The sequence below is a fragment of the Lemur catta genome, chromosome X (assembly GCF_020740605.2).
Source record: "Lemur catta isolate mLemCat1 chromosome X, mLemCat1.pri, whole genome shotgun sequence".
Taxonomy (NCBI): Eukaryota; Metazoa; Chordata; class Mammalia; order Primates; family Lemuridae; genus Lemur; species Lemur catta.
In genome coordinates this window covers 50,709,189-50,781,277 of record NC_059155.1, presented here as the reverse complement: position 1 = coordinate 50,781,277, position 72,089 = coordinate 50,709,189, and positions in this window count along the sequence as shown.

The following is a 72,089-nucleotide window of genomic DNA, read 5'->3' as shown; positions in this document are numbered from 1 at the left end:
CCAATTAAAGGGAAAGGGGCGGAACTGCACTAAGGCGAGGGGCTGCGAAGGATCGTGGAATCATAGGTTGTTTTTTTTCTTTTTTTTCTTTTTTTCTTTTTCTTTTTCTTCTTCAACGGCCCTCTAGCTGGGGAGCTGCCATGGGCTCTGGTGCTTGCTGAGCCCCAGGCTCTGGTGCCTGCCGAGCTCTGGACATTCTCCCCCAGCACCGGTGATCGGTGGGCGTGTGGTCACCATCTTGGGGTCCACAGGTAGCCACTGCAGAACCATAAGGTGCCGCACGGGTCCCCGGGCAGCTCCCTTCTCTAGTCCATAAGCCCACGCCAAGAGCCGTGGCTTTGTATGAACTCTGTGGAAAGGAGACATCAGCAGGAAAGAGCTTAGACTCTAGAGGATCTCTGCGGGGACACAGCAATTAAAGGGAAAGGGGCGGAACCGCGCTAAGGGGAAAAGCCGTGAAGGGTCATGGAATTACAGATTTTTTTTTCTTTTTCTTTTTTATTATTATTATTATTATTTCTTTCTTTTCTTTCTTTTTCTTTTCTCCTCTTCAGTGGCCTTCTAGCTGGGGAACCACTGTGGGCTCCGGTGCTCACCAGACCCCTGGCCATGGTGCCTGCCGGACTCCGAAGATTCTCCCTCAGTGCCGGCAATCTGCGGGCGTGCGGTCACCATCTTGGGATCCACAGCCTAGCCGCTGAGGAACCATAGGGTGCCGGGCAGCTCTCCTGGTGGCTCCCTACCCTAGTCTGTGAACCCACACCAAGAACTCTGGCTTTGTATGAACTCTGTGGACAGGAGAAATCAACGGGAAACAGCTTAGTCTCTAGGGGATCTCTGCCAGGATGCGACTCTCAAAGGGAGAGGGACAGAACAGCACTAAGGCAAAAAGCAGAGAAGGGTCACCGAATGACAGATTTTTTTTCTTTTCTTTTTCTTTTTTCTTCTTTTCGGCAGCCTTCTAGCTGGGGAGCTACTTTATACTCCTGAGCTCACCAGGGCCCCAGCTCTGGTGCCTGCCAGACCCTGAACATTCACCCCCAGTGCTGGTGATCTGTGGGCGGGCAGTCGCCATTGTGGGGTCCAAAGCCTAGCTGCTTCAGAGCCATAGGGTGCCAGGCGGCTCCCCGGGCGGCTCCCTCCCCTGGTCCGTGGACCCTCTCTGAGTCCCCCGGCTGTGTGTGAACACTGAGTGCTTCCCCAGAGGCAAGAGTGTGGAGCCTGGACCTTGGGGACATTGGGACAGGGTAGACCTTTGCCTGTGGGAGCTGCAGCAGCTGGAGCACTGAGCAAGCGAGGGCACTGCCTCCTCCCCCTAGCCAGTGTCTTTCCTGTGGAAAGAGACAGAAACGACCCCTCTAGAGGAAGAACCAAAGGATAGGAAAAAAAAAAAGAGAGAGAGAGAGATTTTATGCTTGCAAATAGTGTGAATCCTGCCTGCTAACTGAAAGTCCACAACACAGTGACTTAACTTGCCAAACCGGTCTTAGGTCAAACCAATCCTCTGGGGCTGGACCCATCAGAAGCAGCCCCCTAACTGAGATAGAAAAAACTCTAAACAACACACAATAGTCTCCCCATCTAGAAAAAGGAAGCAACATACCTAGGTTGTTTCACAGCCTAAGAACAGAGTACAAGGCGTGCTGTTAGCCAGACTAAAGCTGTGAGAAAAGATGTAATGATAGATCCAGATGGAAAGGGCTCAGTGGGAAAATATGGGGAGCATGAAGAATCAAATGGAAACCTTGCCCCCAAAGAGAAATAACAGCTCTCTACCAAATGACACAAACCAGATTCAAAATACCAACATGTTACGGAAGAATTTCAATTATGGATTATAAATAAGCTGAATAATATACAAGAAAAAAGGGATAACCAACACAAAGAAACCACAAAAAAAATCCAGGGTTTGGAAGAAAAATTCACTAAGGAAATTGAAATATTGAAGAAAAAACAAACCGAACTCCTAGAAATGAAGAATTTATTCAGGGAGCTACAAAACACACTGGAAAGTCTCAAGAGCAGGGTAGATCAAACAAAAGAAAGAATCTCAGAGATTGAAGATAACTCTTTCCAATTAAATAAGTCAGTCACAGAGATAGAGCAAAGAAATAAGAAAAAAGATCAGAGTCTACAAGAAATGTGAGATTATGTGAAGAAGCCTAACGTGAGAGTTATCGGCATCCCTGAGGGTGAAGAAGATAACAAGCAAGGGCTGGATAAGCTATTTGAAGACATAATTGAGGAAAATTTCCCAGGCCTTGCAAAAAATCTAGATATACAGGTAAAAGAGGCCCAAAAGACCCCTGGGAGATCCATTGCAAATATGAAGACACAACGTCATGAAGTCATCAGACTGACCAAAATATCCACTAAAGAGACCCTTCTTTGAGCTGTAAGGTGAAAGAAACAAGTAACATATAAAGGAAAGCCCATTAGAATTACGCCAGATTTCTCAACTGAAACCTTACAAGCAAGAAGACGTTGGTGCCCCATTCTCACTCTTCTGAAACAGAATAATGCCCAGCCTAGAATCCTGTACCCAGCTAAGCTAAGTTTTCTATATGAAGGAGAAATTCATACATTCTCAGATAAACAAGGACTGAGGGAATTCACCAAGACAAGACCAGCCATCCAATAAGTACTCAAAACAGAGCTTCAGACGGACCAGCACAAGAAACACTGATGAATGTAAAACTACTCAAAAGCTAAAGATCAAAGGTCAGATACCACAATGGCTCAAGAGAGAAAGCAAAGCAATGAAGTTCTACCCAACAGGATGAACAGAAATCTGTCCCACTTCTCAGTTCTCTCAATAAATGTCAATGGCTTGAATTCCCCACTCAAGAGACATAGACTGGCCCAATGGATAAAAAAACACAAACCAAGTATCTGCTGTCTTCAGGAAACTCACCTAACCTGCAAAGATGCATTTAGACTGAAAATGAAAGGATGGAAATCGATATTTCAAACAAACGGTAGCCAAAAGAAAGCTGGTGTGGCAGTTTTAATTTCCAAAAACTTAGTTTTTAAACCAACAAAAGTAATAAAAGACAAAGATGGTTACTACAAACCGGTGAAAGGCACAATTTAACAAGAAGACATAACCATACTTAATATATATGCACCCAACTTAGGTGCACCCAGATTCATAAAGCAAACCCTACTTGATCTGAACCAAATGATAGATAACAATACTGTAGTAGCTGGAGACTTTAACACCACACTGACAGTACAGGACAGATCCTCCAAGCAGAAAATAAGCAAAGAAATAATGGACTTAAATAGAATGCTAGAACAAATGGGCCTCACTCACATCTACAGGACATTCTACCCAAAATCCACTGAATATACATTCTTCTCATCAGCTCACGGGACATTCTCTAAGATTGACCATATCCTAGGACATAAAACGTGTCTTAAAAAATTTAAAAAATAGAAATCATGCCATGCATCTTCTCAGATCACAGTGGAATAAAAGTAATAATGAACCCTAACAGAAACTCATTCCTACTCAAAGTCATGGAAGCTAAACAACCTTTTCCTGAATGATTATTTTATAAAGGAAGAAATCAACTCAGAAATCAAAAGACTCTTTGAATTAAATGACAAAAGAGACACAAGTTATCAAAATCTGTGGGACACAGCTAAAGGAGTCCTGAGAGGAAAATTCATTTCCATAAATGCCTATTTCAAAAAGACAGAAAACTTATGAATAGACAACTTAATGAATAGACTCAAAGAGCTGGAGAAAGAAGAACAGACTGACCCCAAAACCAGCAGAAGGCGAGAAATTATTAGGATCAAATCAGAATTAAATGAAAAGGACAAGAAAAATACAATAAGGGAAATTAATAAAACAAAAAGTTGGTTCTTTGAAAAGATAAACAAAATAGATACACCACTGGCTAGACTAACCAAGACCAGAAAAGAAAAATCTCTAATAACCTCCATCAGGAACATGAAAGGAGAAATCACAACTGATGCCACAGAGATACATGATATCATCTATGAATTCTACAAAAATCTTTGTGCACACAAACTGGAAAATTTGGAGGAAATGGAAAATTTTTTAGAAACACATAGCCTTCCCAAGCTCAATCAGGAAGAAATAGAATTCCTGAATAGACCAATATCAAGAACTGAAATCAAAACAGCAATAAAAAACCTTCCGAAAAATAAAAGCCCTGGTCCAGATGGGTTCACACCTGAATTTTACCACACATACAAAGATGAACTGGTGCCCATCCTACATAAACTATTCCCCAATATCGAGAAGGATGGAATTCACCCCAACACATTTTACCAAGCCAATATAACATTGATACCGAAACCAGGAAAGGATGCAACAAAAAAAGAAAACTACAGACCAATTTTGCTCATGAACATAGATGCAAAAATTCTCAATAAAATCCTAGCAAATCATATCCAAGTGCTTATTAAAAAAATAATTCAACACGACCAAGTAGGCTTCATCCCAGAGATGCAGGGGTGGTTCAACGTATGAAAATCTATAAATGTAATTCACCACATAAATAGAAGCAAAAATAAAGACCATATGATCCTCTCAATAGATGCAGAAAAACCATTTGACAAAATTCAACACCCTTTTAAGATAAGAATGCTTAACTAAATAGGCATAAACAGGACCTACCTAAAAATGATACAAGCCATTTATGATAAACCCACAGCCAACATCATACTGAATGAGGAAAAATTGAAAGCATTCCCACTCAGAACTGGAACCAGACAAGGCTGACCACTGTCCCTATTACTTTTCAACATAGTATTTGAAGTCCTTGCAAGAGCTTTCAGGCAAGAGAGCAGAACCAAGGGTGTCCAAATAGGGAAAGAAGAGATCAAACTCTCACTCTTTGCTGATGATATAATGTTATATCTGAAAAACCCCAAAGATTCAACCAAGAGATTCCTGGAATTAATTAATTAATTCAGTTAAGTCTCAGGTTACAAAATCAATACACACAAATCAGAGGCATTCATATATGCCAATAACATTCAATCAGAGAACCCAAATAAGGACTCAATGCATTTCAAAATAGCTACAAAGAAAATAAAATATCTAGGAATATATTTAACTAAAGGGGTAAAAGACTTCTATAGAGAGAAGTATGAAACACTGAGGAAGGAAATCGCAGAACAAGTAAATAGGTGGAAAACTATACCATGCTCGTGGATCAGAAGAATCAACATTGTTAAAATGTCTATAATACCCAAAGTAATCTACAGATTCAATGCAATCCCTATTAAATTACCAATATCATTTTTCACAGATTTAGAAAAAAAAATTATACACTTTGTATGGAATCAGAAAAGACCGCATATAGCAAAAGCAATTTTAAGTAATAAAAACAAAATGGGAGCTATTAATTTGCCAGACTTCAAACTATACTAGAAGGCTGTTGCTCTTAAAACTGCCTGGTACTGGCACAAGTGCAGGGACACAGACCAATGGAACAGAACAGAAAATCCAAATATAAAACCATCCTCATATAGCCATCTAATCATACTCTGGGGACAAGAATCCCTATTCAATAAATGGTTCTGGGAAAACTGGATAGCCACGTGTAGAAGACTGAAACAGGACCCACAGCTGTCACCTCTCACAAAAATCAAAATACTGTGGATAACAGATTTAAACCTTAAATGGGAAACGATTAGAATTCTATAATAAAATGTAGGAAAGACCCCTACAGACATTGACCTAGGCAAAGAATTCATGAAGAAGACCCCTAAAGCAATCACAGCAACAACAAACATAAATGAATGGGACCTGATTAAATTAAAAAGCTTCTGCACAGCCAAAGAAACAGTCACAGAAATAAACAGACAGCCTACAGAATTGGAAAAAATTTTCACATACTACACATCAGATAAAGGACTGATAACAAGAATCTTTTAGAACTCAGGAAAATCAGCAAGAAAAAATCAAACAACCCTATCAAAAAGTGGGCAAACGACATGAATAGAAATTTTTCAAAAGAAGATATGAGAATGGCTAACAAACATATGAAAAAATGCTCAACATCCCTAGTCATCAGGAAAATGCAAATCAAAACCACAATGAGATATCACTTAACTCCAGTGAGAATGGCCTTTATCAAAAAGGCCCAAAACAACAAATGTTGGCATGGATACGGAGAGACAGGAACACTGATACACTGCTGGTGGGACTACAAACTAGTGTAACCCCTGTGGAAAGCATTATGGATATACCTTAAACAGATTCAAGTAGACCTACCATTCGATCCAGCAATCCCATTATTGGGCATATACCCAAAGTAACAAAAGTCACTGTATAACAAAGACAGCTGTACCCGAATGTTTATAGCGGCACAATTCACAATTGCAAAGATGTGGAAACAACCCAAATGCCCATCAATCCACGAATGGATTAGTAAACTGTGGTATATGTATACCATGGAGCATTACTCAGCTCTAAGAAATAATAGTGATACGACATCTGTTTGGTTCTCCTGGACAGAGTTGGAACCCATTATATTAAGTGAAGTATCCAAAGAATGGAAAAACAAGCATCACATGTACTCACCAGAAAATTGGTTTCCCTGATCATCACCTAAATGCACATCGGGGAAGGATACCAATTGGATATCAGACTGATACGGGGGGTGTGGGGAAGGGATGGGTGTTTGCCTACATGATGAGTGCGTTGCGCACCATCTGGGGAATGATCATGCTTGAAGGTGCTGACTCGGGCACGTGGGGGGTGGGGGGAGGGGATGGAGGTATGACTACATGGTGAGTGCCAGGCGCACTTTCTGGAGAATGGACACGCTTGAGGCTCTGACTCAGGTGGATGGGGGGGACATGGGCAATGTATATAACCTGAGCTTCTGTACCTCCATGATGAGCTGAAATAAAAAAAAAGACTCAAATTATTTAGTGGGACAGATCATTTTTCTAATAATGCTCTTATATTGCAGTGTCTGATCTTTATTCCTTCTTCTATCTTTAATAGAGACAAAACGTTTGGCCAAACTATCCTTAGGGTCAATCATTAGATCCAGAGCATCTTCAGATTAAGGGCATTGGGTTGTCTTTCTATCACTTAGGATCCTGGCGGGAAGCAGATGGCACACTCAAACTGGGAATTTGAGATGAGTCTAACAGAAAAAGCTTAATTATGGAAGATACAGATGCAGTAGTATAATGCCTTGTAACTGTAACAAGAGGGTGTACACACACACACACACACCCAGGCCTGAAGAGATGAAAAGGGACACAGTGAAGATGAAGACAAGCATGGCAAAACCCCTTGCCATAGCAGAGTAAATGGGGGAGATAAATGCCCTAACTTCACTATCCCCAACCTTCTCTCTTCCCAGAGCACCTCGTTGGCCAAACCCAACTAGGAACTTCACTCTGGTCAGTCTCCTCATGCACAGATGAGGGTGGAGCATGGATCTGGAGGAACAAACAAAAGGTATACCACCCACCCTGCATTAAATTTCTTTTATTTTCTTTTAGTCTTATAAATTTCTTTCTTACTTTCTTACTTGATTTTACATTTTTTTATTTCAGCATATTACCAGGGTATAACTGTTTAGGTTACATATATTGTATTTGCCCCACGCGAGTCAGACCTTCAAGTGTGTCCATCCCTAAGACAGGGAGCACCACACAGATTAGGTGTGAATATACCCATCCCCTCCTACCCCCCTCCTATCTGCCTGACACTCCATGAATGTTATTACTATACATGCACTCAAGTGTTGATCAGTTAATACCAATTTGATGGTGACTATATGTGGTGCTTGTTTTTCCATTCTTGGAATACTTCACTTAGTAGAATGGGTTCCAGCTCTCTCCAGGATAAAACAAGAGGTGATAGATCACCATTGTTTTTTTGTGGCTGAGTAGAACTCCATGATATACATATACCATATTTTATTAATCCACTCATGTATTGATGGGCACTTGGGTTGTTTTTACATCTTTGCAATTGTGAATTGTGCTGCTATAAACATTCGAGTGCAGATGTCTTTTTTATAGAATGTCTTTTGTTCCTTTGGTTAGTTGCCCAGTAATGGGATTGCTGGATCAAATGGTAGATCTACCTGTACCTCTTTGAGGTATCTCCATATTACTTTCCACAGAGGTTGTACTAGTTTGCAGTTCCACCAGCAGTGTATGACTGTTGCTATCTCTCTGCAACCATGCCAACATTAATTGTTTTGGGAATTTTTGATAAAGGCCATTCAAACTAGATAAGTGATATTTCATTGTGGTTTTGATTTGCATTTCCCTAATGAGTACAGGTGTTGAGCAACTTTTCATGTCTGTTGACCATTCGTCTATCTTCTTTTGAAAAGTTTCTGTTCATGTCCTTTGCCCACTTGTTGATAGGGTTGTTTGATTTTTTCTTGCTGATTTTCCTGAGTTATAAATAGATTCTAGTTATCAGCCCTTTATCATATGTGTAGCATGCGAATATTTTCTCCCTTTCTGTAGGTTATCTGTTTGCTCTAGTGACAGTTTCCTTGGCTGTGCAGAAGCTTTTTAATTTGATCAGGTCCCATTTATTTATTTTTGTTGTTGTTGTGATTGCCTTTGGGATCTTCTTCATAAATTCTTTGCCTAGGCCAATATCTATAAGAGTTTTTCCAACATTTTCTTCTAGAATTCTTATAGCTTCATGGCTTAGGATTCAGTTTGTTATCCACCATGAGTTGATTTTTGCCAGAGGTGAAAGGTGCGAATCCTGTTTCACTCTTCCACATGTGGCTATTCAATTTTCCCAGCACCATTTATTTATTCAATAAGAATTCTCTTCCCCAGTGTATGTTTTTGTCTGCTTTGTCAAAGATTAGATGGCTATACGAGGATCGTTTTATATCTGGGTTCTCAGTTCTGTTCCACTGGTCCGTGTCTCTGTTCTTGTGTCAGTATCATGCTCTTTTGGTTACTATAGCCTTGTAGTATAGCATGAAGTCTGGAAAATTGATGCCTTGCAATTTGTTCTTTTTGCATAAGATTGCTTTTGCTATGTTGAGTCTTCTCTGGTTCCACACAAAGAAGAGAATTATCTTTTTCCAGATCTGTGAAAAATGATGTTGGTAATTTAACAGTTATTGCATTGAATCCGTAGATCACTTTTGGTAGTATAGACATTTTAACAATGTTGATTCTTCTGATCCACAAGCATGGTATGCTTTTTCATCTGTTTACGTGTTCTGCTATCTCTTTCCTCAGAGTTTCATAGTTCTCCCTGTAGAACTCTATGTAGATATAAGTCTATGTAGATATAACTATCCCTTTCTCTCTGCATCCACACTGGCATCTGTATTTTTGGACTTTTAATAAAATCCATTCTAACTGGGGTGAAATGATATCTCATTGTGATTTTAATTTGCATTTCCCTGATGATTAGTGACACTGAGCACTTTTTTATGTGTTTATTGGCCATTTGTCTTTCTTATTTTAAAAACTTCTGTTCATGTCTTTTTTTTTCACTTTTCAATAGGGTTGTTTTTTTTCTTGCTTAATTGCTGGAGTTCTTTGTAAATTCTGGATATTAGCCTTTTATTGGATGTATAGTTTGTGAATATGTTCTCCCATTCTGTATGTTGTCCATTTGTTCTGTTATTTGTTTCCTTAGCTGAGCATAAGCTTTTTAGTTTAACCAAATCCCCTTTATTAACTTTTGTTGTTGTCATGATTGCCACTGGGGTCTGAATCACATATCCTTTGGCTAGGCTTATATCTATAAAATGTTTTCCTACATTTTCCTCTAGAATTCTTATGGTTTCCTGCCTTAGATATAAATGTTTTATCCATCATGAATTATTTTTTGTTAGTGGTGAGAGTTAGTGGTTCTGATTCATTCTTCTGCACATGGTTATACAATTTCCTCAGCATCATTTAGTTGAATAGGGCTTCTTTTCCGCAGTGGATATTGTTGTCTGCTTTATTGAAGATCAGGTGGCTGTATGTGGATGGTTATATGTCTGAGTTTTATGTTCCGTTCCATTTTTCTACTTCTCTATTTTTGTACAAATATCATGCTGTTTTGGTTACTATAGCCTCGTAGTATAGTTTGAAGTCTGGTAATGTGATGCCTCCAGATTTATTCTTTTTGCTTAAAATTGCTTTAGCTATTTGGGCTCTTTTCTGGTTCCAAATAAAGTATAGGGTTATTTTTTATAAATATGTGAAGTATGACATTGTTAATTTGACGGAGATTGCATTGAACTTTTAAATCACTTTCAGTAGTATGGACATTTTGACAAAGTTGACTCTAGCTATTCATGGGCATGATATGTATAATTCATTTGTTTCTATCTTCTGTGATTTCTTTCCTTAGAGTTTCATAGTTCTCCATCTTGTACCTCCTTGGTTAAGTATATTCCTAAATAGTTTATGTTCTTAATAACTATTTTGAATGGTAGTGAGTCCTTGATTTGACTCTTGGATTGACTGTTTTTGGTATGTAGAAATCCTTCTGATTTCTGTACATTGATATTGTGTGCTGAGACTTTGATGAATTTATTCATCAATTCCAGTAGACTGGGTGGAATCTTTGGGGTTTTCTAGATACAAGATCATATCATCAGCAAAGAGCAATAGTTTGACCTCTTCTCTTCCAATTTGGATACCCTTTATTTCTTTCTCTTGCCTGATTGCTCTGGTGAGGACTTCCAACACTATGTTGAACAGAAGTGGTGACAGTAGGCATCCTTTTCTTATTCCAATTCTTAGGGGAAATGCTTTCAACTGTTTCCTATTCAGTATGATGTAGTCTGTGGGATTGTCATATATGGTTTTTATAATTGTGAGATATATTTCTTCTATGCCAAGTTTGTTAAGGGTTTTTATCATGAAAGTGTGCTGTATTTTGTCGAATGCTTTTTCTGCATCTATTGTGATGACCATAAGGTCTTTGGTTTTGCTTTTGTTTATGTGGCGAATCACATTTATTGATTTACTTATGTTGAACCACCCTTGCATCTCTGGGATGATGCCTACTTGGTCATGGTAGATTATTTTTTTGATGTACTGTTGAATTTAGTGTGCTAGTATTTTATTCAGAAATTTTGCCTCTATAATCATGAGAGATATTGGTATGTAGTTTTCTATTTCCTTTCCTGGCTTTGGTATCAAGGTGACACTGGATTCATAGAATGAATCAGGAAGGATTCTATTCTTCTGAATATTATGGAACAATTTCTGTATTATGGGTATCAGGTATTCTTTGTGGGTCTTATCGAATTCTGTTGTGAATCCAACTGGTCCAGGGCTTTTTATTCTTGGGAGGTTTTTTATTACTCTTTCATTGTCACTGTACATTATTGATCTGTTTAGGAGTTGTGTTTCTTCCTGGTTGACACTTGTGATATTGTGTGTTTCTAAGAACTTGTCCTTTTTCTCCACATTCTCTAGTTTATGTGTGTAGAGATTTATGTAGCATTTGCGGATGATGTTTTGTATTTCTGTGGTATCAATTGTTATGTCACCTTTTTCATTTCTTTTTTTTAATGTATCATTCATTTAATAACTCCTAGGAGAAAAAAAAACACTTCTTTAAACATTTACAAAAATTTCATAGCTGCCAACAAAAACAAACCTTTATCCTCACAATTCCATTCTTTCTTCTTCAGTGTCAAAATGCATCTTGGCCTTTTTTTAAATTTCAGCTTATTATGGGGGTACAAAAGCCCAGGTTAAGTCCTTTCTCTTCTCTTCTTGGCTAATATAACAAGATGTCTATTGATTTTCGGTATTTTTTCACAGAACAAACTTTCTGTTTTGTTAATCCTTTGTATTTTTGTTTTGTTTTGTTTTCTAATTTATTTCATTCTACTCTAACCTCTGTTATTTCATTTCTTCTGCTGATTTTGGGTTTGGTTTGTTCCTCCTTTTCTAGTTCCTTGAGATGTGACATTAGATTGTTAATTTGTGGTCTCTCTGTGTTTTTGATGTAGGCATTTAAGGCTATTAATTTCCCCCCAGAGAATGCTTTTGCTGTGTCTCATAGATTTTGATATGTTATGTCTCCTTTGTTCTTAAAGTTCAAAGAATTTTTTGCTTTCCATCTTAATTTTATTCTTAACCTGATAATCATTCAGCAGCAGGTTGTTTAATGTCCATGATTTTGTGTAGGGTTGAGTGTTTCTTTTGTGATTTATTTCTAGTTTTATTCCATTGTGGTCTGACAAGGTACATGGCATGATTTCAGGTTTTTTGAATTTGTTGATACCTGTTTTGTGGCATAAGATATGATCAGTCTTGGAGAATGTCCAAGTGATGCTGACAAGAATATATATTTTGTAGTTTTTCATAGAATGTTCTACAAATGTCCGTTAGTTCTATTTTACTTAGAGTTTGGCTCAGTTCCACTGTTTCTTTATTTGTATTCTGATTCAATAATTTGTTGAACTCTGACAGTGGGGTGTTGAGGTGTCCAGAAATTATGATGTTATTATTTGTTGTTGTTTCTTAGTTCTAGTAAAATTTGCTATGCATCTGGGAGCTTTTGCATTGGGTGCATGTATATTTAGGATTGTTAATTCTTCTTGTTGAATTCCTCCCTTTACCATTATATAATGACCCTGTTTGTCTTTCTTTACCTTTGTTGACTTAATGTCAATTTTATCTGATATGAGATTGGCTACACCTGCTCTAGTTTGATTTCCATTTGTGTGGAATATTTTTTTCAATCCTTTCACATTGAGCATGTTGAGTCTGTGTGTGTCTTTGTGGTTTAGATATGTTTCTTGGAGAGATCAGATACTTATATTGTGTTTTTTTTTCATCCATTCAGCTAGACTATGTCTTTTGAGAAGAGCATTCAGTCCATTAACATTAATTGATAGCACTGATATGTGGGATGTTGGCCTGTTCATCCTGTTTGGTAGTTCCTTATTGCTTTATTTTATATCTTTTTCTATTGTTTTGTAACAGTTATGACTTTGGGGGGCTTTTTTAGGTGATTTTACACTGGTGGATGTATCTTGTGAAGAATTTTGTATAGTGCTGTTCTGAGTATTTTGTTCATGGCAGGTCTGGTCATGGGAAATTCCCTCAGTGTTTGCCTATATGGAAAAGAATTAATTTCTCCATCAATTGTGACAGTTTTGCAACATACAAAATTTTAGGCTGGTGGTTGTTCTGTTTAAGTTGATTGAATATGAGGCCCCAATCCTTCCAGGCTTGTAAGGTTTCCATTGAAAATTCTGCAGTTAGCCTGATGGATTTTCTTTTATAGGTTATTTGATACTTTCCTTTGTCTGCTTGCAGAATTTTCTCCTTTATTTTTACTTTGGCCAGGTTGATTACTATGTGTCTTTTAGATAGCCTATTTGCTATTAATCTTCCTGGTGTTTAGTATCCTGAGTTTCCAAATTTCTGGTGATATCAGGGAAGATTTCCTCAATAATTTCCTCAGATAGGGTTTACGTGCTTTTAGCTCTTTCTTCTTCTCCCCCAGGGATATCTATAATTAGAATGTTAGTTCACTTCACATAGTCCCATTTCTCTCTCAGTGATTGCTCAGACATTTTTGTACTTCCCTCTGCTTCTTTGAATGACTGGGTTATCTCAAGAGCCTTGACTTCAAGATCTGAGATTCTTTCTTCTCTTTTGTTTAGCTTGTTGTTAAAGCTTTTTGTTGTGTTTTGAAATTCCCTAAATGATTCTTTCATTTTTTTCCCTTTTTTAAAAATTTCAGCTTACTATGGGGGTACAAAAGTTTAGGTTATGTATATTGCCTATGCCCCCCACCCCCCTGAGTCAGAGCTTCAAGCGTGTCCATTCCCCAGAGAGTGCGCATCACATTCATTATGTAGGTATACACCCATCCCCTCCCCCCAAGTTGGACTCTTTCATTTCTTTAAGTTCTCTTGTATCTTTTCTATGTTGTCTAGCTCTCTAGTGACTTTTTCCTTTATTATTGATTTCCTGAAATATTTTTTGTCTACTTTTTGTTGTTTTTCCACTTTCTGTTCAATTCCATTCATCTTATTTGGCATCCATATTTTCAATTCCATTTTTGTCATTTCAGCAATTTCCTTGTGGGTGGAGTCCATTGCTGTAGCTCCATTATGTTTCCTTGGGAGCATTGAACTATTTTGGTCTTTCATATTGCCAGGGTTCTTTTGCTGGTATCATCTCATCTTGCTCCTATTGTCTCCACTCTGGGTTAATAGGATTTCAGGAAACCTGTTCTCCTTTGCTGGGGACTGTCTTGAACCAAGTCCAGGTGTGAGGGATGCTTAGTGCTGGAGGGTCCTGAGTGAAATGCTGGACCTCAGGGAAGTTCTACCAGCCCAGTAGTACTGGTGGGGACTCAGTGGTGGAATTTTGAGTTCCAGGCACAACTCTGGAATCTCAGGGGTACAGTCACAGGCCCTTTGGGGGCCCTGGAGCTACACAGGCAGAGCCTCAGACTTGGGCACAATGAGAGCTTTAGAACTGGCTCTGGGGATTTTGGGGGCAGAGCCACACCATGGGGGGCTGTTCCACCAGCATGGGGACTGCTGATGCCCAGTTACACGTGTAGAGCTTTGTCTTAGTGGCCCAGGGTCTGCATAGGTGGGCCAGAGCTGCTGGTCAGCTAAGCTTCTCCCCTCACACCTAGGACGCACTAGGGTAATTTCCCCAGGGTTCTCAAGTGGTGCCTGTGGCATCCAGGGCTCCTCCTCTGTTCTACTCCTATGCCAGGGAGAAGGTGTGGTTGATATTCAATCACAGGGAATGATACAGGGGAGTATTGGTCCTTCTCTGGCCCAGCAGGGGTGATACAAAGACCACTGCTGGAAGGCTGCTTACCAAGCGGACCTGGCTCTGTACACCATAGCAATCAGGTTGGTGTCAGTTGTAGAAACCTAGGATTGGCAAGCACCAGATCTCTGCTACATCTGCTCTCTGGTTGAATGACTGCACATACTCTGAGCAGCTCCTAATCAGACCAGACATCTGTGATGGAAGAGGAAGACCCCTCACAGAGCAAGCTGCCTGTAACTTTTGTTTCTCTTCCAAAAAGCAGTGTCCTTTCAGGTTGCTTCTATCTTGCTGTCTTCACCTCTTCCCAGCAGTGTGAATTGCATTGCGTACCCCATATTAATCTCCAAGATGGTTGGTTATGCTTGTAAGAATCAACCATACCCTGTTTGATTGAGTTGGTAGATGCTGCAGTTAGCTATAGAGTTGTTCTCTCTGTCAGTAGTTGATTCTTGTAGGAGACAGTCAACTGCAGTGATGTTCTTGTGTGCCTGTAATAAGCTTTACTCCCTCAAGAGGAGCATTTGAATGTTCCATGCTTTGGGAGGTGTCCTATAGCTCCTAGGGGGTTGCTTGCTCTCTATCACTGCAGAGGTGAGTGGAGGAGTGAGGAAGGGCTTATTTAGTTTGGGCAAGCCTGGAAGGCTTTGCAAAGCTTCAGCAGGGCTCAGAGGTCATTTTCCCAGCTGCCAGGGGGAGATACTGGAGGAAGGTTCAGGCAGGTTCTCCAAACCAGGGTGACTGCTTGTGAGGAAGCGGTCCTTATTCCCTGAGTAGCTTTCAGGAGTCAGCTCCACCCCTTTTGCTTTGCCCATGCCCTCTGGTGTCTGGTTGCAAGTAGGTGCCTGAATGTGCCACACTCAGTTGCTGCGGCACTGTGGGCTGGGATCTCCCCCACTGAGGGATCCTCTCTAGTCTGACAATGTGGCTTTGAGCCTTGGCAGGCCACCAAGGTCATTTTGCTGGCCACTAGGAAAAGTTGCTGTGGATAGGAACAAACTAGGAAGGCTGCTCACGAGGAAGGGGTCGCAATTCCCCGACTGGCTGTCAGGAGTGAACTCCACTCCTCTTGTGTTACCCCTGCCCTCCTGTGTCCAGTTGCAAATGGGTGCCTGAATTCACCACACTTGGCTGGTGTGGCACCACGGGCTGGGATCTTCCCTGTCATAGGACCCACCCTAGCCTGACAGCATGGTTTTCCTTTGGGGGGAGATAGGCACTTCCCCAGGTCACCACGTCTCGGATTCCCACAGTATTCTCCTTTCAGCTCCACCCACATGGGCTCCATCACCTCCCAAGTCCAGCTCATAAATCTCCCCCCCCCACACCATGTATCCTAGCAACCTGCTCAAGTCCTGGGGGCACAGGATCTGGCCTTCATGTCTGAACTGTTCGTGTGCATTTCCAGGAAATGCCAGCGGGCATAGAGCTCCCAAATCAGGCACACAAGGTCCACTTCAGTTCCTCAAGGGGAAAGGCATGAGATCCAATCTCTGTGGAAACCTCAGACAGGAGGACACAGCAGTTGGGGAGAGGTGGCCACTCATCAAATTCTTGGCTCAAACTGCTCTCCTGCTTTCAGTGGACATGGGAGGGTAGGGAAGGATGAGAGTCTGAATTGAAGAAAGCCAGCTCTCGAGCCTCTCAGGTCACTCTCCTCATAAAGGAACCCCTCACAGAATGTCCAAGCTCTGAGATCAGGCAAGTTCTCCCCACAGTTCTGTTTTTGCTGCACTATTGGGGCTCATGGGGGTAGGAAAGCTTCCACATAAGTTGGTGGCCCACTGACCACCAAAGGAGTGTGGGAAGGAGAAAGGAAAAGCCCTTCATTGGGCTTTGAGCTTCTCTGAGCTTGATCCTCACCAATACCATTTTTTCTATTTTCCTCTTCCTTCTCTGCCTCACAGTTTTCCTAGGTCCTTGGTTTTCTCCAGTACTTTTTCCTCTAACCTACACTTGAGCTATGTCCTTTCTCCCCTCTCCTTTTGTCTGAAACCCTTTTTTCCCTCCAGGATGGTCAAGTAAGTAATGTTTATAGTCAGCCATCTTGCTGAAAATCTCCCCTTGTTCATTTCTGAGGAGCTCAGGGGAAAAGGAATAGGGCTTAAGAGTGAAATCCCTTTGGGTTCTCTGACATCAATTTTTTTTTAAAAATTATTATTTATTTATTTATTTTAAATTTGTACAAATTTATGGGGTACATGTGCAATGTTGTTACATGCATAGATTGCATAGTGGTCAAGTCAGGGCTTTTAGTGTCTCTATGACCCAAATAACATACATTGTACCATTAAATAATTTCTCATAATCCACCTTACTTCCACCCCTTACCCTTCTGAGTCTCCATTGTCTATCATTTCCCCCTCTATGTCCATTTGTACACATTTTTTAGCACCCACGCATGAAAACATGTGATATTTGACTTTCTGTGCCTGCCTTGTTTCAATTCAGGTAATGACCTCCAGTTCCATCTGTGTTGCTGCAAAAGACATGATTTCATTCTTTTTTCTGGCTGAATAGTATTCCATTGTGTATATGTACCACATTTTCTTTATCAGACCGTCAGAGTTGGAAAGAATCAGAACATGTAGTCAAATCCTTTCTTCGTCACCTTTGTCATTTAATTCAAAGAATGTTTTGATTTCTGACTTAATTTCTTCCTTTACAAAATTGTTATTCAGGAGAAGGTTGTTTAGCTTCCATGACTTTGAGTAGGAATGAGAGTTCCTGTTAGGGTTCATTATTATTTTTATTCCATTGTGATCTGAGAAGATGCAGGGTATGATTTCTATTTTTTTAATTTTTTTAAGACTTGCTTTATGACCTAGGATATGGTCAATCTTAGAGAATGTCCCGTGAGCTGATGAGAAGAATGTATATTCAGTGGATTTCGGGTAGAATGTCCTGTAGATGTCAGTCAGGCCCATTTGTTCTAGCATTCTGTTTAAGTCTACTATGTCTTTGCTTATTTTCTGCTTGGAGGATCTGTCCTGTGCTGTCAGTGGGGTATTAAAGTCTCCAACTATTAAAGTGTTGTTGTCTATGATTTGATTTAGATCGAGTAGGATTTGCTTTATGAATCTGGGTGCACCTAGATTGGGTGCATATATATTAAGTATGGTTATGTCTTCTTGTTGAATTGTGCCTTTCACCAGTATGTAGTAACCGTCTTTGTCTTTTATTACTTTTGTTGGTTTGAAGACTAAGTTATTGGAAATTAAAACTGCCACACCAGCTTTCTTTTGGCTACCATTTGCTTGAAATATCAGGTTCCATCCTTTTGTTTTCAGTCTAAATGCATCTTTGCCAGTTAAGTGGGTTTCCTGAAGGCAGCAGATACTTGGTTTGTGTTTTTTTATCCATTGGCCCAGTCTATGTCTCTTGAGTGGGGAATTCAGGCCATTGACATTTAGTGAGAGAGCTGATAATTGGGATAGATTTCTGTTTATCTTATTGGGTAGAACTTCATTGCTATGTTTTCTCTCTTGAGCCATTGTGGTGGCTAGAATTTGATCTTTAGCTCTTGGGTGGTTTTACATTCATGGGTCTTTGTTGTGATGATCCATGTGTAACTCTCTTTTGAGTACTTCTTGGAGGGGTGGTCTTGTCTTGGTGAATTCCCTCAGTCCTTGTTTATCTGAGAATGTCTTAATTTCTCCTTCATATAGAAAGCTTAGCTTAGCTGGGTACAAGATTCTAGGCTGGGCATTATTCTGTTTCAGAAGAGTGAGAATGGGGCCCCAACTTCTTCTTGCTTGTAAAGTTTCAGTTGAGAAATCTGGCGTAATTCTAATGGGTCTCCCTTTGTATGTTATTTGTTTCTTTCTCCTTACAGCTCGAAGAAGGGTCTCTTTAGTGGACATTTTGGTCAGTCTGACGACTACGTGGCGTGGTGTTTTCCTATTTGCTATGAATCTACCAGGGGTTCTTTGAGCTTCTTGAACCTGTATATCTAAAGTTTTAGCAAGGCCTGGGAAATTTTCTTCTATTATGTCTTCAAATAGTTTATCCAGCCCTTGCTTATTATCTTCTTCACCTTCAGGGATGCCTATAACTCTCACGTTAGGTTTCTTCACATAATCCCACATTTCTTGAAGACTCTGGTCTTTTTTCTTATTTCTTTGCTCTATCTCTGTGACTGTCTTATTTAATTGGAAAGAGTTATCTTCGATCTCTGAGATTCTGTCTTCTATTTGATCTACCCTGTTCTTGAGACTTTCCACTGTGTTTTGTGGCTCCCTGAATAAATCCCTCATTTCTAAGTACCATATTTTCTTTATCAGACTGTCAGAGTTGGAAAGAATCAGAACATGTAGTCAAATCCTTTCTTCGTATAGAAGGGCAAAGTGAGGTCTGGAATACTGAAAGAACTTGTTTAAGGTCATAGAGCCATCCAATGGTGGAGCTGGACTTCTAGTTTAGAGGATCAGGCTCAGTCAGCCCTCTGCCATTCCTCAGAGGTAATGAATTTCTTGTTTCCTTCAAGATGGGTCCTTTGGCCTTCAAATTATTCCAAGACTCTGGCCTGGGAAAACATCTAGGAGAACTAGTGAAAGGTTTCTGTAGTGTGCAAGACTTGACTGTTGATCTCCTGGAAAAGTAGAGTAGATCTGTCTTTGTGTGCTCTTTCTCTTCCTATTTAGGTCTCCACATAAACTGACCTCATGCGGAAATCTACCCTACATCACCTAGCTGTGCAACAGTACAAGGGGTCCCAGGTTTATCAATCCAGATGCAGTGGATTTCTGTTGGGAAGGGAACCTCTTATGTCCCCTTCTCTCTCTCCCACTTTAACAGCTGTGGCTTCTAACACTCACAGAGCAGAACAAGGTTAAATAAGTTTCTCCAATTAATTCCACTTACAGGTTTCATATTACTATTAGATGGTCATTCAACATGGCCTCCAGTAACAGGGAGCCCACTCTCCTCAGAAATTAACTGCTCTCAGAAAAAAATCTGTTAGAAAGTACTATCTTTTGCCCAGTAGACAGACATGTTTCCCTGAAGTTTCTTCCCTTTGGGGACATTCTCATTAAGTTGGTCTCCTCTGCCTTTCAGAGATTTGAAGATCAAAATTATGTCACTTTCAGTATTCACTTCTCCAAGCTCAACAGTCTCACATCCTTAAATTGTTCCTAATGGAATCTAGACCCTCTCCTTGATTGTGATCCACTGGACCCATTCTAGATTAGGCATAAGAAGAGAGTGTGGGGAAACATTATCTTTCATATATTACTAGTGGGAATGTTCATTGACAGAGACTTGAGATAGGATAATTTGGCAACATCTATAAATATTTTAAATATGTGTACCATGTGACTCAGGAACTCTATGTCTAAAGCTACATTCTACAAAAGCAGAAGTACCAGTGCATAGATGATAGATAGAAGGATAGATAGACAGACAGATAGACAGATAGATAGTTACCATAGGCAGTATTGCTTATCATAGGAAAAAACTGGAAAATCTTAAGTGTCCACTAAAAAAGCATTGATTTAAAAAATTTTCTACAACCATATTATGAAATAAAATGCTAACACTGGTATAATTGAAGTAGATCTATGTAATAATATGGAAAGATGCCCAAGGTACATTAAGTGAAAAAAGTAAGTTGAAAATCAATATGTACTGTATGATTTCATTTTTGTTAAAAAATAAAACACACAAAATTATATGTGGGTATATTTATATGAAAACATAAATTATACAGGCACAGGAAGCGTCTAGAAAGATACACACAAATTTATCTCTAAGAAGTGGGATTCAGAGGACTATTTTCCATTATAAATTATTATATTGATTTCAATGAATATGAGTTACTATTGCAAATTTAAATAAATTAAGATTATAAAATAAAAAGATGATTTTTTTCTAAATCTATAAGAATGATGGTGGAATTTTGATAGGGATTGCATTAATGCTGTAGATCACTTTAGGTAGAATGGAGATTTTAGCAATATTGATTCTACCAATCCATGAGCAAGGTAGGGATTTCCATCTGTGCACATCATCATTTGTCTGGAACCAGAGAAGTCCTCATATAGGCAAAGCAATCTTAAGCAAAACGAAAAAATTGGGAGGCATCAGTCTGCCAGACTGCAGTCTTTACTATAAAGCTATAGTAACCAAAACAACATGGTACTCATACAAGAACAGAGATATAGACCTTTGGAATAGGACAGAGATCCCAGATATAAAACCATCATTATATTGTCATCTAATCTTTGACCAAGCAGACAAAAGTATACATTGGGGAAAAGAATCTCTAATCAATAAGTGGTGCTGGGAAAACTGGATATCCACATACAGAAAATGAAAATTGGATCCCCCTTTTCACCTCTCACAAAAATCAACTCACATTGGATAACAGACTTAAACCTAAGGCATGAAACCTTAAGAATTCAGGAAGAAAATGTGGGGAAGACTCTTTTAGGCATCGGCCTAGGTAAAGAATTTATAAAGAAAACCCCCAAAGCAGTCACAGCAGCAATAAAAATAAACAAATGGGACCTGATCAAACTAAAAAGCTTCTGCACAGCCTAGGAAATTATCCTTAGAGCAAATATACAACCTACAGAATGGGAGAAAATATTTACCTTCTACACATCTGATAAATGGCTGGTAACAAGAATCTATATAGAACTTAAGAAAATCAACAAGAAAAAATCAAACAACCCCATCAATAAATGGGCAAAGGACATGAACAGAAACTTTCAAAAGAAGACAGACTAATGGCCAGCAAACATATAAAAAAGTGCTCAACATCTCTGATCATTACGGAAATGCAAATCAAAACCACAATGAAATATCACCTAACTGCAGTGAGAATGACCTCTATGAAAAAGTCCCAAAATAACAAATGCTGGAGTGAATGTAGATAGACTGGAACCCTCTTACACTGCTGGTGGGACTGCAAATTAGTACAACCCCTGTGGAAAGTAATTTGGAGATACCTCAAAGAGCTAGAAATAGAAATGCCATTTGATCCAGCAATCCCACTACTAAGCATCTATCCAAAAAAAAAAAAAAAAGACATTCTATAATAAAGGCATCTGCACTTGAATGTTTATAGCAGCACGTTTTACAATTGCAAAGATGTGAAATCAACCCAAATGCTCATCAATACATGAGTGGATTAATAAAATGTGCTATATGTATACCATGGAATACTATGCAACTACAAAAAACAATGGTGATCTAGCACCTCTTATATTATTCTGGATAGAGATTGAGCCCATCCTTCGAAGTGAGGTATCAGAAGAATGGAAAAACATGCACCACGTGTACTCGCCATCAAACTGGTACTATCTGTTCAACACTAAGGTGCTCACATGGTAGTAATCCTCTCTGGGTGCCAGTCAGCTAGGAGGTAGGGGGTGGGGGCGTAGAGTGGGTGGGGTGGGTAAACCCACAGCTAATGGAGACGGAGTGCAGTGCATGGGGGAAGGACATGCTTGTGGCCCTGGCTTGAGCGAGGCAAATGCAATTCATGTAACCAAAATGTTTGCACCCCTATAATATCCTGAATTTAAAAAAGAAGAAAGAAACTGCAAAAAACACAAAAAACAAAAAGAAAACAAAAAATAATAAAACCAAGAAAATTAAATAATTAAATAAAATAAAAGGATGGCTGAAGAAATCAAGTTGACCCATCTCCTCTACTCCTTCATTCACAACAGTCACTCCAGGGGTATCTATACAGAGGCAGGTGTAACATAGAGTTGACTGTCAGCCCTGAAACCGGCCTGGGCTCGAATTCAAGCTCTTATATTTAGTAGCACATGACTTTGGTGAAGTTATTTAATATCTTTTTACCTCAATTTCCTTCTCTGTAAAAGGGGCATAAACAGAGTTCTTACCTCATGGATTTCTTGTAAGGATTAAATGGCTTAATACATGCAAATCACTCAAATGGTGACTGATACATGATAAAAGTTTAATATATATAAGTAGCAATTATAATTACTGTCTTATAATCAATCATACTCTATCCTCTCAGTGATCAAAACTTGAAATATTTATTATCCTTAACTTCTTTTTTTCCTGCATTCCTCACACTTGATCAATTACCAAGTCCTAAATTCTATTTGGTCAAGCCACATAAAATTCCCATTTCTGCAGAACAGAAAGGGTTGGATATAAATCAGTTCATATTGTTCAAGCTACTATCTCCCCAAAATTCCACAAATTTTTTCACTATTTTCCTACATTAAGCCATTAGTCTTGGACCATTACAGCAGTCAGCCTTCTAATTTTTCTCTCTGATCTCTGATTCTCTTCATACATTAATATATTCCTTATATCCATATCCCTTATAGAGTTACTACTCTAAACCTATTGATCATATTTCATCCTGCTCACAGTCCACCAAGGGCTTCTTATTGATTACAAAAGCAGTTCTCATCCCCTTTTCTGACAATGTAGATGTAACAGGAAATATTCACATGTATGATACCCTCTCATAGACCTACTCTTATTTTGGCATACCCCAAAACAAATTCTGCAGGGAAGTTAAGCACATTCCCTGCAGATTTCATGATGTGTTATCATAGAAGCATTTTAAAGACTGTGGATAATGAAATCAAACATCCAAATTAACTTGGTGATTTTGAATGATGCCAGAAGATATTTGAAATTGTTTTTCTCACCAATCTGTTAATGAAAAAAAAAGCCAAACTATGTAAAGTAATTTTAAAAAGATTTACTGTGAGCCAAATTTGAGGAACATGACTCAGAGCCATGCCCAAGAAGCCTTGAGCAAGTGGATTTGCTTTGGATGGGTTACAGTTTGGTTTTATACATTTCAGGGAGACAGGGGTTACAGGTAAAGTCATAAATCAATACATGGAAGGCAAACATTGGTTTGGCTCCCAAATCACCGCCATCTCTGGGGGTGGGGGGCTTACAGGTTATAGGTGGGTTTAAGGATTCTTTGACTTGTAATTGGTTAAAGACATGAAGCTTTGTCTAAAGGCTTGGAATGTTTTAAGATAAGGAGCTGTTTATCAGAGATGAGCCACTGACATAGATTTGTTGTGTAAATTGAGGACCTGCAAGTTTGTCTTGCATACCCTTAGGCCTGTTAATGAGTTACAAAGGATGCCCCCAAGAAGGGAGGGGGGCATGATGAGGCATGTCTGACCTCCCTCCTCCTGGTAGGCAATTTAGTTTTAGGCTATTTTCTTTGGCCACAAAAGGGTCCATTCAGTCAGCCGGTGAGGGGAGTTGTGAGCCTTAAAATTGTTTTTTTTATTTTAGTTTACAATTCCCTGCTTTTGGCCAAGATATGACAGAGGCAGCATCTATGGCCAAACTCTTATTTTGTCCCATCTGTTGCCAGAGTGGTATGGCTACCTGCGCTGGGTCCATCTAGTCCCTCAGTGGGACCTTAGTAGCCAAGAGGATTAAAGAGCCAAAAGGGAGTTCATAGTCAATTAAATATGTTAGGCCAGACAGGCCTGGAAGTAGACAGGCATTCATCAACACTTTAAAATCTTCTAGGTGACATAAGAGTAAAATCCAAAATGTCAAAGGCAAGGCTACAAAACTAATTTTTCTATAAATGTTGAGCTACTATATTCTTGGCTTTAGTGGTAGACTTGTAGCAAATATAAGCATCGTTAACATTTAAGCTAAGGGAATTTTAGAGACTTTTATTGTGTCACAATAGTTTAGTCTCTTTAGTAATTTATACTAAGGTGGTTGATAAATTATTCATTATATTTCCTTTTGTATAAATCCATAACTGAGAAAAATTCGGAAGTTTTAAGTCTATAGGAAGCAAGAAAAAACTTTTTATGATTGGGATGGATATTTGCAGCATGTGGCCTGAAAAGACAAAGTATTTCAGTTAATATTTCTTTAGGCTTCTGCGTGCCCCTCCTTGATATGGAGGGTCTAAACTAATTCATCCCTCGGAATTGGCCCTTACAATCTCACATGCCCCCTCTTCTGTGATAGTTCATGGGCCTAGAGAGAGGATATTTGAACAGGGCTTTGGCAGATTCCATGGCTCTAGATCCCAGAGATTGGTAAACTTGATATTTACTTAAAATGTGTCAGGACTCTGGAAAACAAAACAAAATAATTAGTAATGTTTTAAATAAACAGTCTTTTGTGAAAATTTAGTTCTCTCTCATGAGGTTGAGTTAGCTATATTCATGGTCATATCAGTTTTCTAATTAAAGTCCTAGAAGTTTGTTTTGTTTTAGTCCAATGGTATATAATCTCCAAAGTTATCAGAAACCAATATTTAAGTCAATTTGTCAGTCCTTTTCATGACTTTATTTGAAGAAGCCAACTTTAGAACTAGTCAGAAAGAACCACTTTCTGAGATGAATTAAAGTAAAATAATACTTTTCTAAGGATGATAAAACTTGGACTAGCCATGGTTAGAGAAAATTGACAAACCAAATTGGTTATTTTTGTGGCATATAGCAATTTACATAATAACCATAATTATTACTGATAACATATCCCAGGACATGTAAATATTTTACAATACTGGAACATATATTAATAACATACTTATATAAGTATAGCCCAAAGAAAGTTAAATGTCATTTCATATTTGACAATGTTCCCTGGATGAGTTTGACACACAAAATAAATCTGATGTCTGTCTTAGACTCTCAATGACTCTAATATATAAAAAGCTAGTTTAAGGTCAAAAGGCTGGATTTAGAATTTAAATTTGGGAAGTTTTTGTCAGATATAAAAGGCTTAAAACATTTGTTCAAATACAATCACAAACCACTATAAAATAACGGTCATTTATTTAACCAAAAGAGATAGTTATCAAAAGATTTTAAAGGTGATAAATTTACATGGGTGTAAACTTTAACCCTTTTAAGTTTAGTTTTTTTCAGTCAGTCAAAACCTAATAAAGAGAGCACAGGGATTATCTAATAAAACATAAAATCTTTCTTTCTTTTAGGTCAGTTACCAAAATTAAAAAAAAACCTCTGTAGTGTGACATTTTTTAAATTAAAAAGGAAACATGTTATAGAATCAAAATGATTACATCATGTCATTTCATTAAGAGTAAATTAGTATTAACAGAAATCTTTGTTTTAGCCAATTTTTTTTTAATTATAGCTAACTGGACCACATACAAAATCCCTTAATAAATTCCCTTTTATAAACTTTATCCCAACCTGCACGTACCATATTTTATCTACAAAACATGCCTAAAAACTTTCTGTTTTGTCATAACATTTCCTTTTCCTAAATAACCAGTCATTTTGGGGCAAAAAATTTCATGCAAGATACTTTCTTTACATTATTCTTTCTGTTTAAACTTTCTTACTTAAAAAATAATATTTTTATATTCATTTTTTTACATCTTTCTCTTATTTAAAAGTGGAATTTTGTTTTTATTTTCTTTCTAAATTTATTTTGATTCAACCTTTAAATAACCTCTGAATTAGACAAAGTTATATATATTTTAATAAGAACACATTCTGTTTTTTTATAATTTTTCTTATTAAAAACATCTTATTTTTTGGTACACCTTATATATAGAATCACCTGCAGTGAGTAGAATTCTTATTTTTAGGCATTTTAAATTTTAGTGAAAGTTTAAAAAGCAGGAAGTCATGAATTGTTCATCATAAGACACTTGTCATTATGAAGCAAGATTGCAGGTTACTATAAAATTATAGCCAAACTGATAATTCAAATATTTTTTAAAATGCAAAAATCCTATTTTTTGAGAGAGGAAACTCAGTTTCTCAAACAAGTATAAGACCTAATAGAAAGACTGAAGTACAATTAATAAGGAAGCTGAATCTATGTCTTTCTTTTCTTCCTTTCCTTTTTGCAGTTTATTAAAAGGTGAATAAAAAATCTTTTGTTATTTCTATTAGTATATGAAAATCTAGTTCAAAAGAGAAAACCAAATTTCATTGCATTAGTGTATTAATGGTAAAGTTAATTTTAATAAAATATTATAAACAAATCCATCTAATTTTAACCAATTTGACTGTAAGTCAAGACTTTTATAAATCTTTTATAACTTTTAACTTTTATATCCACTTAATTTTTAATGATAATTTACATATTGAATTTTAAAGTCATTTCTAAATCCAATAAATTAGACAAAATTATCTTTTAACAAAACTAATAACATTTTTACTAAAAATTTTTATACAGAATTGTTTCCCTTTAATCTAGAAGTTTCAATTTCTAAAAGTTTCATGTAAACTTTTAGAAAAAACTAGGAAGTTAAAGTAACTTTGACCTGTTAGTCACCAATTTTATTAGCATTTCTAAATATAAAAATAAGATATCAAGGTATAAGCTTAAACTCATGTTTAAGAACTAATGTTCTAGTATTTCACCTTATAAATGACCCAGGCATTTTATGATTATCTTTATTTAACTTAACATAATGACTTTAAGATTTTAAATTATATGAAAATTTCATCTGTATTTATTTCATTTATATTTACCTAATTTATTTATTTATTTATCTTAGCAGTCCACTTAGATTCTAGCTATTAGTTTAAGTTACTTTTCTGTTAACCATTTTTATACCCTGTAAACTAGATATGTAACACAGAACAGGGGTCAAAATATAGTTTTAGTCACTGTTTTTTTTTTTTTAATTTTAAACTCATAAATCTTACCAAGAGAAGCAAATAAGTATTTCAATAAGACTTTTTATTTTAAACAAATATAACATCACTTCTAAATTTTATATACATAGTAGACATTTTAGAATATTCTGTTTAAAGGTATTAATTAATTAGATCCTTCCAAAACATCACATCCCAAAACAAAATCTGTTGACATCATAGGGATCAAAGTATCTCTGGCCCCCAAAGTTTGGGAGCAAAAGCCACTGTTTCCATAAACATCTGCCGAAAATTTACTGACATGAAGATTAATAGGAGAAAGAATTAAAACTTATACATGAATGCCTTTAGAATGAACATGCAAAAGATACAGGGGAAATTGTCCATTTTTTATGTTTAAAGTATGGACAGCCATGTAGAAATATTTTTGGACAGAAAGGGTATGAGCTAATTCTAACAGACTGAGTGGCAGAACCAGCAAGGCTTTTATATTTGGATTCTGCTTGGCCTCTCTGAGTGTACATTCCTCCCTTTTGGGTGCAGAGCAAGGCCCTTTCTTGTATGGGGTTTTAAAGTAAAACAAAGTCAAAACAAAGTAGGTCAGATAATTACTGTATGGTCATTTTACATAGAATAATTTTAGGTTTTATGGCTAGCTTTCAGAGAAAAGGGGTTCTGGCCTTTACGACCTGCCTTGGGTAGAGGGATTCTGGTTTTTATGGCTAGCTTCAGGGAAGAATTGGTCCAAGAGACAGGCAGACAAGGCAAGGTTAGAAAATTTTTGCTTCTGAAGCCTTCATTTTAAGTTAGTTTTCTGAATCCCATCAACATAAGATCATTTGACTGTAGACTGAAAGCAAAAACTTTAGTGCCAATCCTTAGCACCTCAAGTGACACAAAGTGGTAACAAGTTTTTTACATGAGGATCAAGATTTAGCTGTTTTAAAAACAATCTAAATAGTCTCAAAATAATAATTTTTCCCTTGAGTATAAATTTGAGTGCATGAAACATTTATAAAGAGTAAGATTTTTGAGATTCTCTTTGGATTTTAACCATCATTCATTCTTTATCTTAAAATAAATCACTCCACAAAAATTAACAATTTATAATTTTTTTTCCTAGGGAAAAACTTTGTTAAAGCAACATAATGTACACATAACCGGCTAGTTTGTAGAGTACAACAAAAATGGACAAGACCAAGGGAAAATTAAAGTTTCTAATTTAAGCTCTTCTAACTACCACTTCTAGGAATACTTTGAATCCCTAACAGTACTGTTAATATCAGATGATAGTGAGTTAGAAACACGTTTTGTGTACCTCTCTACAGACATTGAATTGGTGGAAGGAAACTATATCTGCAGTTAGGATTAAAAGACCAAAACCAAAATATTTTCATAAACCTTTGACCATAAGTTTATTTTTTTTTGTGCTCTACTTGGTGTTTTATTTATTCTAATTTGCTGACACTTAGGCACATTTGCATTTTTACCTTAACGCATAGGTATTTTTTGTTGGTAACTCAGATTTAGTGATTATCATTAGATCAAATTTTAAATTTACCTTACTTATCAAAAATCACAGATTATTTTGTCTTTGGATGAGTCTTTTATTTCCATAACCTTTGTCAAATTTCAACACCTCAAGAACATAAAAATGTCCAGTAAAACCCAGGCAAAAACAAATGTATGCTTATAATTTGGAAACATTTTTACTATTACCTTACTAATAACACCTTTTTATTACTTTTTTAAATAATAACCCGGCTTATTTACCAAAGATTACTAAATTCATGTGAACCATTTGGGTTTAATTTATGAGTGCTCCCTTATTTTTAAGCCAGTCTGGAACCACGTAAGCATAAACATGTAATACATGGAGATACACAAAACATACCTAAACATATACACTCTCACACACATATACACGCACACAAAGTTCTAATAGATTTTACCCTAGAACTCTAGCCACGAGATGGTAACACAAACTCACCAGTCTGTAAAAGACAACTGGATACAAATTTCTTCTGATGAAACTGGAACTTCTTTACATGGAAAAGTTTAGTTGCCCTGATAGGTAACCTAATTAGGACTATGGATCAAAGTTTTGGGTAAAGCAGTTTCCATGGCAGTTTGATTTAAAAAAAAAAAAACAAACCTTTATTCCCCCTTTCCCCCCCTTTTTTTTTCTTCAGTTCAAAATGAGTTTTCAATGTTTGCATTTTAGCTAGAACTGGCTGCAGGATCTCCAAGTAGCCTTTCAATTGTAAATACCAATGAGTTATCTTAACATCAATAGAAAAAGTTATCAGGTTTTAGGGTAGCCAGAAAAGAGAGAGAAATAGCTCGAGACATTTTAACTCTATAGCGGTATGTCGACCATTTGAGCTCTGAATTAATTTTCCTTGACATAATTTGCTCTTTTGAAAAAACTTGTGCCCAAGAATTAGCTATAACCAGCTTGAGCCCTACAAAACCTGGCATGCCTTTTAATCTTTTACAAAAGATACTTGCAAGTAGAAGTTCCACAAATCAACTGGGGTGCCGATCAGGGGTCATTCTCCTTGTCTTTTCTCATTTTTAAAGGATTTCCCATTTTTCTTTAAAAGAAGCAACTGAAATGTAATATAGAGTTTGGTGTCGTGGATCAGAGTGTGCTGATTGTGGGTGGGGTTCCTCAATGTTTCACCACAGAGTCGGTCCTGGTCCCACCCTCTTACATGTCTCAGTTTCTCTCTTGGAGGTCTAGTACCTCCAAGAGGACTCAAAACGCTTAGTGATCAGCTCTTATATATGTTTCCTGGACAAGCCTTCTTCTAATTAATTTGTTGGAGGGTTCCCTATAGGGCCACTCACGCCTCGGGGAATCGCCCCACGCAACTCCCACTCAGAATCCAGGTCACCCAGGGCTGCCAAGGCTGGGAGGAGATTAAGATGCTCTTTCTCTTTGGAGCTGAGGAATTCAGTCTCTCACTTATCTACAAACAAGACGGTTCAGTTTCCTCTTTCAAAAATGCACAGAAAAGCCAACTGAGATTAATTTTAGGATAAAAAGACAATGGATAAGACCCTTTAGAAAGCACCTCCAAATCTAAGTCAGGATTCCAAACAACAATTCCTAGGAAAAGAACCAGCTCAGAGTAAACCAAGGCCGTCAACCAAAAATGGGAGGTCCGAAACTCAGGAGGACTTACCAGTTCCACCAAAGGAGAAACTCGGAGTCAGTGGGCCCAAAAGGGCCATGCTGGTACCTGGTGCTGAGTTTGGACTGCTCCTTCAGCGGTCCTGAGTCTTCTCTGAGTCCCACATCTAGGCGCCAATCTTGTTAAGAAAAAAAAAGAAAAACTCTGTAAAGTAATTTTAAAGAGATTTACTCTGAGCCAAATTTGAGGACTATGACCTGGAGCCATGTCCAAGAAGCCTTGAGCAAGTGGACTCACTGTGGCTGGGTTACAGTTTGGTTTTATACATTTCAGGAAGACAGGGGTTACAGGTAAAGTCATAAATCAATACGAGGGAGATATACATTGGTTTGGCCCAGAAAGGTGGGCCATCTCCAAGGGGGGCAGATAGGCTTACAGGTTACAGGTGAGTTTAAAGATTTTTTGACTTGTAATTGGTTAAAGACATGAAGTTTTGTCTAAAGGCTTGGAATGTTTTAAGATAAGGAGCTGTTTATCAGAGATGAGCCACTGACATAGATTTGTTGTGTAAATTGAGGACCTGCAGGTTTGTCTTGCATACCCTTAGGCCTGTTAATGGGTTACAAAGGATGTCCCTAAGAAGGGAGGAGGGCATGATGAGGCATGTCTGACCTCCCTCCTCCTGGCAGGCAATTTAGTTTTAGGATATTTCTTTGGCCACGAGGGAGTCCATTCAATCAGCTGGTGGAGGATGTGCCTTAAAATTTTATTTTAGTTCACAAATTGAACTGAGCCTGAAATTTACAAAATTTACCTTTGTGTCTATGATACAAAGGCAATTTAATAATAAGATAATATAAAGGCAATACAATATATTCATTAAGCACTTATTATATAACAAGCACTATGTTCTTTTGTGATCTTGTTAATAGAAACATTTATAATCTCAACTATGTACAAAGTAAATATAGAGGCAGTAGGTACTCATTATCTATCTTTGCCTTCTCACTAATAAGGTATGCACCTAAGTATAAGGTGAAAATGAAAAACATAAGTACTGCAAATTTATAGCTGGAAAGCCCTACAACTAACTTGTAAGTCCTTACAATCACAATCACCTGCTGTAGAATGGATTAGGTATAAGACAGGGTAAGCATAAGAGTGAGGGTTTTTATATAACTCTCAATAAGCTAGTTTATTACTCCACTCAACTTCTTCTACTCAAGAATGCACATGAGAAAACAAGTTAGTAAATATGGTCTCATTATAGGATAACTCTGAGTCTACTTCACTTGACTTTCTTTTTAGGTAAATCATTTGCAAACTTTGGTACTTTAGCTCTTATAGGTAACAAATTACTTCTGACACATCAATGTGTTGCAACACTGGGTCTGGTCTTCTGAATAAAGTCCAAGCCCATTTGTCTGGCCTTCAGGAGTGGCTGTGCTCTGGCCCTCATCTTTTGTGAGTAACCTTCCCATACCCAGTGCTGTAATTAAATGGATCTCTTGACTGCTCCCCATTCATACCAAGCCACAGTCCTTTCTCTTCATATCAAGGACTAGTGTTGGACCCAGAATTCAATCCCAGGAAGGCAGTCTGTCTCCAGAGTTTGGACATTTAACCACTATGCCTACTGTCTCTCATATAGTTCTTGCAAAACAGTGCTTGCTGTCTGGGGCAGGAGGAAGGCAGAATGTCTCTTTTATGTGTATTTTTGTCCTCTTTGGAAACTTACATGTAGTAGGTCTATTCAGTTAATGTGTATTGTGTTGAATCAACAGCCTAGATTGCTGGAATGGTAAAAATACAAGCAGCATTTAAAAATAAATGTATTAAGATTTAAGAAAGCTATATTAAACATTATACACATGTATTTTTATATCAGTCCCTGTGGCAAACTTTTTGGACTACTGGAGTTAAGAGAGCAAACTGTGTTTTGTGATTTGCATATTCTAAATTCCTATCAGCTGGGAGAATACAAGTTACTGTTTATTGCTTCACAAAGATTACAGACGACTTCTAGCATAGCTACTTCTTTAAGTTTAAAAATTAAAAGTTCTAAAACTATAAGGCAATTTACAAAGCCACTGGACAGGAATTTTACTGCATCACGTATAGTAAGTTTTATCTCTTCCATTGACTAGTTACTTAACACTGAGTGAGGTGAATGTTTCAGCTTTGCTTTCCTCATGTGTAATATGGAAATAAACCCTCCAAAGTGGTTGTAAGGATTAAATATCACAATATATATAAAATAACCAGCACAGTGCTTGGCACCCATTAGGGGCCCCAAACATATTAGTTTTCACCCTCATCCTATCCCTTCACTGAGATTATAAATTCCTAGCATGGAGCTAATTAAAAAGGAGAATTATAATATAGACTGGGATACATAGGTTCTGGCCAGTGGTTTGGGGAAGACAAAATCGACACCTATACAATGTTCAGCAGCAATTCAGTGTATGATTTCTTTCTTGAAATTTGTAATTCATCACTGCTTATTCCATGTTACTAACTCCTCACACCAAATCTTATATATTTATACTTCCTAAATATCTCAAATATGTTTCTTCATTTATAACCGCCCACTATGTCTCACCCTGCAAGAACCTCCTAATTGCTCTCCTTTTGGTCTTGTTCCACTTCAATCCACTCTCTACACTGTTGCCAGAGTGATCTTTCTGATGTGCAAATCTAATCATGTCACTCTGGATTAAAACCCTTCAGTGGTTCCTCATCATGCTTATGGTATGATAAAGGGAAAAATACTTAATGTGGCTTCCTACTCAGTTATGTCTGATCCATGCCTTTCTCTCCAGCCTCATCTCTGGTAACTTCCCCCACACAAACTATATGTTTTAGTAAAATTGAACTATTGGAATTCTACTGACCACAATTACTCTCTCCTTTCTTCTTCCTTTTCCTCCCTCTTTCTCCTCCTTCCCCTACTTTGTACATACTCCAATGGTCAGAAAACTTTATAGTGGTCTAAAAGGCCCCACATCCCTTTCCTCCAGTCACTGGCTTCCTTGCTGTTTCAACGCATCAAGCACACTCTCACCTTGTGGTGTTCTGCCTGAATTGCTCTTCCTCCATGTGTATACATGGATTCCTCCATTTTTTCACTTTTCTGTCCAAACATCATCACAATTCTATCTATAATAGCACTCGACCCCAACACTCTTTATCCTCTCCTCTTTATCTTCTTGCCCTGCTTTTCTTCATACTACCTAATATATACATGTGTCACATATATACATATATAAAATATCTTGCTACCTGATATATATATATATATATGTGTATATATACATATAGATGCCTTATATATATTTCTTTATACCCTTCCCAAAACACTGGCTCCATGACACAAGAAACACTGTGTTGCTTACTACGGCATTTCTAGTGCCAGCACCATACCTGTCATAGGCACTCAATAAATAAATGCATGAATACTCTTCTGTTTCAAAAACTTTTCTTTACTATATTTCCAACCTTTTCCTGGGTAATATCCATTCAATCTTTAGATTTCACCTTCTTTGCAACAAACAGCTGGTTTTGGCACCCTTCCTCTGGCCTTCCCTATCTCCCTCTGCTTTCTGTTATGAGAGACACTAATCAGATTATTTCTTAGTGGAAAAGTCAATGACCCTGACCATGGTAGTCATTGAATCCCACACTAGGCTGTTTAGAGTTCATGCTATTAGTTGTGAAGTCATGAAAAAATATTCAGTGGGATATTGTGCCTTAAAAGAATGTTTTTGAAAGATTATTTTGGCCACAGTGTGCAGGATATATTAAAAGAGAGAAGGGAGAGCACAGACCTCTAAAAACAGGGATATAAGGACTGAGACAAGAAAAGAAATTTGAAGCATGCAGAATTGAGAATGGGTCTGGAGTTGTCATGACTAACTAACAGAGCTATGTGACAATTGGATATAATGAAAGATACAAATCAATGGCAATGACAATACTGAGGTATTGAATCTTAGTGCTGTAGAGTTGAGCTGCAATGGTTCAAAGGGAAATGTAATAAGTGGAAATGGTCAACAAGCGGTTGGAAATTTGAGATGACCCAAAAGTTAAAGATATCCTGGTAAGTTTGAGGGTCATGCTTGTCGAAGGATTCTGCTCCCAAGGAAGACAATGAAAGGCAAGGGACCTCCATTTGTGGTGCTAATTATATGGTGGCATCTAGAGCTAAAGTTCATTGCTCTTTTCCAAGCTTGGAAGAAAGACTCCAAGCTAGATAGAAAACATGTCTGAAATTGATTTAGCTACGCCTATGTTCTGGCTGTGTTAGGCCTACGGTAGGCATTTGATCCTCACAAAAAACCTGTGCACTGGGTTATGTTATTCTCATTTTACAGATGAAGAAATGGAAGCTCTGCAAAATTTCATACAGCCAGCAAATTGTGCAGTTCATATTGAGACTCAGATACTTGTGACTTTATTCTACTGTAACACCTCCTAGTGAATAATTACCATCAATAGACCTCTCTTGTGAAGGACATAAAAATATCATGTCCAATTCTGTCCTCCTAGTCCTAATTTTTTTTTATTTCAGCTCTTCATGGGGGTACAAAAGCTCAGGTTATATACATTGTCCATGTCCCGCCCATTCCCCTGAGTCAGAGCCTCAAGCATGTCCATTCTCCAGACAGTGCGCCTGGCATTCACCTTGTAGTCATACCTCCATCCCCCCCCCACCTCCCCGAGTCAGCACCTTCAAGCATGATCATTCCCCAGACGATGCGCAACACACTCATCATGTAGGCACACATCCATCCCCTCCCCCCATCCCCCATCTCAGTCTGATATCCAATTGGTATCCTTCCCCGATGTGCATTTAGGTGATGATCAGGGAAACCAATTTTCTGGTGAGTACATATGATGCTTGTTTTTCCATTCTTTGGATACTTCACTTAATATAATGGGTTCCAACTCTCTCCAGGAGAACCAAAGAGATGTCATATCATCGTTATTTCTTGTAGCTGAGTAATACTCCATGGTATACATATGCCACAGTTTACTAATCCATTCGTGGATTGATGGGCACTTGGGTTGTTTCCACATCTTTGCGATTGTGAATTGTGCTGCTACAAACATTTGGGTACAGGTGTCTTTGTTATAGAATGACTTTTGTTCTTCTGGGTATATGCCCAATAATGGGATTGCTGGATCGAATGGTAGGTCAACTTGAATCTGTTTAAGGTATCTCCATAATGCTTTCCACAGGGGTTGCACTAGTTTACATTCCCACCAGCAGTGTATGAGTGTTCCTGTCTCTCTGCATCCATGCCTAGTCCTATGTTTGTAAGAGTTTTGGGGTGACATAACTTATGGGAACAAGTATTGCCGTGTGATGAATGTGTAGTAGGAAAAAGCCCCTTTGGTTTACTCTGAAATGGTGAAAGTCAAAGAAATTTCTTGACTTCTATAACAGGCTGTCCACTCCTCATGGTGTGCTAATTCTACTGTTAGAGGTAGGGGGACATTTGAGCACCTTGTTCTAGAAATTAACTTGGATTTATGGACACCCTTATGAAAAAAACAAAACTAACTTCAATTCTTTCCTGATTCTTTGTACTAATGGAAACAGAGGTCTAAAATCATATTTGAGGATGTGAGCTCTTTTTATGAGAGAAAAATACTTAAATGAGTCTCAGATTTGTGAAAATTTAAAACTATAATCGTAACCTCGAATGAACAACGAAGAATGATACTTGAATCCTTTTCTGGTTTTTGTAGGGCTTTGGGACTTTCTTTCTCTCTCTGGGGCTTAGGGGATATATTGAGGTCCTGGTTTCTGCTAAGGACTGACACAGTCATAAAGAAATGCCATCTGGCAACATGAAGATGGGCTGAGGAAATAGGGCATGATAGATGGACTCCAGGAACAGTCTTCTCTAGTGTTTAGTTAAAAGATTTTCCTTTTCTATATTATAATTTCTTTCAGGAAAATTTGTAAGATGCCACAATCTGTTGCTGTCTGTGCCATGTGGAATGACGTAAAAAGCCTGCATCTACTCTTTGGAGACAGAGTGTGGGGAGAAAAATAGCCACCTGGTGAAATGGTGATTGGAAGACAGCTTGAGAAGAAAGGTAGAGAAGTATTTGATTATAGGTAACAAGAGCCCACCAGGAAAGATTTGAGACAAATGTAAACACTTACCAGGGAGTCTCAGAAAGAGGTAGGGAGAAGAGTGAGTAACCATGGAGCTTCTCTGTCACCCGAAAGTCCCCTTCTATTATTGCAACCCAGGCCATTCTGTGGGTTGACACCAAAGCAGTTTTTGGCTACAATCTGGAGACCACCTCCTTTTCCTGAGGCCATCTACTCACCATTCCCACTAGTTTCCTTCATCTGTTTCTGAGACTTGCTGGTGGCAGAGAGGAGGAAAGGTTTTGGAGTTATCAGCCTGCATCATCATTCCTGCCCCCCTTCTTCCTAGGAAGCTGGGGTGGAGAAGAAGGGGCTGCATGTTAGAACAACAAGCTACCTACAGGCCATAGTGATGGACAGGGGGCCTTTGATCAGCTTCACGTTACTTGACTGGTTTTCCTCATGTCATTTTTTTTCTTTTTTTTTTTGTTCTCTCTCTCTCTCTCTCTCTCTCTCTCTCTCTCTCTCTCTCTCTCTCTCTCTCATCTCTCTCTTTCTCATCTTTAAAATGTATTTATTTATTTACCCATTAGGTCTGTGCCAAGCAGACATGGTTAGCTATCTAAAGGTCACTAGGATGAAACCATTTGGCCAGAGCCCAGTGTTTCAGCTTTGCCAGGGACATGCTGTTCTACTGTACCTCAGCACTGTCAAAAACACTCAATTCAATCTCATTTTACTTTTCTTTACTTCCTTCATGTTTTACTTTCTTCTTTTTTTATTCCCACTCTTTTGGTTTAGTTACTCTAATTGTATCTGTCTTCTCTCTTTTTCCTCCTTCCACATTTTGCAGTATCTCTGCTCTTTTCCCCATGCTTGTTTTTTCCATGCTTGGCCCCTTCTACTTGAGCTGATTTAAAGCAACTCCCCATGGTCCGTGGAACATCTCTGGGCCTGGTGGTCTAGAAAGGAAGCAGGTAGGAAAGCCAGCAGAGTATTGTTTTCATCTCCAAAGTGGAGCTAAGTTTAGGCTATTGGTGAAGTCTTGGTATAATGCTGAGCTGTGAAAGGAGCTGGTAACAGGAGATGGGGAGCCACATTGCAGAAGGAGAATCACTTGGGGAAAGACTGAGGATACATGAAGGCTGTCAGATGGTGAAACTAGAAACTATATTTCCTGAGGGCAAGAAGGACTGAGCTCAGAAGTCTGAAAGGTTTTAGTATATCCTATTTGATATGATTTCCAGGATGCCCCTATCCTGTTGACCTTTCTATCTTCCATCCCTTTTCTTACTTTGGTTAACTATCTCTGCACCATCACTATGACTACCACTATTACCACCATCAATTCCATGATTTACTTCCCTCCTCTTTTACCCATCATTCTTTACTGCCAGGCTGCTTGTAGAACCCCTTCTAGCTCCTCTGGGGCCACCTCCAAATGACTTTCTTGATGCCCTAGTTTATTACTATTCTTCTTTGGGAAATTTATGAGGTGGCAGGAAATGAGGGCAGGAAATACCTTGATGAATTCAAATATATAAATCTGCATCCCAGTTCCCAGAACTAGAGAAGCATCTCCTGTCTAACTCTTCCCATGTGCATCAAAGGTCAGCTCCAGGGCCCTGCCTCTATCTGTTATCCCAGGCTGTCTCCATGCAGGTAATGCAGACTATCCTGAACCAGATATCACTGAAAAACAAGGAAACCTAGTTAGAAAAATTAAGGATTATGTTCTCTAAACACAATTAGGCCATAGGTGGGGGAGGCAGAAAATCTCTGGTGAAGGGAGGTAAAAAGTTCATATACATCTTTAAGGAAATAAGGAGAGGTCAAAAAGGTAAGATGACAACTGCAGGCCAGATGAAACAACAAGATTTCTAATAATATTGCTTCTTAAATAGTACCACAGGTAACTGTGAAAAAGTTGTTATATTCTTCCCAGAAGATTTTCAAGAATGGGATATCCTCTTTGCTTTGGATAGGTCAATACTGTATTCCCTGAAAGTCCTGCAATTAGTTGTGGGATTTAAATTTATGAAAGACATTGACAAATTGGAGTTTGTTCAGAGGAATTTAAGCCACAACTTAAGCTATGGCCTAGACAGGTGAGGTAAAGAAACAAAAAATGCTTTTGTTCTAGGAAAGACAAGGCTCATAGATTACTGCCTTCAAAAACTGAAGGTCTGACATATGCGAAAAGAACTTGATATTCTTCATGGCTCCTAAGTCTATCTGGGAGCAATGAGGCAGCCTCTGTGGGGGTAACAGGAGTGGCCGTAAGTGATGATCAGGCCAGGCAGAAACCTTGAGTAACCCCACACTGTTTAAAACACTCTTGGGAGAGGGAGGAGCATATGAAACATCAGAATCTGAGAGCCTCTATCTTCTATCCTGTTTCCTGTGAAGGGCTTAGAAGACTTGAGTAAGGATTTTTATAGTGAGATTGGAGTAAGTTTGAGAATGAGGAGCAAATATATTCCAGCCTTCATTGGAGGTAGCATAGCTTTTGAAATCAGACCCACTGGGGTCATCCTTCCTCCAGACTCCTGATAACATTTTCACCTCCCTTCCAAGCCATAGCCCGGTTCCCAATCATTGAAGAGAAGGGGCATCAAGAGTTTCTGCCAGATAATCAACATTTTAGAAACCTTAAAAATAAATTATAATCTAAATACAGATACAATATTATTCTAATTTTTTATTTTTATTATTTTTTTTTTATTTTTGAGACAGAGTTTTGCTGGAGTGCAGTGATAACAATGTATAAAAATAATTGAACATTCCTATTCTTATCAAAAGACACTTGGAAATTGTTATAAATAGTGTGACAAAGTTATTTGTGCAAAAATCTCTGTTCTTTGGATTATTTTAGAATTTTATAGAATTTATTTGATAAAATTTATTTTAGAATTTTATAGAATAATATTATCAATAGTAGAAAAAAAACAGTTTCTACCAATTGATGGTTTTTCACTTTTCTAAACTCTCATGCTCCACTTCAGATAGGAGAAGAGGAACTTTGAATGGCCCTTCCACCTCTGAAATTCTGGGAAATCTGCTTAGAATTCACCTCCATAACTTTAAGCATTCCTAGATGCTCTCCTCTCTTCTTCTAATGCCTTCTTTTCTTATGTCAAACTCTGCCCCTTCCCTGGGAGGCAGTGTTGTGCAATTCAAAGAGCAAAGGCTTTGGATCTTATTTTTTTTTTAAGAGATTAACATTTTATTACTGGGATTTCAGCACTTTTAAAGTGATTTGTGGTTTTTTTTTTTTTGTCTTTTATACGTGTTCAAGTATCTTGACCTAAAGAAAAAATCTAAGGGTATATTAATAGAAGCAGAGAGATTTTGAGGAAAAATTTGAGGAGTACAACCCAAGAAACACAGATGCAAGTTGCCCTAAATATATGCTCCTATTAAGAGGAGTTACAAGTGAGTTTTTAAAGGAAAAAAAAGAAGGAGCAATTCCTAAGTTAAACATAACTATTCATTGGCCATACATTGTTCTTTGTGTCACAAATTCAAGGAACATGAAGATAATGAATGAGGGTCACATTGTGCAACTTGTGACAGCACTTCAGGTAATTTATCAGCTAGTCTGGAAAAAATAGGGAAGAAGGAGAGGCCAAAAAAATGAACATATTTAAAATACCAAAGAATAGGATAAGTTTCAACGAAATAATCCTCTCAGATTGACCAGCACAATTACCACCTTAGTAATCCATAAGGGCTAAACTGATGACTGCTACGCTCATGATTTACTTTTAACTTTATGACTAACAACATTACCATAGGAGGCTGGTTGTTGAGAGTTTATGGGGGTCCAGTATGCCAATCTGCTATCACCTTTTGACAATGGTGTGCTGAGTTTCTTTTTTTTAATCTATTTTTATTTCAGCATATTACAGGGGTACAAAAGTTTAGGTTATGTATACTGCCCTTGCCCCCTCTCGCCAGAAACAGAGCTTCTAGTGTGTCCATCCCCTAGATGGTGCACATCACACTCATTATGTATGTATACACCCATCCCCTCTCCCCCCTACATCTACCTGACACCTGAGTAATGTTATTCCTAAATGTGCTCTTAGGTGATGATCAGTGAAACCAATTTGATGGTGAGTACATGTGGTGCTTGTTTTTCCATTCTTGGGATACTTCAGTTAGTAGAATGGGCTCTAGCTCTCTCTAAGAAAATACAAGAGGTGCTATATCCCCATTATTTCTTATAGCTGAGTAGTACTCCATGGTATACATATACCACAGTTTACTAATCCATTCGTGGATCGATGGGCACTTGGGTTGTTTCCACATCTTTGCAATTGTGAATTGTGCTGCTATAAACATTCAAGTGCAGATATCTTTGTTATAGAATGTCTTTTCTTCTTTTGGGTAGATGCCCAATAATGGGATTACTGGATCGAGTGGTAGATCTACCTGTATCTGTTTAAGGTATCTCCATATTGCTTTCCACAGAGGTTGCACTAGTTTGCAGTCCCACCAGCAGTGTTTGAGTGTTCCTGTCTCTCCGCATCCACGCCAACATTTATTGTTTTGGGATTTTTCGATAAAGGCCATTCTCACTGGAGATAAGTGATATTTCATTGTGGTTTTGATTTGTATTTCCCTGATGATTAGAGATGTTGAGCATTTTTTCACATGTTTCTTGGCCATTCTTCTGTCTTCTTTTGAAAAATTTCTGTTCATGTCCTTTGCCCACTTTTTGATAGGGTTGTTTGATTTTTTTCTTGCTGATTTTCCTGAGTGCTATATAGATTCTAGTTATCAGTACTTTCTCAGATGTGTAGCATGCGAAATTTTTTTTCCCAATCTGTAGGTTGTCTGTTTGCTCTTGTGACAGTTTCTTTGGCTGTGCAGAAGCCTTTTAATTTAATCAGGGCCCATTTATTTATTTTTGTTGTTTCTGTGATTGCCTTTGGGGTCTTTTTCATAAATTCTTTGCCTAGGCCAATGTCTATAAGAGTTTTTCCCACATTTTCTTCTGGAATTCTAATAGTTTCACACCTAAAGTTTAAGTCTGTTATCCACCGTGATTTGATTTTTGTGAGAGGTGAAAGCTGTGGGTCCTGTTTCAGTCTTCTACATGTGGCTATCTTGTTTTCTCCCCATGATTTATTGAATAAGGAATCTTTTCCCCAGAGTATGCTTTTGTCTGATTTGTCAAAGATTACATGGTTATATGAGGACGGTTTTATATCTGGATTCTCAGTTCTGTTCCACTGGTCTGTGTCCCTGTTCTTGTGCCAATACCAAGCTGACTTAATAACCACAGCCTTGTAGTATAGTTTGAAGCCTGGTAAATTAATACCTCCCATTTCGTTCTTATTGCCCAAAATTGCTTTTGCTGAATGGGGTCTTCTCTGGTTCTATACAAAGAGTAAAATTATTTTTTCTATATCTGTGAAAAATGATGTTGGTAATTTAATAGGGATTGCATTGAATCTGTAGATCACTTTGGGTATTACAGATATTTTAACAATGTTGATTCTTCTGATCCACAAGCCTGGTATGCTTTTTCACCTGTTTACGTGCTCTACTATCTCTTTCCTCAGTGTTTCATAGTTCTCTCTGTAGAGATCTTTTACCTCCTTAGTTAAATATATTCCTAGGTACTTTATTTTTTTGTTGTTGCTATTGTGAAGGGTATTGAGTCTTGATTTGGTTTTCAGTTTGACTGTTATTAGCATATATGAATGCCTCTGGTTTGTGTGTATTGATTTTGTATCCTGAGACTTTACTGAATTCGTTTATCAATTCCAAGGGTCTCTTGGTTGAATCCTTGGGGTTTTCTTGATATAATATCATATCATCATCAAAGAGTGAGAGTTTGATCTCTTTTGTCCCCATTTGGACACACTTGATTCTGCTCTCTTGCCTGATAGCTCTCACAAGGACTTCAAGCACTATGTTGAATAGCAGTGGGGACAGTGGGCAACCTTGTCTGGTTCCAGTTCTAAATGGGAATGCTTACAATTTTTCCCCATTGAGTATGATGTTGGCTGTGGGTTTTTCATATATGGCCTGTATCATTTTTAGGTAGGCCCCATCTATGCCTATTTTGTTAAGTGTTCTTATCATAAAAAGGTGTTGAATTTTGTCAAATGCTTTTTCTGCATCTACTGAGAGTAACATATGATCTTTGTTTTTTTTGCTTCTATGTATGTGATGAATTACATTTATAGATTTGCGTATGTTGAACCATAACTATGTGATGTGGTGATTCACTTTTCACATTGAGTCTCCCAGGAGTTCTGTGTGCTTCTTGTATCTGGATATGTAGATTTCTGGCAAGGCCAGGCATATTTTCCTCGTGTAATTCATGAAACAAATTTTCCAACCCTTGTGTATTTTCTTCTTCTCTCTTTAGGACGCGTATGATTCTTATATTTTGCTTCTTTACGTAATCCCACATTTCTTGTCTGTTTTGTTCTTGTCTCTTGCTTTTGTGTTGTTTTACTTAATCTGATTTGTTTATCACATAGGCATTATCTTCAAGCTCTGAGATTCTGTCTTCTGTATGATCTATTCTATTTTTGAGGCTTTCCACTGTGTTTTGTAGCTCCCTACATGTGTCTTTCATTTCCAAAATTTATGTTTCGTTTTTCTGTATTATTTCAATTTCTTTAGAGAATTTTTTTATTCATTTCCTGTATTGTTCTTGTGGCTTATTTGTGTTGAGTTTCTATTTTCTCTTCAATTCCACTGAGTTTTCTTACAATCCTTATTTGTAATTCTTCCTCTGTCAATGTAATCATATCATGAAGGAGCATCCAGATACATAAAGCAGACCCTGTTTGATCTAAATAACATGATAAGCAGTATCTCCATAGTAGCTGGGGGTTTCAACACCCCACTGACTAAATAGAACAGATCTTCCAAACAGAAAATAAGCAAAGAAATAATGGATTTAAACAGAGCTCTAAAACAAAATGGTCTAACAGACATCTACAGAACATTCCACCCATATAAAGCCAAATATACATTCTTCTCATCAGCCCATGGAACTTTCTCCAAAATTGATCATATACTAGGCCACAAATCAGACCTCAACAAATTTAAAAAATATAAATTATACCATATATCTTCTCACATCACAGTGGTATAAAATTAGGGTTCAATTCCAACAGAAACACTCACCACTTCACAAAGTCATGGAAATTAAACAATCTATTGTTGAATGACTATTGGGTCAAGGAGGAGATACAGAGGGAAATCAAAAGATTCTTCAAACTAAATGATAACAGGAACACAAGTTAACAAAACCTGTGGGATACAGCAAAAGCATTCCTCAGAGGAAACTAATAACATCATATGCTCACATCCAAAGGACAGAAAGCTCAAAAATCAACAAACTAATAAACTGTCTCAAGGAACTGGAAAAGGAAGAGCAAATCAATTCCAAACATAGAAGAAGGAAAGAAATAACTAAGATCAGAGCAGAACTAAATGAAATAGAAAACACAAGAACTATACAGAAGATCAATAAAACCAAAAGCTGGTGTTTCAAAAGATAAACAAAATTTACAGCCCTCTTGCTAGATTGACAAGAACTAGAAGGGAAAGGACTCTAATAGACTCGATTAGAAATGAAAAAGGAGAGTTCACAACAGACATCACAGAAATACAAAACATTGTCTTTGAATGCTATAAAAACCTATATGCCCCAAAACTACATAATGTGGAGGAAATGGACAAATTCTTGGAAACATACAAACACCCTAAGTTCAACCAGGAGGAAATAGAATCTCTGAACAGAACAATAGCAAGCACAGCAATTGGAGCAGCAATTAAAAACCTTCCAACAAGAAAAAGTCCTGGACCAGATGAGTTCACATCTGAATTTTACCAAACATACAAAGAAGAATTCACACCTATACTAAAGAAATTATTCCACAACATTGAGAAAGATGGTATCCTCCCCAACTCATTCTGTGAAGCCAATATCACCTTGATAACAAAGCCAGGAAAGAACACAACAAAAAAAGAAAACTACAGACCAATATCCCTCATGAACATAGATGCAAAAATTCTCAACAAAATACTAGCAAACTCAATCCAATAGCACATCAAAAACATAATTCACTATAACTAAATGGGTTTCATCTCAGAGGTGCAAAGATAGTTCAGCATACACAAATCCATGTGTGATTTATCATGTAAACAGAATTAAAAACAAAAACCATATAGTCCTCTCAATAGATGAAGAAAAAACATTCAATACAATCCAGTACACCTTTGTAATAAAGATCCTCAACTAACTAGGCATAGAAGGGACATACCATAAAATAATAAAAGCCATATATGACAAACCCGCAGCCAACACCGTACTGAATGGGGAAAAGTTGAAAGCATTCTCCCTAAGAACTGGAACAAGAAATGAATGCCTAGTGTCACCATTTCTATTCAACATACTACCAGAAGTCCTAGTCAGAGTAATAAAGCAAGAAAAAGAAATACAGGGCATCCAAATTGGGAAAGAGGAGGTCAAACTATCCCTGTTTTCTGGAAATAGATGTAGGATCATTCCTATATCTAGAAAGTCTAGAGACTCTGCCAAAACACTCCTAGCATTGATAAATAAATTCAAAACAGTCTCAGGTTATAAAATCAATGTACATAATAAATCAGTAGCATTTCTGTATACCAATAGCAGTCAAGGTGAGAGTCAAATCTAAAATTCAATATCATTTATAATAGCTGCAAAGAAAATAAAATACTTTGGAATATACTTAACCAAGAAGGGGAAAGATTTCTGCAAGCAGAACTACAAAACACTCACGGACAAAATCATAGATAACACAAAGAAATGGAAAAACATCCCATGCTCATGGATTGGAAGAATCAACACTGTTATTAATAAAATGTCTACACTGTCGAATGTGATTTATAGATTCAACGCAATTCTCATCAAAATAGTGACATCATTTTGCACAGATCTAGAAAAATAATCCTAAATTTCATATATAACAAAAAAGAGCCTGAATAGCCAAAGAAATCCTAAGCAAAAAGAACAAATTCAGAGACATTACATTATCTGACTTCAAATTACACTGCAATGCTATAGTAACCCAAACAGCAGGGTACTGGTAGAAAGGTTGACACATAGACCAGAATAGCAAACCCATAATTAAAGCCATATAGTTACAACCAACTGACATTCAACAAAGCAGACAAAAACACACACTGGGGAAATGATGCCGTATTCAGTAAATGGTTCTGGGAAAACTGGATAGCCACGGCAGAAGAATGAAACTGGAGCCCTCTCACCATATGCAAAATTAACTTGAGATGAATTAAATACCTAAATGTAAGAACTGCAACTGTAAAAATTCTATGAGAAAATGTAGGAAAAACTCTTCTAGACATTGGCCCAGGCACAGAATTTATGATTAAGACCACAAAAGCAAATACAGCAAAAGTAAAAATAAATAAATGAAACTCAATTAAAATAAAAAGTTTCTACACAGTGAATGAAATAATCAACAGAGTAAATAGACAACTTACAGAATGGGAGAAAATATTTGCAGATTATATATCTGAAAAACAGCTAATATGTAGAAACTATGAAGAACTCAAACAAATCAGCAAGAGAAAAACAAATAGAACTCCATCAAAAGGTAGGCAGAAGACATAAACAGATTTCTCTTAAAAGAAGATTGACAAAAGGCCAAGAAACATGAAAAAAATGCTCAATATCACTAGTCATCAGGGAAATGGAATTAAAACCACAATAAGACACCTCCTTACCCCTGTCAGAATGGCCATTATTAAAAAGTGAAAAACGGTAGATGTTGAGATGGATGTGGTGAAAACGAAAAGCTTATAAACCATTGGTGGGAATGTAAACTACTACAACTACTATGAACAGCTGTATGGAGATTCCTCAAAGAACTAGAAGTATACCCACCACTGAATCCAGAAATCCCACTTCTGGGTATTTTTCCATAGGAAAATAAGTTATTTCATAAAAAATATACCTGAGCCCCAAAGTTTATTGCATAATAATTCACAATTGCAAAGATATAGAAACAACCTAAGCACTCATCAACTGATGAGTAGATAAAGAAAATGTGAGATATATGTATACCATGAAGTACTTCTCAGCCATAAAATGGAATGAAATAATGTCCTTTTCAACAACTTGGATAAAACTGGAGACTGTTATCCTAAGTGAAGTATCTCAGTAACAGAAAAGCAAATACCTTATATTCTCACTTATAAATGAGAGCCAAGCAAGGGATATATATATATAGTTATAAAGTGGTGTAATGGACATCTAAAACTAAGAAGGGGAAAGGGTAGGGGGGTGAAAAGTGAATTGTGTACAATGTCCACTATTCTTGTGATGGGTACACTGAAAGCCTTGACTTTAGCATGATACAATTCATCCATGTAATAAAAAAACTCTTGTACCCCACAACTTTTTTGAAATAAAAAACAAATAAACAGACAACCTATAAATATTCACAAATTATGTGTCCAGCAAAGGACTAATAACCATAATCTATAAGGAACTTAAACAACTCAGCTATAGAAAAAAATGACTCCCTTAAAAAGTTGGCAAATAGCACAATTCACAATTGCAAAGATGTGGAAACAACCGAAGTGCCCATCAATACATGAATAGATTAATAAAATGTGGTATATGTATACCATGGAGTATTACTCAGCTATAAGAAATAATGGGGATATAGCATCTCTTACGTTCTCCTGGATAGAGTTGGAACCCATTCTACTAAGTGAAATATCCCAAGAATGGAAAAATAAGCACCACATGTACTCACCATCAAATTGGTTTCACTGATCATCCCTAAGAGCACATTCAGGAATAACATTAATTGGGTGTCAGGCAGATGTGGGGGGGATGGATATATACATACATAATGAGTGCGATACACACTGTCTAGGGGATGGACACGTTTGAAGCGCCAACTCGAGGCGGTGAGAGGCAAGGGCAATATACGTAACCTAAACTTTTGTACCCACACAATATGCTGAAATAATAATAAAAAATAAAATAAAATAAAAGTTGGCAAATGACACAAATAGGCATTTTTCAAAAGAGAATGTACAAATGACCAATGCACATATGAAAACATCACTAATCATTATGACTGACAATGTAAAAAATTATAACAACAATGAGATATCATTTTACTCCAATTTGAATGGTCCTCATTAAAAAGTCAAAAAACAATAGATGTTCACCAGAGTTGTGGTGAAAAGGGAAAATATATACATTCTCAGTGGGAATATAAATAAGTACAGCCTCTATGGAGATTAGTATAGTGATTTCTCAAAAAACTAAAAGTAGATCTACCATTTAATTCTGCAATCCCACTTCTGGGTATCTTCTCAGAGGAAAAGAAATAATTATATCCAAAAATATATCTTTATCTCAGTGCAATTCACAATCACAAAGATATGGAATCAACCTAAGTGCCCATCAGCTGATGAGTGGATAAAGAAAAGGTGGCACACACACACGCACACACACACACACACACACACACACACACACACACACCATGGAGTACTACTCAGCAATAAGAAAGAATGGAATAGTGTCTTTTGCAGCAACTTGAATGGAACTGAAGGCCATTATTCTAAGTGAAGTAACTCAGGAACAGAAAATTAAATTAAATGCTGCACGTTCTCACGTATAAGTGGAAGCTAAACTATGACTACACAAGGGCACATAGAGTGGTATAATCGACACTGAAGACTCCAAAGGGAGGAGTGTGGGAGGGGTGAGGGATGAAAAAATTACCTATGGGGTAGAATGGTGATTGGTACACCAAAATCCCAGACTCTACCACTATACAATATATACATATAATGGAATTCATGTTGTACCCCTAAATCTATTTTTAAAAATTTTTAAAAATAAATAAAAATAAAAAATATTTTAAAAAATAATGAATGAAAATAAAGAAGTTTGCTAGGAAGAAATAATGCATGCATTATTTTATTTAACAATGATTTTAAAATGCTACCTTGTTGTGGTATGAATGATCGCATGGTGTCTCAAATAAGAAAGTTCTTTTCTGCCAGAGAGAGAGAAAGTGGGGAAGAAAAGCAAACTCAGCTATGAAGATATTAATGGCTTGTGAGAACTAACCAACTACCTCCTCTCTCTCCACATTTAATCCAACAGCAAGGTCTTTCATCTCTACCCTTCAAAATGTATCCTGAATCTGACCACTTCTTACTACTTAGGCCAAATTTCCATCTCTTATCTGGACACCTACAATAATAGCCCACTTTCTGGTCTCTCTGCTTCCATTGTTATGCTCCTACAGTCTATTCTTCTCACAGAAGCCACAGTGATCTTTTATAAGATGCAAATCAGGTTTTCTCTCTCCTCTATTCAAAAGCATTAATGCCACTACACTTGGAATAAAAACTTAACTCTTTACCATGGCTGGTAAGGCCCTCCATGATTCAGTCAATACTTACCCCTTGGATTCTATCTCCTGTCATACTCCTGTTCATCACATCCCTCTCAAACAAGCCTTCCTAATAATCTTAGAATCTTCTCTGTTTATTTCTGTCTCTGCACTTTTATGCTTGCTGCTCATTCAACCTAAAATACATGCTTATCTTCCTCACTTAATTCAGGTCTGCTGAAATGCCATCTCCTCAGAGAGGCCTTTCCCTATCATAGTATTAGGCATATCAAACACGTCTTGTCACTCTTTACCTCTTTACCCTGCTTTATTTTGTATGGCCCTAAATACTATCACAAATGTTGTATTTTGATTTATTTACGTTTACAATGTCTCCACAAATAAAATGCAAGCGTCATGAGGACAGGATAGTACAGTGGTTAAGAGTGCAGGATCTAATACTGAACTCTGGATTTGAATTTTGACTCCATCACTTACAGACTTACAATCTTGAGAAAGTTAATTAACCTCTCTGTTTCTCAGCTTCGTCATTGTAAAATGGGGATAAGGATGGTAACTATCTCATAAAGTTGTGAAAACCAAAAGAAATAACATAATTCCATGAAAAGAAGCCAAAATAGTGCCTGCATATAGTAAGTGCTATATAAGTGCTAGCTATTATTATTATTTTCTTTATCTCATCACTTTAAATATCTCCTGGAATGAGCTGGTGTTTAATAAATATCTGTAGAATGGTAATGTATGTGAATTATGGATCTGATTTTCAGAGCAACTGAAGGAAAAGTTATATGGCAAGAGTTTGCAAAGAAAAGAGAATAGAGCAGGTGGGGTGGGTAAACCCACAGCTAATGGAGACAGGGCTCACTGTATGTGGGAATAACATGCTTGTGGCCCTGGCCTGAGTGAGGAAAATGCATTTCATGTAACCAAAATGTTTGTACCCCATAATATCCTGAATTTTAAAAAAAGAAATAAAAAATTAAAAATTAAAAAAGGAAAGGAAAGAGAGGTTGGTACTACTGACTGGTATTTCCTGCCATGACAAAGCAGTGTAATTGACAGGGAAGATGAGGAAGTCATTCAAAGGGGGGGGGAATAGGCATCCTACATCCCTCAAATTTGTGGATGCTGCTAAGATGGGGGGTATGGATAGTCAATAGATAGAGGCAAAGGTACATGTGTTCATGTTTGTGTATGTGTGTGTGTGAGGGAGAGAGTGAGTTTGTTAGAAAGAGGTGGTATACACAGACAGTGCTGAAATACTTTTCAGTTGAGCCCACTCAGCTACTAAATATGTGGCCTTCCCTTAGTCTCAGTAGACCTAATATCAAGGAATATGAAGGTCTGGAGAATTTGGAGATGGGGTTAAACGAACCCTAACAGCTCTCTATCCCCAAGAGTTTGGGATTCAATGAGTACCCACCAACAAACCACCTCTTCTGGAATTCCAGGTTAAAGCCAAGCCACTTGCTTGAATATCTGGTCAATGACAATTGTGTATACAAAGTCCTTGAATATGAAATTGAATGGCTGGGGTGAAGAACTTTGGAATCATGAATGAGCAAAAGCCTGGATTCTCTCCTTGAGCTATAGAAGGATATCCATCACCTCCCTTCCCTTGCTGTAGAATCTCCCATCAGAAGCTGGGTAGTGGCAGTGGTAGTGGGGAAGGGCTTTTACCGTTTGGTGAGGAATTGAGGAAAAAGACATGACCTAGCTATACAATCCCTTGTCTATGTTCCCAGAGAAGGAAAGCCAGACAAAGGGTGAGCCAGACAAAGGCTATATTTCTTATTGCTATGCCACATCCCCTTTTTGCCACAATCTAGGACAATTAGAAGTAGGTTTAAAATGAATTTATTTCCACTTTATCTGCTATGCTTCACCCCGATCTTAGTCCTACAAGGTCCTTTCAACTAATTATCTTAACCCAAATGTATACTGATAAGTGCTTTATCACTCATCTCTGAAAACTCAAGAGGCCTAAGAAAACCTTCCAGAAGAGGAATAACAAACTGACTGGAGACTTACTGTCTGTCTGTACCACACAAAGTGTTTTAACCATTAAGTTTGGGGAAAAAGTCATGAAACTGTGATTAGTCAGTTTGATGTAAAGCCCATCAAGTCACTCCATGTAGACTCAGGCTGAGTAGAAAAAAGCAAGTCCTGCCACTTCTTTTTTTCTGTTTCATGATGCTTTAGTAGATTAAGGAGTATAAAAGCAAAGCCATAAATTTAGCTATTGAGAAAACTCTGAACAATGTCTTACCAGATCTCATTTATATAAATTGGACTTAGACAGTCATCCCAAGGGTATGGCAAATCAGGACAATTCATTCTTACAAGCTCAGATCTTTAGAGTTCTAAAGGCCCTTGGAGACCATGTAATCCTGCCTCTTTATTTTACAGATATGTTACCAGAGGCCCAGGGGCAGAGCTCAGTCGAAAATGCAAATCTCCAAAAATCTCACCCAGTGTTTTATCCAGTGTACCTAGGTCTGTGGATTTTTAGGAAGGTATCTCTTCTATTATTCTGGGGAAGGATTGTGCTTTGTGCTTCAAATCTGAGAGTAGCTATGGATTTTGTTCCTACTCTTAACTCCATAATGCACATATAAAATGTAAGTGCAATTTTTTATACATTGTCAAGGCTTAAGAGACCTCAAGTTAAGAACCCTTGCCTAGTGCAAAGGCTCATTCAAATCTCTAACTTCTCCAATATACTGCCTCTTACCCTGTTTCCCAGTTGGAAAATGTTAAGACAACCACTGTATCTTTGAGGCACTATGCTCACTCCACCTCTGCCATGCACCCCACACTCAAACCAGCTAATTTGGTCCAGATGTGGCCATGTCTGTCTTTTAAAGAGCTTACTGAGTAAGAATATGAAATAAGGAAAAACAGAAACACAAATGATGGGAATCATTGCTGTATATATTTCTGAACCCAAATATCTGTATCTGGATGATTTGCTTGATATAGATTTTCTAAATGCAACAGACCATATTCTACCTCATCTTGGAGAAATTTCAAGCTATACAAGTTGTCACTAGCCAAGTTGTTATTATAAGTCCTAATAAATTCTCCGTTCTCCTTTCCCAAAGTAAGTATTTTGATCCTAGTTCTGTGCTGGTCCCTACAACGAAGACCCCTCTTAGACAAGGCCTAGAGGCCTGAGTGAAAAAGGTCACTTTCTAGCTAAGATCCAGGATCCATCATCTCCCATCAACCCTGGAACCTACAAGAAGATATGTGTGTGTGTGTGTGTGTGTGTGTACGTGCGCCTGTGTGTGTGTGTACACACACACACACACACACACACACACACACAAGGATCTATGATTTTAATCCTCGAATTCAAAAAATGACAATACTGTCAGGGTCTCCTAGGCCAAGGAGATTCTGAAAGAAGTGGTTTTCCCAGGGTTAGAACTCAAGTTTCCTGACCAATTCTCATCTCATCTTGACCTCCTTTTTCATGCCATTTTTGGTGTTAAAAGCCCACATGTAGGTTGGCAGCAGCAGCTCTGTGGGGTCTCTTGGGAAGATGAACTAATCTATGAATTAAATGAATTAATAGCCACCCAGAAGACTACTCTCTGGGCTCTTCTTCCCTATCTGACTCTCATTATCCAAGCAAATAAGATTGATACAACGTCCCATGAGGACCTGGTAGCTTCCTAGCTCAGGCTTTCTGTTTCATCCATTTAGGAAAGATTTGATTTCTTAGTCAGGTAGTACTTTCTTATTTCTCTGGACATTGAGTACCCGAAGTACGACCTCAAGGTTCCAAAATGCCTTAATTACACATGCACAGTGCTGGCACTGGTCCTTATGATGATTTTCTGTGAATTAGAAATAGGCACTTCTTGAATTTAGCCCTAGGCCAGGGCACGTTGACCCAATTCATCTCAGCCAGACATCATTGTGCAGTGAACAATTTGCATAATTGTATGCAGCAGCTTTTTAGATCCACTGATACTGATTGACATACATAATATGTGGGTGTGCACTTGTGGGAGCATTTGGAAGAGAATAATGTGGTTTTGCCACCTGGCAAAAGAGTTGAGACATCATTCCCAGAAGTCCTTGATGTTCTCTATAATAAACAAATAAATGAGAGAAGAAAGAAAGGAAGGAAAGAAACAAGAAATAAAAAAGAAAGGAGTCTGTTGAGAAGTGAGAGGTTTGGCAAAGCCTAAGTCATTCACTAAGATACACAGAGAAAGGTGGAGGTGGTGAGGTAGAGGAAAAGATGGAAGGAAATAACAGTGGTTGAGCACCTACCATGAGCCAACCCTTTTGATAGGTATTTTACAAATGTCATAGCACTGACACCTCACAATCCTATAAGATAATGGCTCCATTTTCTATTTATGTTTATTTTTAATTGGGGAAAAATACACATAATATGAAATTTACTACCTTAACCACTTTTATTGTGGTAAAAAATACTTAACATACAATTGAGTATCTTAGCCATTTTTACAGCTCAGTGGCAGTAAGTACATTCACATTGTTGTGCAAATATCACCACAAACTCTCCAGAACTCTTTTCATTTTGCAAAACTGAAACTCTGTATCCATTAAACAATAGCGCTTTATTTCCCCTTTCCCCAAGCCCCTGGCAACCACCATTCTACTTTCTGTCTCTATGAATGTGACTACTCTAGGTACCTCATTTAAGTGGAATCATATTGTATTTGTCCTCTTGTGACTGGCTTATTTCACTTCGCATAATGTCTTTAAGGTTCATCTGTGTTGTAACATATGTCAGGATTTCACTCCTTTTAAGGCTGAATAATATTCCATTGTATTTTGTTTATCCATTCATCCATTGATGGACACTTGGATCGAAACTTTTGGTTATTGTGAATAATGCTGCTATGAACGTTAGTATAGAAATATCTCTTTGAGACCATGCTTTTGATTCTTTTGGGAATGTATGCAGAAATAGAATTGCTGGATCACAGGGTAATACTAATTTTAATTTTTTGAGAAACTGACATACTGTTTTCCATAGCAGCTGCACCATTTTACATTCCCAAAAACAGTGCACAGGGATTCCAATTTCTGCACAGCCTTGCCAACATTTGTTATTTTCTGCTTATTTAAACACATACACACACACACACACAAACACACACACACACACACACACACACACACATATATATATATATATTGACCATTCTAATAAGTGTGAAGTGGTATCTCATTGTGGTTTCATTTTACATTTCTCTGATGGTTAGTGATGCTGAGATTGTTTTCATGTTTCATTATTGGCCATTTGTATATCTTCTGTAGAGAAATGTCTATGCAAGATCTTGGATCATTTTTTAGTTAGGTTGTTATGTTGTTATTGAGTTGTAACAGTTCTTTATAACTGTGGATATAAACTCTTTATCACATATGATTTCCAAATATTTTCTCCCATTCCATGAGTTTACTTTTTACTCTGTAGATTACATCGTTTGATGCATAGAAGACTTTAATTTTGATATAGTCCAGTTTATTTATTTTTTTCCTTTTGTTACCTATGCTCTTAGTATCATATTCAAGAGATAATTGCTAAATCCAATGTCATGAAGATTTTATGCATTTTTGAGTTACTTTTTATATATGGTGTTAGGTAAAGGTATAACTTTATTCTTTTTCATGTGGACATTCAGTTTTCCTAATATCGTTTGTTGAAGAGGCAGTTTCCTCACTGAACGGTTCTGGCATGCTTAGCAGAAGTAACGTGGTCATATATGCCAGTATTTGTTTCTGGGCTCTCCATTCTGTTCTATTGGTTTAATTGTATTTCTTTGTGCCTATACCACACTGTTTTGATTACTTCAGCTTTGTAGTAAGTTTGGAAATCAGTGTGAGACCTCCAACTTTGTTTTTCTATCTCCAGTTTTGTTTTGGTTTTTTTGTTTGTTTGTTTGTTTTGGCTATTTGTGTCACTTGAGATCCCACTTTGGGACTTGGGAATGAGTTTTTCTATTTCTGCAAAAAATCACCATTAGTACTTTGATAGGGATTGTACTGAATCTATACATCACTTTGGGTAGTACTGATATCTTAACAATATTAAGTCTTCCAATCCATGAACACAGATGTATTTTCATTTATTGATATCTTCTTTAATTTCTTTCATCAATGTTCTGTAGTTTTCAGTGTACAAGTCTTTTACATCCTTGTTTAGGTTATTCCTAAGTATTTTATTCTTTTTCATGTTTAGCTACATCTTAAAGAAGAGAAAACTGTACCTGTACCCGAATGTTTATAGCAGCACAATTCACAATCGCAAAGATGTGGAAACAACCCAAGTGCCCATCAATCCACGAATGGATTAGTAAACTGTGGTATATGTATACCATCGAGTACTACTCAGCTATAAGAAATAACGATGATACGACATCTCTTTGGTTCTCCTGGAGAGAGCTGGAACCCATTATACTAAGTGAAGTATCCAAAGAATGGAAAAACAAGCATCACATGTACTCACCAGAAAACTGGTTTCCCTGATCATCACCTAAATGTACATCAGGGAAGGATACCAATTGGATATCAGACTGGGATGGGGGGGTGGGGGGAGGGGATGGGTGTATGCCTACATGACGAGTGCATTGCGCACCCTCTGGGGAATGGTCATGCTTGAGGGTGCAGATCCGGGGAGGTGGGGGGGGAGGGGATCGAGGTATGAATACATGGAGAGTGCCAGGCGCACTGTCTGGAGAGTGGGAGCGGACGCGTTTGGGACTCTGACTCGGGGGGATGGGCGGGACAGGGACAATGTATATGACCTGAACTTATGTACCCCCATGATGAGCTGAAATTAAAAAAAAAAAAAAAAAAAAAAAGAAGAGAAAACTGAGACTTAGTCTACAAAATAGTCATATAGACAGTCAGAGGGAGAACAGGGTTCTCCACCTAAATCTATTTAGCTATGGAGGCCAAATACTTTCTACTGTATATCATGTTGCTTTCCACTATATCATGTTGCTTTTCTTTTTTGTTTTATTTATTTCAGCATATTATGGGGGTCCAAATGTTTAGGTTACATATATTGCCCTTGCTCCCTCCTCCTCCCAAGTCAGACATTCAAGCATGTCCATCCCCCAGATGGTGTTCATCACACTCATTATGTATGTATATAACCATCCTATTCTCCCCCCTCCCATCTGCCCAACACCCAATTAGTGTTATTCCCAAATGTGCACTTAGGTGATGTTAAGCGAAACCAATTTGCTGGTGAGTACATATGGTGCTTATTTTTCCATTCTTGGGATACTTCACTTAGGAGAATGGGTTCCAGCTCTATCCAGGAAAATACAAGAGGTGCTATATCATCATTTTTTCCTATAGCTGAATAGTACTCCATGGTATGCATATAACATATTTTATTAATCCACTCATGTATTGATGGGCACTTGGGTTGTTTCCACATCTTTGCAATTGTGAATTGTTCTGCTATAAACACTTCGGTGTAGATGTCTTTTTTATAGAATGTATTTTGTTCTTTTGGGTAGATGCCAAGTATTGGGATGGCTGGATCAAATGGTAGATCTACTTGTATCTCTTTGAGGTATATCCATAATACTTTCCACAGAGGTTGTACTAGTTTGCAGTCCCACCAGTGTATGAGTGTTCCTATCTCTCCACATCCATGCCAAAATTTGTTGTTTTGGGACTTTTTGATAAAGTTCATTCTCATTGGAGTTAAATGATATCTCATTGTGGTTTTGATTTGCATTTCCCTGATGATTAGAGATATCGAGCATTTTTTGATAAGTTTGTTGGCCATTATTCAGTCTTCTTTTGAAAAGTTTCTGTTCATGTCCTTTGCCCACTTTTTGATAGGGTTGTTTGATTTTTTCTTGCTGATTTTCTTGAGTTCTAAATATATTCTAGTTATCAGCCCTTTATCAAATGTGTAGCATGCAAAAATATTCTCCCATTCTGTATGTTGTCTGTTTGCTCTCGTGACAGTTTCTTTGGCTGTACATAAGCTTTCTAATTGGATCAGGTCCCATTTATTTATTGTTTTATTTATTTATTTATTTATTGTCCCATTTATTTATTTATTTATTGTTGCTGTGATTGCCTTTGGGGTCTTCCTCATAAATTCTTTGCCTAGGCCAGTATCTATATAAGAGTTTTTCCAAAATTTTCTTCTAAAATTCTAATAGTTTTATGCTTTAGGTTTTAAGCCTGTTACCCACCATGAGTTGATTTTTGTGAGAGGTAAAAGGTGTGGATCTTCTTTCAGTCTTTGACATGTGGCTATCCAGTTTTCCCAGCACCATTCATTGAATAAGGATTCTTTTCCCCAGAGTATGTTTTTGTCTGCTTTGTCAAATATTAGATGGCTATATGAGGATGGTTTTATATCTGGGTTCTCAGTTCTGTTCCACTGGTCAATGTCCCTGTTCTTGTGCCAGTACCTAGATGTTTTAATTACTATAGCCTTATAGTATAGTTTGAAGTCTTGTAAATTGATGTCTCCCATTGTGTTCTTATTGCCTAGGGTTGCTTTTTCTATACGGATCTTCACTGGTTCCATATGAAACGTAAAATTATTTTTTCTATATCTGTGAAAACTGACGTTGGTATTTTAATAGGGATTGCATTGAATATGTAGATCACTTTGGGTAGTATAGACATTTTAACAATGTTGATTCTGCCGACCCAGGAGCATGATACAGTTTTCCACCTATTTATGTCCTCGGCTCTTTCCTTCCTCAATGTTTCATAGTTTTCCCTGTAAAGATCTTTTACTTCCTTAGTTAAATATATTCCTAGGTACTTTATTTCCTTTGTTGCTATTGTGAAGGGCATTGAGTCTTTGATTTGGTTCTCAGTTTGACCGTTATTGGCATATATGAATGCCTCTGATTTGTGTGTATTGATTTTGTATCCTGAGACTTTACTGAATTCATTTATCAATTCCAGGAGTCTCTTGGTTGAATCCTTGGGGTTTTCTAGACATAATATCATATCATCAGCAAAGACTGAGAGTTTTATCTCTTCTTTCCCCATTTGGATGCCATTAATTCTGCTCTCATCTCTAATTGCTCTAGCAAGGACTTTCAACACTATGTTGAATAGAAGTGGACATAGTGGGCAACCTTATCTGCTTCCAGTTCTAAGTGGAAATGTTTTCAATTTTTCCCCATTCAGTATGATATTGGCTGTTGGTTTGTCATATATGGCTTTTATCATTTTTAGGTAGGCCCCATCTATGCTTATTTTGTTAAGCATTCTTATCATAAAAGGGTGTTGAATTTTGTCAAATGCTTTTTCTGCATCTATTGAGTGGATCATGTGGTCTTTGTTTTTGCTTCTATTTATGTGGTGAATTACATTTATGGATTTGCATATGTTGAACCATCCCTGCATCTCTGGGATGAAGCCCACTTGGTAGTGATGGATTATTTTCTTCATAGGCACCTGGATTCAGTTTGCTAGTATTTTTTTGAGAATTTGTGCATCTATATTCATAAGGGATATTGGTCTGTAGTTTTCTTTTTTTGTTTCTTCCTTTCTTGGTTTTGGTATCAGGGTTTTGTTGGCTTCATAAAATGTGTTGGGGAGGATTCCATCCTTCTCAATGTTGTGGAATAACTTTTGCAGGATAGGCACCAATTTTTCTTTGTAGGTGTGGTAAGTTTCGGGTGTGAGTCCATCCAGTCCCGGACTTTTCGTTTTAGGAAGGTTTTTTATTGCTGTTTCAATTTCAGTTTTTGATATTGGTCTGTTCAGGAATTCCATTTCTTCCTGTTTGAGCATAGGGAGGCTTTGTGTTTCTAAAAGTTTGTCCATTTCCTCCACATTTTACAGTTTGTGCGCATAAAGTTTTTTGTAGTATTCATAGATGATATCTTGTATCTCTGAGGCATCAGTTGTAATTTCCTTTTTTTATCCTGATGGAGCTTATTAAAGTTTTTTCTTTTCTGCTTTTCATTAGTCTAGCTAAAGGCATGTCAATTTTGTTTATTTTTTCAAAGAACCAACTTTTTGTTTTATTAATCTTCCATACAGTTTTCTTGTTGTCAATTTCATTTAGTTCTGATGTGATCTTATAAATTTCACTTCTTCTGCTGAGTTTGGGGTCATTCTGTTCCTCTTTTTCTAGGTCTTTGATTCGATTCATTAGGTTGTGTATTTGTGATCTTTCTGTCTTTTGGATATAGGCATTTATGGAAATAAACTTTCCTCTCAGGGCTGCTTTAGCTGTGTTCCACAGATTTTGATAACTTGTGTCTCCTTTTTCATGTAGCTCAAAGAATCTTTTGATTTTTGTCTTGATTTCCTCATATATGAAATAATCATTCAGCAGAAGGTTATTTAGTTTCCATGACTTTGTGTAGAAATGAGAATATCTGTTAGGGTTTATTTCCAATTTTATTCCACTGTGATCTGAGAAGGAGCATGGTATAATTTTTTTTTTAATTTTTCAAGGCATTCTTTGTGTCCTAGGATATGGTCAATCTTAGAAAATGTCCCATGAGCTGATGAGAAGAACGTATATTCAGCAGTTTTTGGGGTAGAATATCCTGTAAATGTCTGTCAGTCCCTTTGTTCGAGAGTTATGTTTAAGTCCATTATTTCTTTGTTAATTTTCTCTCTAGAGGATCTCTCCCGTGCTGTCACCAGGGTTTAAAGTCTCTGGCTATTACGGTGTTGTTGTTTAACATTTTGTTTAGATCATGTAGAGTTTGCTTTATGACTCTGGGTGCACCTAAGCTGGGTGCATACATACTTAGAATTGTTATGTCTTGTTGAATTGTACCCTTCACCATTATATAGTCATCCTCTTTTTAATTCATTACTTTTGTTGATTTAAAGACTAAGTTATCTGAAATTAAAACTGTGATGCCAGCCTTCTTTTGGCTTCCATTGGCTTGAAATATTGTTTTCCACTCTTTAACCTTGAGTTTAAATGCATCTTTGCAGATTACATATGTTTCCTGAAGACAGCAGATACTTGGCTTGTGTGTATTTATCCATTCGGCCAGCCTATGTCTCTTTAGTGGGCAGTTCAAGCCATTCACATTTATTGAGAGAACTGATAGGTGGGGCCAATTTCTGTTCATCCTGTTGGGTTGGGTTCATCCTGTTGACCCATTGTGGTATCTGACCTTTGATATTTAGCTTTTGAGTGGTTTTACATTTGTGACTGTTTATTGTGCTGATCCATGTGTAACACTGTTTTGAGTACTTCTTGGAGGGCTGGTCTTGTCTTAGTGAACTCCCTCAGTCTTTGCTTATCTGAGAATGTCTTTATTTTTCCTTCATATACAAAACTTAGCTTTGCAGGGTACAAGATTCTAGGCTGGGCATTATTCTGTTTGAGAAGAGTGAGAATGGGGCCTCAGTCTCTTCTTGCTTGTAAGGTTTCAGTTGAGAAGTCTGGCATTATTCGGATGGGCTTTCCTTTGTATGTTACTTGTTTCTTTCACCTTACAGCTCATAGAAGGGCCTCTTTTGTGGATATTTTGGTCAGTCTGATGACTGCATGTCATGGTGTCTTCCTGTTTGCAATAAATCTTCCAGGAGTCCTTTGAGCTTCTTGTACCTGGATATCTAGATTTTTAGCAAGGCCTGGGAAATTTTCCTCTATTATATCTTCAAATTGCTTATCCAACCCTTGTATATTTTCTTCTTCATCTTCAGGGATGCCTATAACTCTCACGTTAGGCTTCTTCACATAATCCCACATTTCTTGTAGGCTTTGCTCTTTTCTCTTATTTCTCTGCTCTATGTCTGTGACTGACTTATTTAATAGGAAGGTGTTATCTTCAATCTCTGAGATTCTCTCTTCTGTTTGATCTACCCTGTTCTTGAGGCTTTCCATTGTCTTTTGTAGTTCCTTGAATAAGTTCTTCATTTCCAGGATTTCGGTTTGATTTTTCTTTAACATTTCAATCTCTTTAGTGAATTTTTCTTCCAAGTCCTGGATTTTTGTTTTGTGGTTTCTTTGTGTTGGTTATCTATTTTTTCTTGCATATAATTGAGTTTTCTTACACTCCATGTTTGAATTTCTTTTTCTGTCATTTTAGTGTTCTGAATTTGGTTAATGTCCTTTGCTAGAGAGCTGATGTTCCATTTGATTCTTCATACTTCCAGAGTTCTTTTGCTTAGTCCTTCCCATCTGGATCAGCCATTGCTTCCCACCTTTCAGTTTTTGTTTGGAAATTAACACACCCTGTTTGGGCTCTGTTCCATTAGATGATGTTTAGGAGCCATGCAGATTGCTGCTGCTGCCTACCAGCCTGGATGTGTGCGCTTCTATGGTTGCTTGATCTGCCACTAGGGGGAGCCACTAATATGTTGTTCAGGGTCCTTCTACCACAGTTGGTAGGCTGCTCCTGATGGGAGGGGTTACTTGCGGAGCCTGTTTTGGCTTCTTTCCAGGATTTTTGTTCCCTGACCATGGATCCCACTGTTGGCAGCTGACTGGAGGTGGAAATCCAGCCCCAGAGTTATGATCCTACTGAATGACCTAAACTGGTCAGATGAGCAAAGTCACTGCACTGTCAACTATTGGTCTGTGCCAAGGCCCTGCGGATTTGTACTAGTCGCAGTGGGAAAATGGCTTTTCTTGTCTCACCTTACCTCCATGGGTGGAGCCTACCACTTTCAGCATGAAAGATCCTGCTAGGGGGAGGGGGTGGTGCCCCATTCCACCTAGCACCCCAGCACCTGTAAATCCCACAGGCATTAGCCTCCCATGACTAGGGAAGTATTCAGAATTCACCCATCAAAATGGGCCTGGCTAGTTGACCACAGGTCGTGTAAGGGCAGAGCTTGTCGCGAGAGTCCCCAGCCTGGGGGAAAGGAGCTGCCTGACACTGTATCACACCGCAGCAGCTGGATTGTGGACCCTGAAAATGGAAACCACCCGCCCACAGAGCACTAGCACTGAGGGTGACTGTTCAGGAATTGGCAGGTGCCAGATAAGGGAGCTGAGTCATCAGGGTGCCCCATTCACTGTCTCTTTTATGTTGCCATCCCACAATGTCACGCCTGTCCAGCAGGAGCTCTTGCTCTTTCTGACCCACGCTGAGTGGGCCTATTCGCCTGTGGTGGTTTCCAGGTTAGAGTCCCCTACTTAGTATTCAACTCTGTTGATCTGGACCCACTGAGTGCCACAGGCAAGTTACCTGTCTCCTAACTACCTCCAGCCATAGCTCAGACCAGTCCCACCCCTGCCCAGTGAAGTCCTGGCACAGAACTCTGGGGAGTTCAAGATGCTTCCCACTATCGTCCCCTCTCCACAGAACCCCACATCTCCTGCCGCGGTTTTGCACTGACTTCAGGCAGGTTCCTGTCTGAATGGGTGTGGAGGTCAGTGGCAAAGTAAGACGTTCTCCTGTGGGTCTGATTCCATTTCACTCACTGGTCAGGTGGGGTGCAGCTGTCCCACGTTCTATTCTCTATTGTTTGTCTCACATTCTCCAGATTTCACAATCCTATTTCCCGTTCACCTTTTTTTTTGTTTCTTTTGTGTGCTCCACGCTGATTCTCTGCCGATTCACAACACTGTTCTTGTGGGGGAGTGATCCACTCATGTGTAACAGACTGATATCTATGCCTCTTTTTCTAGGACCAGGAATCCAGGAGGTCACCTTTACTCTGCCTTTTTGGCTCCTCTATGTTGCTTTTCTTGATCCTAAGAACATTTATCATCCATACATTCCACCTACTAGAGGTCTGTTAGACCAGTGTTAAATGGAAGAAGGGCCAATATAAAAATAAATCAATAACTTCAACAGGAGCATTTCCCCAACTCAATGGTGAGGTAATTCAGTGGTTAGAATTTGGAGAAGCTAAGGATAATGCCTGGACTTCAATCCCCACATGGGCTTGTTAGCTTTGTTTTCTTCAACAGCCACTACAAACACTCCCAAATCCAGCCCAAGGCAAGTCAGTGCCATGGGAACAGAAAAGGAGAACAAACAAACCAATTCTGGGGCTCAAGGAGGGTTTCATGGGCGAGTGACAAATTGAAACAGGTCTCAAAGCATGAGTAAGAGTTCATAATGCAGAGAAGATGGAGAAAAACTTGCCATGAAGAAGGAAAATGTTATCCAAAGACATGAAAGAGTAAAACAAACTATGAGATCTATACCTAGTTCAGTGGCATTGGTTGCAGTCCCCATTTCAGGAAGCTAAGAGGAATGACAGATAAAGGAAGGAAGGTGAGTAGGGGCCAGATTGGGAAGGCAAGCTAAGAAGCTTGGATTTGAGACAATTAGCAACAGAATTAAGAAGCATACAAAAAATTTGTATAAGGCTAGCATTAGAAACATTTTAGGAATATTCTTCATCTCTGACTTAATCAAACCTATTTATAGTATGTTTTCATAGTCATAATAGGCCAGTGATTGGTGGTAAACATCAAGGGGAGGTGGTATATGTATGCTGCAGAAAGATTTATTATGGAAGGTGTAGATTCTTCCACCTTGCAGATTTTGAAGCATTGGCTAATATTCCTGAAAAATCTGGTCCTGCTAGAAGGGATTGGCTGAGAGAAAGTGTAAGTCTCTTCAAGTGACCTATGGCCTATTATTTTCTCTGCTAGTGACCAGTGAGGAGATTGAGAAGGGGAATAACTGGAACCAGATTGCTCTTGCCTTAATCTCACTTCCCTGGAGACAGAAAAGTGGGTTTTAGACTCTCAATTACTACTGCATCTTTTGTTGGGAGCCCCATGGAGATTAAAAAGGTTAATTTGAGGGGTACCCTGTGTTATTTGGAAGGTGCCCAATCCATACAATGAAATGTTTATGCCCTGTATATAATAAACAGTATTGATATCTTTTGTGCAACACAGGCACCAGACTCAATTGTGGGCACCGAGTCCTGCTGGTATCTTGCTGCCCAGGGCAGCATGTTTTCATCTGAGAAACTCTCCTTCTAATCTCCCAGGAATTTTCCGTTCTCCTCCTTCCCTTTCTTCATTGTGGGGGCTGGGCAGTATCCTTACATGTACCCCCACTGCCAGGTTTGAGCTTTCAGAATGTTGTCATGGTGATCCTTCACCTTCTGCAGTAACCACCTATTGCTCTGAGGGAAGAAACTGGCCAAGACCCCTTCTTTTTTTTCACTTAAGTTTGTCTTTATTTACAAAAAGCTCCTGCTTGCTTCCTGCCTGCTTAGCCAGGGCCAGGGACCATGGACTAGAAGGAATCAAGAGCATGTTAGAGAGGCTGCCCCTGGTTTTTAGGAGTATTTGGCATTGGTACCTCTCACCCACCGCCAAGATCTACTTCCAAGTCTCTTCAAGGCACCAACATAATCCTGTACAAAAATGTAAAAGGTCCTTTTGTTCCTCAGGTTTCCTAAAAGATCAGGTGTAACCCCCACCACACACAACCAAGGTCTCATGCCGGTGACTGCAGGACCATGAGGGTTGGCTCATAGCCAACTACTCTCTCTCCTGGGTTACAGAAGGATACCTCCACCCATAGAGCACCTCTCATAGTGGTAGTAACCTCCAGTTGCATTTGTAAAACTCCTTCCTTTTAAACATACTATTTTGGCATCTCCTGAGACATTTCTCCTTATTACTAAGATTCCCCAGAGTGTATTTTTAAGCTATGAAGAATTATTTCAAAGGGAATCTAAAGAAATAAACAAAAATCAAAGGTTTTTTCAGTTGTCTCTATAAAGGACACATTAGTAGTAAATAGACTGCCTCTTCTAAGAGAAGAAAAGAAGATGAAAAGTGGATGGATAAGAGTCATAATATAGCTCTGACCTTTGGGTTAAGATCTGATTACTTCTAGCTGATTTTCTCATGGAATCATAAACAGTCATTCCTCCATGTCTGCAGGTTCCACATCCATGGATTCAACCAACCATGGGTCAAAAATATCTGGGGAAAAAACAATAAAAATAACAATACAACAATAAAAAATTAATAAAAATAACAGTGTGATATAACAACTATTTACATAGCATTTACATTGTATTATAAGTAATCTAGAGATTATTTAAAGTGTACAGGAGGAGGTGCATAGGTTACATGCAAATACAACAACATTTTATATAATCTGACTTGGGACTTGAGCATTTGCAGATTTTGGTATCCACAGGGATCCTGGAACCAATCCCCCCTAGATACTGGATACTGACGGATGACTATATTTATCTCAGGGATGCAAGGAAGCCTCAGCCTCTTATTCAATCTTTTGTAGGCTGGCATCTTCTTTTTAGCATGTCTCCTTAATGGCCTTCTAACTTTTGCTTCTAGTAACTGTAAACTCACTATCTGTTGAGTTCATTATATGTCTAGACAACTGTGTCAGAAAGGTTGTCCTTGTTTTGAGTTGAAATCTACCTCTGAGTGTCATTCCTACTCATGGGTCCTAGTTCTGACTTTTGGGCCACAAGTAATATATCTACTTGTCTACTCTACCTTTCCTATAACAAACCCTACATCTTCTGGTCTCCAAACTTAATTTTAAAAACCTCACTTTTCAACTATTTCTCAAGAGAATTGAGTTCCTGCCTCTCCTCCCTTCATCTTTCTAAGAACATGCTCCAGTTTATCTGTATTTCTTTTCAAATATGACACTCAGAGGTAGAACTGTACTTGTTGGTGTGGTCTGAGAGGCCCAGGTAGTACAAACCTATCACCCCCCTCCTTATGCTGTCTCTACTATAAAAATGCAGCCAGATGCCACACTACCATATTAAGCTACCACATCACACTCCTGTGTAAGTCATAAGAACTGCTTAGTCTTTTTTGTCCATGCCCATGTTCTCTACCCCATCCTCCACCCATCACTTCCTTCAGTATCCAGAGGGGAGCCTCCTCTGCTACCGTACCTCATTTTTTACCTCCTTCTTCTATATCTTCATCTTCATTCAAACATGGCTATCTTCAGAGCCCCCTACAATCAGTACTCACATTGAGCCCTCACTTTTGCCAATTTAGAGGAAGCTGGCCTTCTCTGTTCTCCCAAGCCCCATGCCTAACTATCAAATCATCACAGTGCCTTGGTCACTCATCCATTTAAACTCACACATTGCTGATCTGGACTAAAGCTAGGACTAGAGCCAGATAGGAGGAGAAAAGAGTTTCTGAGGAACAAATATGCCGGTTTCTTAGCACAGATTTAAAGAAATATGGTCAGGTGGACTTTCCTTGGAAGACAGCTGGGCCTCGGCCCAGAGGTTTTTCTGGGAAGGGCAGGAGGGAGCTAAGGGAAATTTTCTGGGGTTAGTCCACTTTCTAGAAAGAAACCCAGATTACTAGGCCTTGAACATAGATGTCAACCCCTCCCATGTGTGGCATTTTTAAAGTTTCCATTCATACCACTTTTTTCATCTGGGAAGAATATGGACCATTTTTCATTGCCTTGATTTTATGGATACAGAAATTGGGGCTCAGAGACATGGAGTGGCTCACCCAAAGTCACCCAAAGTATAACCTTCTCAGGTGGCAAAGCCTGGGGAAGAGATGGAAGAAGAGACAAAAAGGGTTTGTTTCCATTTCCTTGGAGTCAGCCATATGTGACAAGAGCAAACAAGAGAATCATTTGCTCTGGCTCCTCCATCAAAGTAGTATAAACTACAGCCAAAGGTTTAAATTAAAATACAAATATGTTTTTAAAAAGCCAGAGCAAAATGTATACTTTGAAGCATCAACTAATAACTCAACCCTGACCCCATGCTTCATGAGTGTTCTTTGAGGAGAAGATTCAATCTGACAGCTTGTAGTCAGTTGTTACAAGCAACAACTCCCATGCCCTTAAGACCAGGACATCAACAACTAGAAACTTCTTAAGAAATTTTAAGTGTGGTCTCTATTAATTAAAGACTTGAACCAGGAACACCTATAGATAAAAAATTATCCATTTAAGGCAGACAACTAAGCACTTAAGTTTTTGTATTTTTTCTGCTCAAGCCAAATTGAAAATATTCTAAAACACAGAGATACTTGAAAAGAGTTCAGGATTGAGAGACAATGCCTGAATTTTAGTCCAGTTTTTAACAAATTGCCTTAGTTCAATTGCTCTCCCTCCCTGGGCCTGTTTTCTCACTAGAAAAAGATCCTCCTTACCTCCCGTTGATTAAGGTATGAGAGCTTCAGGAAATCCATCCAAAAGATTCTGGGGCATTGAAGGTTATTCTATCAAATGCCTAAAGCAAGAATTTCTCAGAGAACAGGAAAGCATCCTGTTTGGGGATACAAGAGGATAGGCTGAAAAATTCTCCAGATGCTAATGGGGCTGGTGGCCCAGAGTTTGGGCAAGAGAAAAAGAGTTTCCAAGTTTGAAGAAGAAAAATCCAAACAAGTCTTATACTGGGTCACACACAATAGGCAGACCAAGTTTGTTCTTAGGACACCAGTGAATAGATAATCTAAAAATGAGTGTTTTGAAACAATCTGGTACTTGATATTAAAAAACAAAACAAGAAAAGCCTTCAAATTAGTCACCATGAGGAAAATTATGGACTTCTTTTCACTTATTGTATGGTTTGGTATGTTTTCTGTATTGAATTACATACAAAGGTGGGAAATTTTGCAATCTTACCAGTTTTTAGAGCTTCTAAACATCTCACTATGGCCCTAATAAACATATTATTATAAATGATGTATACTCTGCCTATTGTTTTGGCATCCCCAGGTCCTATACCACATGGGTTTAACCAATATACAATGGAAATGCAGATGCCTCACTGTGCTCCTTCCAGGCCCAGTCCAAGGATAGCCTTGTCAAATTCCTCACACTAACATTTGCTCCCATGCATGTTGCAAGCAAATATCATTGTGGGAAAAGGGACTTCAAGAAGATACCTTGTCCTTTCTACTGACTTATTTAAAATCAAGGAAAAGTGACTATAATGGTCTAACCCAATACCAGGGATTTAGGAGAATATTAAATAGGGGTAGAGACTGTGTGTTAGTTTGTTCATTCATTGAAGGAAGAAGTAGTATGTGACTCTCTCTTGGAAGATGGTTCCAGTGTCCAAGAGGCCTCACTCTCAGGAAGTTGTTAATCAAATCTAACTTAATTTCTCTTTCTGCAGTTTAAGCCTATTTCCATTTGCTCTGTCTTAATTAAAAGAGTCCATCAATTCTTTTTTTATTAGAAGAGAAGAAGGATGACATATTGGAAAGAACTTTGCTCAGCCAAAGAATTCCTGAATGACCAAGGCCCAAATACTTCCTTTCTCTGGGTGTTAGTTTCCTCAACTGTAAAGTCAAGGAAAACAGTGTTTTACTCAAAAAGTTGTGATCATTCAATGGCAAAGCATATACAGAAAAGATTTGCACCAGTTTCTGACATATAATAGGTATACACACCATAGTTTTCTCAATTCTGTATCCTATGGTGGCAGAACCAGATTTTCTGATTACTAATCCACTGTCAGAAATATTTATCATGATCATACTATTGGGAGTATCTGACCTGCAAAGTCTAGGAAATAAGGTGAATGAGAATGAGGGTTACCAGCCTTAAAAGCTGAACAGAGGAGCCTGAACTTGATGAATATATTAAGAAGTCAGGGGAAGCCTCTGAAATTGTTGAATGACAAGATGAAAGTAATGGTTTAATATCCAGAATCTACAAAGAACTCAAGCAAATAAGCAAGAAAAAAATCCCACCCCATTAAAAAGTGGGCAAAGGCATGAGCAGAAGCTTTTCAAAAGAAGGTAGACAAATGGCCAATAAACATATGAAAAAATGCTCAACATTGCTAGTCATCACGGGAATGTAAATTAAAACCACAGTGAGATATCACCTTACCCCTGTTAGAATGACTTTTATTAAAAAGTCCAAAAGGAACAGATGCTGGTATGGATGCAGAGAGAAAGGAACACTTATACATCGTTGGTGGGACTGCAAATTAGTACAACCTCTATGGAAAACAGTATGGAGATACCTCAAAAAATTAAAAGTAGACCTACCATTCAATCCAGCAATCCCACTACTGAGTATCTACCCAAAGGAAAAGAAGTCATTTTATCAAAAAGACACCTGCACTCAAATGTTTATTACAGCACAATTCATAATTGCAAAGATGTGGAATCAACCCAAATGCCCATCGATTCATGATTATATTAACAAATGTGGTATATGTATACCATAGAGTACTACTCAGCCATAAAAAGGATGAACTAATGCCTCTTGCAACAATCTGGATGGAACTGGAGACCATTATCTTAAGTTAAATAGCACAAGAATGGAAAAACGATCATTACATATACTCGCTATTAAATTGGAACTAACCAATGAACACACATGTGCACAGAGGGAAGTAAAAATCCTTGGAAATCAAGCAGGAGGAGGAGGAGGGGAGGGAAAAAAACCTACCTAACTGGTACAGTGAACACTATTTGGATAAAGGGCACACTTATACCCATGACTAAAGCATTACAAAAGTGATCCGTGTAACCAAAAACATTTGTACACCCTTAATATTTTGAAATAAAAAAGAAAGTAATGTGGTTTTAACTGATCAACACCTAAGTGCACATATAGTAATAACATTCATCAGGTGTCGGGCAGATGGGACGAGGGAGGAGGGGATGGGTACATACACACATAATGAGTGCGATGCACTTGAAGCTCTGACTCGGGTGGGGCAAGGGCAATATATGTAACCTAAACATTTTTACAGTCATAATGTGCTGAAATAAAAAAAATGAAAGTAATGGAGAATCATATGCCTTAATTGCTCCTCAGAAGTGCCAAGAGGCGGTTCACTACCCCATGAGAAAAATTGGGGCCCCCCTTCAGCAAGGATAGACAAGCCAAAGTCTTTGCACAGGAGATCTCCTTCCACACACCTGAACCCAGTAATTTTACCAACTTTGTCTTGTTCTCATTGGTTCTGCTGTCCCTAAGGGTGGCCCCTTTCCTCCCTTCCACAGTGGCCTTTCACTTCTCTGGGGCTAAGTACTTCTCACTGAACTTCTGTCTGGCATTTTTAGTTTCAGGAAATTGGCCAAGGTATGGCAAGTTCCATCTATAAGGCTAGAATGTCCTAGGTCAAAGATACTGGCATAGCCAAGCCTGGTCTTATAATTCTAGGACACTTCAAAGATCAAAGCTGAGAGTTACCTTGATAGAATTATCTATTTCAAAAAACTCATGCTAAAGTTGGAGAACTGAAACCTGGAGAGAACGCTGCAGTGAGAAGTAGGGGGAAAGATCCACTCAATGTCACACAGAGGTATGTCAGAATCCAGGTCTTGTAACTTCTAATCCAATACTATTTCCATTACATCAAGTTTAACTCCTGAAGTTTCATCTCAGCCCATCCTTGCCACTTATGCCTCTAGTTTCCTTTCAGAAGTTCCTTTTCAGGGGAACATTTTAGCTCATACGAATTTCCCCTCCCCCCTGAGTCAGAAACACTATGAACTGGTCCATTTATTCAACTTTCTCCTAGTCTAGGGGTCCAGCCTTAAGTGGCTTTCTCAACAAGCAACCTCACCACAGTTGGGATCTAGGAGCAGACCAGCACATCCCTAACTTGGTCCCTGGGTTGCAGCTACCAGGGATAGCTGTGAATACAGTCCCAGCCAATGAAGCAGCAAACATGAAACTGCCATTTTAAAGTGCCTTAGCACTAGGGTTAACTGAAATATTTCCATCCACCCTCAAACAGGAAATTGGCTGCCTGTTTACAGAACTGGACTAAGAAAGAAGGAAATAGGGACAATTATGAAGCCAAAAACCTTTCTGGATCACAGTAAATAATAATAAACAAAAATGAACCAAACAAACATGGGCAAGGAAACATCCTTGTGAAGCATCTTAAAACCCAGGCTAATGATGTTGGGTGACATGGGGTATGGCTTGGAACATCAAAGCTAGCTGTTGGAGCACCACCAAAAGGATATCCTCATTGGAAAGGAATGATAGAAGGATAGCTAGCCTTGAGGGAGTGAAGCAGCCTCCTAAGAAACTTCCATACCCCCATATCCTGCTGTCTCAAAAGCTGTTCAACTGGCTCCTTGGAAAGCCTGTGCCAGAGGAAGTGCACCAGATCACTTCAATGTGAGGTGTGCATTAAACATTTCCCCTGGCCAATCTGCCGGGAAGTATAAAACTGGGTAGTAAAGTGCAACCGTAGGCTGGCTTCAAAGGCCAGAACTGATGACTATAATCAGCTTTTACATGGGGAGGCAATGGGGTAGGCATTTGTGGATTAGCAGATCTGATTTGGGAGGTGCATTCCGCAGCACTACCAAGAGAAGAAAGGGCATCATAAAGATATGGAAGGGGTGGGTACAAACAGGTTTAACTAGAAGGGAGTCTACTGAAAGTGGCCCAGAGTTGGGACAGAGTAGCTACAGGGTCAAGGGAGTGTTTTTCCTGCTATCACATCCCGGGGAGCAAGAGAAACCCCCAGGATAGGCCCAGAAAGAAATTTTCTGGCAATATGATGGCCTTTCTACAATACTTATTAGACTAATGTGTAGAGTTTGTCCAATTGCTTTATAGAGGATAAGAGACTAGCTCACAGAGATGCATTTATCCCTTGGAAAGAGATTAAGGATTGAGGATAAGACCTAGGATTCTAGATCTAGCTCTCATACTGACTGAATGGGAGAACATGGGCCATGCCCTACCTCTGTGCCTGCCTCAGTGTCCTTTTTTTCTACCTCTGACTTTTCATGTGTGACTTTCTATGGCAAATCTAGCATTGTCTTTGACCCACAGAAGAGGATTTGTAAGATGGTAGTAATTGAGCTACTGTGGTACCCAGTTCGGCAATTTCTGACTATGCTAGAAACTGTTTCTAACTTCTATTCTTTGGAGTTCTATCTCCAGAGACTGGTTGGAAATTTTTTAAACCATAGGATGTCCACACTTGGATCAGCAAGGCTGTCTCCTGCTCTAATGTTAGTCCCAGTTTACTTTCTTTAATGGGGCTTGTAGAGAGAATTTCAATAACTTAGTTTTAACCAAATGTAAAAATTTGTTGTTTTTTTTTCTTTTGGTCTGCATTCAACATTCTCCATCTTATTCAACTGCATTAATTAATTTACATGTTTTCTTTTTCTGTAAAAAAAAAAGCTCAGCTTAAGGCATGACAATCCAAGTCTTAG